This window comes from Elgaria multicarinata, chromosome 4 (assembly GCF_023053635.1).
Source record: "Elgaria multicarinata webbii isolate HBS135686 ecotype San Diego chromosome 4, rElgMul1.1.pri, whole genome shotgun sequence".
Taxonomy (NCBI): domain Eukaryota; kingdom Metazoa; phylum Chordata; class Lepidosauria; order Squamata; family Anguidae; genus Elgaria; species Elgaria multicarinata.
In genome coordinates, this window is record NC_086174.1 from 94,768,250 (window position 1) to 94,840,338 (window position 72,089).

Sequence of the window (72,089 nt, forward strand, 5' to 3'; positions counted from 1 at the left end):
TTTGTGTCAGAATGCACAATTAATGGTATAATCGTACAATTGAATGATATCTCATTAAAGCAGGGTTGGGCAACTTGTGGCCCTCCAGATATTTTGGCATAGAGCTCCCCAGTGGATGTGTTATTATTATTATTATTATTTATTTATATAGCACCATCAATGTACATGGTGCTGTACAGAGTAAAACAGTAAATAGCAAGACCCTGCCGCATAGGCTTACAATCTAATAAAATCATAGTAAAACAATAAGGAGGGGAAGAGAATGCAAACAGGTACAAGGTAGGGTAAGCAGGCACTGGGTAGGGAAAAACTAACAGTAGAAAGTAACAGTAGAAGTCTGCACAACATCAAGTTTTAAAAGCTTTAGGAAAAAGAAAAGTTTTTAGTTGTGCTTTAAAAGCTGTGGTTGAACTTGTAGTTCTCAAATGTTCTGGAAGAGCGTTCCAGGCGTAAGGGGCAGCAGACGAAAATGGACGAAGCCGAGCAAGGGAAGTAGAGGCCCTTGGGCAGGCGAGAAACATGGCATCAGAGGAGCGAAGAGCACGAGCGGGGCAATAGTGTGAGATGAGAGAGGAGAGATAGGAAGGAGCTAGACCGTGAAAAGCTTTGAAGGTTAACAGGAGAAGTTTATATTGGATTCTGAAGTGAATTGGAAGCCAATGAAGAGATTTCAGAAGCGGAGTAACATGGTCAGAGCGGCGAGCCAAGAAGATGATCTTTGCGGCAGAGTGGTGAACAGAAACCAACGGACTGATGTGAGAAGAAGGAAGGCCAGAGAGAAGAAGGTTGCAGTAGTCCAACCGTGAAATAACCAGTGCATGAACAAGCGTCTTGGCAGAAGAGACAGACAAAAATGATCGAATCCTGGCAATATTATACAGGAAAAATCGACAAGATTTAGCTACTGCCTCAATATGAGGAATAAAGGAGAGCGAGGAGTCGAAGATAAAGCCAAGGCTACGAGCTTCCTTGACCGGAGTAAGCGTAACATCATTGACAGTAAGAGAGAATGAGAGATGAGGAGAAGGTTTAGGAGGAAAAACAAGCAATTCAGTCTTTGCCATGTTAAGCTTCAAGCGACGATGAAGCAGCCAAGCTGAGATATCTGAAAGACATGCCGAGATACGATCGTGAACATCAGGAGAAAGTTCCGGAGATGACAGATATAGTTGTGTATCATCGGCGTACAGATGATATTGGAGGCCATGAGATTGAATAAGCTTGCCCAAGGGCAACATGTATAAGGAAAACAACAACGGGCCAAGCACCGAGCCTTGCGGAACCCCTACTGAAAGGGGAAAGGAGGAAGACGAGCTGCCATTAGCCAACACGCTGAAAGAGCGACCCGCTAGATAGGAGGCAAACCAGTTATAGACAGAGCCACAAAATCCAAGGTCATGAAGGGAATCTAAGAGAAGATCATGATCAACCGTGTCAAAGGCTGCAGTTAGATCAAGGAGAATAAGAACGGAATAATGGCCTTTAGACTTGGCAGTAAGGAGATCATTGGTGATCTTAGTAAGGGCTGTTTCGGTGGAATGCAGAGGACGGAATCCAGATTGAAATGGATCCAAAGCAGAGTTACTAGAAAGAAAGTCAAGACAGCGAGAGTAGACCGCACGCTCCAGGATCTTTGAAACAAACGGCAACAAAGAGACAGGTCGGTAGTTAGATAGAGATAGCCTATCAAGAGTAGGTTTCTTGAGAATGGGAGAGACTGTAGCATGTTTAAAAGCAGAAGGAAATGAACCAGAGGACAGAGAAAGATTAATAATATGTAGCAAGGAAGGGAGGATAGCAGGAATAAGATTAATAAAGACGCGAGAAGGAATCGGATCACGAGAACAAGTGGAAGGCTTCGAAGAGCGCAGTATTGACTAGGGCTGATGTGAACTGTAGGCCACATCTGGAGGACTACCCCTGCCTTAAAGATTCAGTGTAGGTAACATTTATAAATGCATCAACAACACACTGAAATATTTTCTCAGCACCTGAATAAACAGATATTAAATTATATTGTTCTTTGAATCCTGGAGGAAGGATTGCAACATTAATAGGATGTATAGATTTAAAACTAATCCAAGTGCATGTATGCTGTGCACAAAGCATGGAATGTACATGTGAATACATTAGCACTGTACGTCTGTGTATGGAAATGATTTTGGTGGCTTTTTTTTAATGGGATAAAATTTGGTTATATCATGTCAGGCAATTCCAAATAATGCAAGATGAAGCTTTCATTTCATCATCCTCTCTAAGAACTGCGCTATGATCTCTGGGTCTGGAAGAAAATTTCTTTGAGTGGTTCAAGATTTGAGGCAGGAACAAAGATGAGTGTCCAGTCCAATACCCATTTGTGCCTAAGTTACATAAAGTGATGGGCCACTTGATATTATATATAAATTCCAGCCCTCTAATGGTGTGGAGTATTTCTGGCAACAGATAAGAGATAATAAGTTTATCTGGGATGAGTTGTACGACCAGCTGTAGTTTTGATGTGAAGATAATGCATTTTGGAGAGGCTGAGGACGTGGTGGGAGGGGGCAGGAGGTTTTCAGCTTGTATCTGTTTCAGTCTGGAAGCCACGTGTATAACTAAAAATGATGAAAATTACTAGTTTACTCCTGTGAGAGTCAAATTCTTTCTAATATCCACTTTGATCACTCTCTAAACAATTGCTTAAGAGGTCCCAAGGGTTTTAGTTGTCCCTATCTTGAAAGTTGTCGCTAATGTTGTCCCTATTTTTAAAAGGGGCAAAAAGGAGGAACCTGGAAACTACAGAGCAGTAAGTCTGACATTCATCCCTGGGAAAATTTTGGAGCAGATTATAAAGCAGTCAATCTGTAAGCACCTTGAAAACAATGTAGTGATTACTAGAAGCCAGCATGGATTTGTCAAGAACAAATCCTGTCAGACTAATCTGAACTCATTTTTTGATCCCTTGTGGACTGTGGGAATGCCATGGACATAATATATCTTGACTGTAGCAAAGCTTTTGACAAAGTGCCCCATGATATTCTGATTAACAAACTAGCTAAAAGTGGGCTATATGGAACAACTATTAAGTGGATCCACAGTTGGCTATAGAATTGGACCCAGAGAGTACTTATCAATGGTAACTTCCCACACAGAAATACGCCGAAGCTCAGGAAGGGTTTGTTGCTCATGCAAGGTCTGTTTCAAACTTAAGCCCCTTTTATAGTCCTTTCTGCCAGGTGGGCACAACAATGGCAGGTGGTGGAGAGAGCTGTAGAATCCTTCACTGCCCAGGCTGATGCTCCAAGCTGCAGTGCTGTGGCTCACCATATGAGTCAGCCACACACAGATTCAAAGTGTCCTAGTTCAAGCCCTGGCTGCTCCTGATACTTAAGCAGAATAACTAATCAGAGCTTTTAGTGTAGCCTTCCCCAACCTGGTGCTCTCCAGATGTTTTGGACTTTAACTCTCATCAGCTCCAGCCAGCATGACCAATGATCAGGAATGCTAGGCGAATAGTCCAAGATACCTGGATGGCACCAGGGCAGGGAAAACTTTTAGTGCCTACAGGTGCAGTTTCCACCTGCTCCTGTAATTGGTCAAGCTCCTGCAGGTTTACTCAAAGGCACCTTCATATTTATTTCCAAAAGCAACCTATGCAGCTGCCGTTCTCATACGGTCCTTGACTTGATTCTCTCCTTGACACAACATTGAGCTCTCAACTGATGGGTCATGGCATGTGATGGCTCAATTCCCCAAGCCTCACTCTCACCCACTACCTAACCCAATGGACTCCTTGCCCGCTTCCACCTGCTGCTGCCAGTTATTATTCTCCGGTTCTTCATTGCTTTCCTACAGGTCTCCTTCCCTCATTTGTCCCTGTTGTTTCTTAATGGTAGAAGAATAAAAATGAGGTGAAAATTAAGTTCCTTGTATTTGCAGCCACATCAAAACTGCTAGCTCTTAATAACTGTTTGCCTAGGTAGCCACTGATGCTTTTCTGGTGGTGCTGGTGAAGATACATGCCACAGCTCCTGTGATGCCTAAAGATGGTTCCTGTTGGATTCCATTTCTTGTTTTCTCCTCCATCCATTTGAGATGTTGACAATGTCACTTTAAGAATCTCCTGTGGAGCCACTGTAGGATCGGATGATGGAACACCTGATATGAAATCCCAGGTTAAGTCATAGACATATAAGCTGGCCTTGGGTGAGTCATTTTCTTTTAGTCTTTTCACCCCTGCAGTATCAACTCTCGACTGATAAAGGAACTGATTCTTAATTGTGGAAAAGCAGCTGTCATTTTGGAGAAGGCAAGCCTGTTTACATATTACGCAAACAGGAGATTAAGTAGTCCTTGTGACCAAATAAAAAATGAATATGTGTTGGGCTCTATGGGTAAGTGATGTTTACAAGCCTGTATTTCTCCCTCTATTCCATTTTACATGGTCACCCTTTCTTTCACCAGAATCATCTCAGACCTAAAATACAGAAGGAGCAATGCATTGTAAGATATCTGGTGTGCTGTACCACTGCCGGTGGGTGATAAAATGTTAGAATGCTCTCCAACATAAAATACTTTCTTCACATGCAAAACTAGCACATCAGGGGGAAAGATGCTACGTTAGTGTTTCCTCTGACATGCCAGCTTTATATGTGTGTTCATGGGGAATATTATGAGTTGTATCCAATGGTCTCTTCCCACCAATGGAATGGTCACTACTAAGCAGATTAATTCCCCCGTCCTCCTGCAGCTCCTTGTGCCCCCTCAAATGTGTTCCATAGGATTGGGGGAACCAACAGAGCATACGAGGCGGAGGAAGAGGGGAAGGGAAACTTCCATTGTTTGAACAGAACTCACTCTTCTTGCATCAGCGTTGGTTTTAGCCCTTTATGTGCTGATTCACCACCTCCAGTATGAAAAGGTGATTTTGCTCATGTTTTCCAGCTCTTGGAGAATTGTTGCGAAGATGAATTAACATAAAGATTGTAAACGCCATTGACATAGACAGTCCAGTGTAGCTATTTTTTTTACAGGCAGAAGTTCCAAGCTGGGGTCAGGGTCCCCATGGCCTGTAAATCGTCTCATTCATTTCAGTGTATATAGAGATTGGGGCAGCTGACATCCGTGCACAAGAGATCCCTGTGCACATCTGATATTAATGGCTAAATGGGAAATGCGCACCATGTCATTACTGTGATGGGCATGGCTGCAGCAATAATGGCTGGAGCAACTTACTGATGCTTGCTAATTGTGGGATTGGAAGGATATCCAGAATATGAACCTCAGGGTTCCATCCAACATCACGCAAGATGCGGACTTCTGCGCATGCAGCGGGACTTCCTCTTGCTTCCCTCCCCCTCACACCCACAATCTGCTCAGGAGGGTCTCCCAAACCTCTAAAGCATGTTGGAGGGTAGGGGTATGCATTGCACCAGCACGTCCTAATCTGATGGTGAATGGACAGTATTGGAGGAAAAGCTGACAATAGGCATTCTGTGAAGACCAAGAAAAACACATTTTAGGACCAATTCACAGAAAACCACTTCCACATCAGCCCGCTGAAATGGACTTGGTTTGGGGAGTGAGCAATGCTCATTTTAGAGAGGAAAGCTAGCACGTTACTGGGATTCTTGTTTTCAAAGGGCACCTAAGGTTTTTCTGGTTTCTGGGCAGGTCCATGGCAAAGTCATGCCACCGATGATATTTTGTTGTGGTAAGTCAAGTGCAGATTGTCCTCATGTTTCTAAAGGCAAATCAAAATGAAACTTGCCTGTAGAGGAGAGCAAAGATACTTCACACCCACAGAGACGGCATGCACTCATTTTTGTAAGAGAGGTTAGAACAAGAGCCTCACACTCTGTCTCCAAGGTCCTGCAAATGCAATTCTCCATATGACTATGCTCAAAAGAGTGTTTTAAACCTCATGACCACACAGCATTTTAACTGCTTATTCATAAGGCCAGTTTTCACTTTTTTAAAAAAATGTTCCCTTCCACTTTTCGAATTTGCTGAGTTTAGAAAATGAATGTCTTCTAACTGGGCCAAATCAAATGCAGTCTTTATGAGACTGTTTAAACATGTCTTAAAGTATAATGGGAGCAAGAGAAGGAAGGAGAGAGCTGTTTAATGAGGCAAATTCTGCCAGTTGTTAATATCGGTGGGGGCCCTAGGCTCTATATGGCTGCCTGGCTCCATTTTGCATTGGTCAACTTGCTAACAGGTGAATGGGTCATGTGACTTGATGCTTTGTTCCCCACTCTGCTCTTGAATGCCTACTTATAGGTTTCTTCACACAAAACCAAACACCTTACAAAATGTCTGTCACATTACTCTAGTTGGGGCAAGCACAGAAGTTCTCTTCGGTCCAACTAGTCCAGAGGTAGGAAAGCTGGTGTCCTCCATATGTTTTGGGCTACAACTCTCATACACTCTGACCATTCTGGCTAGGGCTGGTGGGAGTTGTAGTCAAAAACATCTGGAGGCCACTAGGTTTCTACCCCTGAGCGAAGCATTGGATTTCCTCTCCTCCATACGCAGGAATGAGAAGAAACCGACATTGCTGCAGTTTCTTTCCAGTGGTGGAGGGTTGCCCCAACGCTCAACAGACATTGTCCTTGTAATACCCAGGTCTTTTGTATATCACCCCTTTCTTAAAAATTAACTGGAGACACAAAATTGTGCATATTTAAAATCAATAAGCACGTTTCTTGATAGCAGTATAACCATTATCTTGCAAGAACTGTGGACACCATGTTAAGAGATGATCAATAATGCCTGGCCTTTATTTTAATGGAGGTGCTAATTACTTGTTCTGTGTGTTCCCTTCCCTCTCTAATCATCCTATTAATGTTTTCCTTTAATCTTAAACATGAATAGATTTTTGTTGGTCAGTGTTTTTGGAGGGACTTGCTTCAGTTTTGCTAAAACAACGAAAGCAGCAGCTGCTGCTGCTCCATTGCAGTTTGATGAGGTTGCCGATTACAATGTGCATTGCCTTTTGACTGTGATGTGTTTTATGAAACATCTTCTAAAGCTTACAAGTGACCTTGAGACATAACTCTTCAGCACAAAAGTTTTTCCTTGCCAAGTAAAGAAGCATAATTTATTATGCTAGCGGTTAATCGAAGGTGTGTGTGCGTGTGTGTTTAAAAAAATCAGCACTCTGTAGAATATAGGAGTATAACATGCACCATTTGGCACATTTATGACAAAGGTGCTCTGGTTTTCTTAACGCCACAGTTCTGTGCTGGCAGTTTTTCAAATTCTTGAGACAGATGTTTAAATGAATTTAAGAGGACAGAGAAATGCTTTAAAACATCATACAGAGTTGAGGGTCTCAATATAAAAAGGAACATTATTTCTCTACCAACTCAGATAGGAAAGGATGCCACATGGCCTATCCTGTTTTAGATCTGCTGTTAGATGATAGAAATAGCAAATGTGGAATTAGCTTTTTGGGGGAAATCCCATTTATTATTCAATTGTGGGCTTGTGCAGAGAGACGGAGATGAGATTGCTTTGTGACTCTACTAGATCTATTGCGTATTCACATCTATATTGTTAAAAACATACCAGGAATTGTCTGGCATGGAGAAAATGTGGTTATTTACTGTTCAGGCATAACCCAACCTGCATTTGAGAGTCCTTAAGGTATGTAATCTAAGATCCCAAATGTACTCCTAAAATAAAGGGTACAATCCAGGGGGAGCCAGATATTTTGAAAACCCACTGAATTCTCTAGGACTTAAACCTATGAAGAGGCAGACACGTTTTGATGGGGCAGAAGCACACCTACCTTTATTTGGATTGCACCCACACTAATGACTAACTAATCATAACTTCTCAGCATCTCCACAAAGTGCATTTACACATGTGTAAGTTCATTAATTCCAGATACAAGTGTCTTCTGTGTAGGAATTTTCTAAATTTTGAAGCAAATAGCTGTGTGTTTTAAAGATAAAAACTGGGAAGCCAGCTGGTAAGGCCATCATGATTATTACATTACAAGTAAAGGGTACTGACTGTAGCACTGGTGTCTGAGGGACAATAAATAAAAAGTTGCACCAATTATAATTCTGAACATCTTATAAACTAATAGAGTTCTCCGTCAACCTTTATGTAGCCAAAACCATTTATGAGGGCACTATCAGCAGTTTGGGGAAACTCCCAAGATTTGCATAAGTACAGTGCTCTTTAAAACAGAAAACCTTCTTTAAGGGGGAATGGAATATCCTGGGAAAGGGGATGGCTAGCTGTTTGGAACTCTGACCAGGAACATTTTGTTGCAGGTCCCACTTATAGACTGTATAAAATATACGTGCCTAATTTCTGTGACTAGGAAAGGATGCCACATGGCCTATCCTGTTTTAGATCTACTGTTAGATGATAGAAATAGCAAATGCGGAATTAGCTTTTGGGGACCAAAACTAGGAAGTGGCTTGGTGGTGATAATTTCGAAGTCAGAAATGGATCTCCTGCATATGATGTGAGTACCAGTTGCTGGGGAACATGGATAGGAGGGTGCAGTTGCACCTTGTTGGTCCCTGGCCGATGGCTGTTTGGCCACTGTGTGAACAGAGTGCTGGACTAGATGGACCCTTGGTCTGATCCAGCATGGCACTTCTTAATGCCTATTGTCCAGTATCCAGTGCTTGGACCCACTGATGTCAATGGGCAGAGCTGGCACCAAGGTTTTGGCAGGCCTTGGGCAACACATCCTCAGTGGACCCCTTTCGCAGCGAGTTTCTCACTGCCACTAGCTGCTATTGCTCTTCATTCTCTTTCTCAGCATTCTTTCCACTGGCAGACAGACAGTGAGCAAGTTGGCAGTGGAATCTGCAGTTCCTCTTTTTCACTATTACCATTGTCTGGGCCAGAACGAGAGGCCATATCTGTGGGCCCCTGGTGAGGTGTGAGCCCTCGGAAGGTGCCCAACCATTCCTACCCTTGATGCAGACCCTATCAGTTGGCCTACAACTCCCTCCAGGCAAAGAAGGGAGGCAAAATTGTTTTTGCCTACAATTCCTATCAGCCTAGCCAAGATATCCATCTCTGGCTTATAAAAACACATACCTGAGTGTAGGCCTATAGCTAAAAGAATGTTAGGGTTTTGGGGTAGAAGGGAAGGGTGGATGGAAATTTTGTTCTATCACTGGTAGATCCTGTATTTTGGTTCCAGGAAGAAATTGATTCTGAAGATGTGCACAGTACTTTGTCATATACCATACATTTTTGGCCTGAAGATGCTTGAAAACTATAAATAAAGTACCACTACATACCTAAGAAATGGATGGGAGTCACTAGTAAAGCAATGAACATTTTATATTTAATTTACATTTTGACATTTTTGCACATAAATAACAATGTAAACCAGTACGTAAACATAAGATAGTTTGTTCTAGCAAAGTAAAAAGCCTGTTAACTTTGGTCAGAGCCTGTTCTTTAAAAAAAACACTGATTGTTGCTACATTCACATGTAAAGTTCCTAAATGGAGAGGAGAAGATTGGAAAGAGAAGGAAATTTTAAAGCTGATGTATATAAATCTTTGTAAAATTTGTATCAAATACAAGAAAGCACTACAGGCAATTAATAAAAGCAAGTGTGTGTCCAGTGACAGGAGTAGTGGTACTTTGGTTTATCCTACAGTTAAGTCCTACATTTATGAAATATTGCTACATTTAAATATATTTGCCTCACAATTTACGGGAGCAGAAATGTAATGAACTGTAGTCCTTCCTTCAAAAGCTATATTTAAAGTTTTTCTTGGGCTATTTTTAGACCATAGATATGTTTGGTGTTTTAAGTAAGAAGGCATTGTAACGATATCATTTCTGAAACAGTCTAATTCCTCAAGACTATTATGAGATACAAATATATATATATACACAGAGTGGAAGAGAATGTAATAATGCTGCTTCTTTTCTCTGTTACTTACATGAGACCATGCAACCTTTAAGAGGCAGAGGAAACTATGGCAGATTTCCCAGACCACTTTAAATAGCGCACCCTACTCTTTAAAAGTTCTGTATTATATTTATACCATGCATAGGTGAGTTCTGCTTCTTGGTTTTTCAGCAATCATTTCTGGATGGGTGTTTCGCCCCCACAAGCAAGTTTTCAATAAGAATATGAGGAGATGCGAGACTCAGCCATGCACTCTTCACAGAACTCTTTGGAGAGTAACAGTTTGCAGGATCAAGCCTCAGTAAATATTACTGTGCATACGTGCTGATGAATGATTAATTCCTTAGCACAGTATTGTGGTTTGGAGGCTGATATTTCATCCCTTTTGTGGGGGCGACATAAACTATGTAAAATAGATTTTATACAAGGTTTGGCTCACAAATGTAAATGGTACAAAAATATATGTGCATGCGTGCACAAATGGTATATTGGTATAAATATCTATAAATATACATGTATTCTCTGCTACACCTTGTATGCTGACATAGTCTTTGGATTTAGCAAACAAAAAGATTTACAAAAAAAGAAAAAAAAAGAATGTGCATTCTATCTTCTCCTCTGCACATTTTGGTTTGTTCTCTAAAGTAGCAAAGCATTAGATAAAACAGCATTTTATGCACCACTGGACACACTCAATGAGGTAACTGTTGTTCAGCAACTTTGCAATGCCCTTTTCATCTTTAATTAAATTAACCACAAAATGTACTAATACAAATACTGAGAGAAATCTTGAGTCATACAAGAAAGGGAAAAAATGGGAATGCCAAGCAAGGACTTTGTTACCAATTTCTATCCAAGGAAATTGGATAGATGGAAGGAGATAAAAGAAAAAAACATCCGTCACATCTTTCCTGGAGAATCTAGAATTTAGGTTCTCCCATAGGATTCCACTGGCAAACATCTCGGCAATACCCTCTTTTGCAGGCAGCATCTTTGGGTATTATTATTATTATTATTTGTATACTATATGAACAGTTTGTGAGAGGAGAAAAAAGTCATTTTGTAATACTATTGCTCAACACTTTATGATGTATAACTACTTTTGGGGTGGGGAACACCCTATTTGATACACTACTTCTGATAAAATATTTTAGTTTCTATTTCTTCCTAGACAAGAAGCAGTATGACCTTCTCTCTCTGACTGCTGCATACATTTTGGGGGCAATCTCGTATTTCTACCCACTTTGTCCAATTACACAACACTGTTCCAACTAAAGTGATTTCTCTAGGATTTACCTTTGGCAAAACAAAAACTGAATCAGGTATGTAACATTTCCCCCCTTTAAACCCTGTCAGTCTTCGGATTTTGTTGTTCTTTTGTTAAACAGATGTGCAGGAATAAATTCTACAAAGAATGGCCACAAGACAAAAAAACAAAAGAGAACACATATTCAAACTTACAATGAATATTCCTATCATTGTAAATATTTTCTATCTATTGCTTTTTGAATGGTAAATTGCATAATAAATTATGAAGAACTATTACTGGAAAATGATTATGGATAAAAGATTGTCTTTTTTGGAAGCGGGAGAGGCAATATACAGTTCTTGCCTCTTTTCAGGCCCTGAGAAAATAACTTTGGAGTTCCTTCTTTCAACTGGAGTTAAAGAAACCACTGTAAGCCAAGATTGCTTTGCAGCACTGACACTATACACAAGCAACTGCTACAGGCACCCTGACTTGCCAAGTCATAAATTAAAAAAAAAAAATCACTTCTTTGCCACACATACAAATGCACATGTAAGTATGCATATGTGCGCATACACACACTCTCACACACATACATACACACGCACATCCCACAGCATTTAAGGGTCCATGGGTTCAACTGTTTCTTGCTTGACCTTTATAGGTACCCGAGGTAGTGGATGACCATGAGGCAACTTCACAATAGACATATCTGACGATTCATAAAGACTGCATCCTGAGGAGACCAGTGCATTTCCCAGGTTCCTCTGCAATGATGCTTTAAGAGTGGCTCCTTCTATCTCTCTTCTAAGCACAGCAAGTATTTCTTTTTCTACTACAGATGCCATGTCAACATTGTCCTCGACATCGTCCAACCTGTCTGCACTGTCACTAATGTCGAACTTCTCAATCTCTTCATTGATCCGATTAAGGTCCTCTGTAGAAAGGTTGGATGCAGGGACAACCGGGCAGTTGCCCTTCAGGTGGACCTTGAGGCTACAAAGGTGGATATAGCTCTTATGGCAGTGGATGCACTTGTGTGGGCGCTCTCTGGTGTGGAGTCGTTTGTGCAGTTTCAGATGCACAAACTGGGTGAATTTAGCAGTGCAAAGCTTGCACTGGTAAGGCTTCTCTCCAGAATGGAGCCGCAGGTGGGTCTTCAGGTTGCTTGTGCTGCTGAATCGTTTATGGCAAACCTAATAAGGGAGAAGCAAATGAGAAGATTAGGAGGAGGATTATGTGATTTAAAAATATATAGAAAAGCATTAAGTGCTGAAAATGTAATGTACCGTCACGCAACTCTTAAAAATCACACCATCTCCATCTTTTAAAATCCATGATGAATAATATATAGAATATGACTTCTTGTAACAGCATGTTTTCCAGTCAGGAGTTAGGCACATTACCCAAAAAGCATGCAACCAGAACTTGTTTGATGTTTGTGCTGCAGCAGTTACCTCTACCAAATGCTCTGTTGAGCTCTGTTTCATGTATGCAAAATGCATCTGCTTCATGTATTCATAATACATATTTACACCAAAATCATTCTATACAAATAGTTGCATACCTGACACTCATGGGGCTTTTCTCCTGTGTGTACCAGATAGTGCTTTTGTAGGTGAGCCAGCTGAGTGAACCCTTTATTGCAAGTAGTACATTTGAATGGTCTTTCTCCACTGTGTACTCGAAGATGAACCTTTAAAAAAAAATTATTATAGTGTCACAACAGCTACTAAACTAGTAAGTTATTATCCTTTACTTACTGAATACCTAAAATACCAGGCATTGTAAAAAGTGATAAAAACAAAAATGTTCTAATATATTATTAATTAAAACTAGGAAGGATTTTAAAAGCTGCCCCCAAGCTTTTTTAAAAAAAATATAGCAACGAAGTTCTCCATAATTTTAGGGCAGTTCTGTACTGATTACTGATGTTCAAAGAGAGACCATTTGTAGAAGTTAATAAAGTCAGTGCTAGCTTATGCAAAAGCTATTCCCCTCTGGTTATCCTCTATATCCTGAGGGGCATATTGTGGATTAGTCCATCATTCTTTTCCTGATCACCATCAAATATTTTTGGGTGAGAATGGCATCTTTATCAAGTGAATAAACACTGGATAAATGAATAGCACTTGTACTTTGAAAGATTACCCTTGTTATCATATAGGAGGCATCATGTGTCATATGTTTACGTGCTCCTAAAGACACAATTGCTTGATAAGGCTTTCACCAACTCTCGACTTTATATTTTAAGTTGTTTTCTGCTGTTTTTATAGTGTTATTGTTCTTTTATTATTGTACACTTAGGCATTGTTTTATGATGTGGTCTAGAAATTATGTTAAATAAATAAATGAGAATCAGGGTGGCATAGTGGCTAAGAGTTTCTTGTCTCACCTTTGTGCAGCAATGGCTGACTGGCAATATGCACCAGGAAGGTCCCATCTACAACCCTTCCTCCTCTTTAGTGACTGCTCAGAGGAGATAATCTGTTCCTACATGCTACACATCTTCAACAGGGACCACTGGCTATACAGATACTCATCATGCCACCTTTCACATCTGAATGGTTTATCCCATGGATGCACTCACTTTCTGAGTGCAGTTTTCAAAAACTCACACAGCAGAACAGGAAACCCTCAAAGAGTGAAAGTGATAGGGTCACACCCACTTCATGTCATACCCAACTTGTTCAATTGCTGCAGGGAATTACCATTTGAGACATTTATGGAAAATACAGTATTGTTTGTGGCTACCTGATTTCAAATCTTTAAAGATGCAAATGCATAGACATCACATGAAGGGAAAATGCATTATCTCGCTGCCAAGATATAGTACTAAAACCTAGGTAAGTGACTAATCCCTAGAAGAAAACTGGTTCTTTGCCAAGTTAAACGAACCCAAGTCTTCCTAAAAGGACAGTAATAATTGTTGTTATATGTTAGGAGATACATCTAGAAAAGTTCATTTTAAAGACCTACCTTCAGATTAGAGAGCTGTCCAAAGGTTTTGGAGCAGACATTGCATTCATACTTTATTTTACCATTCTGTTTCTTCAGTGGGTATGGAAGGGTTTTGTAACCAGTCATATTTCGCTTGCTCTTGATGAGATTCATGGCTTCTTCACTGCTGCTGGCAGCCAATACTGCTGAGGTAGGTTTAGGTTGCATTATGTGTTCTGAAGTGGCTGCGGTGCCTGCTGTGGGTGATCCACTGGTTGGGCTGCATGGCTTGTCTTTCATGCTGGCAGCGGCTCCTGTGATGGAGAAGGCACTGTTATGTGCAGGGATGAGGAAGTCCCGTGGATGGTCAGGTTGCAACAGCTGGCGGCTTCCATCAGATGGCAAGGAACTCGGAAGGGCAGAGGAGTTCAGCATTGGATTAGAGATGCTTCCTCCACTGAGTAGGCTGCTGTAAAAAGGATACATCCTTGGAAAGAGATTGAAATTGTTGATATTCATGCCATATGGTGGTAACAGAAATTTGGGATAGGGAAAGGCTTGTGAGAGGTGGCTCGAGGGTGCATATCCAGGATATGACCCTAATCCTTCTGAGTTATAAAGTCCATTCAAGTAAGAATAAGGTTCTCTGTGCTCTTGAGTCATAGATGCTAGGGGTGAAACTGTAACTCCTGGGCTACTGTGAGGGCTTGAGCTTTTCAAACTTTGGTCTGGGCTACTTCTTGCTGAGGGACTTGGTGTGGTAGAAGACTGGATAGGTGAGTGGGCAATGTAACCAGGCCTCTCAATCCCATAAGCTAGGGATGCTTTCAGGTAATCTTCTGGAATGTGAGGCCTGATTGGGTAGACAATTCGAGGATAGAAAGGCCTTTCAGGACTACAATTTTTTCTCAAGCCCTCCAAGTCTTTTTCGTGAGTATGTGGAGAAATGTGGCTATAGAATAAGTCCCTTCCTCTAGGATTACTGGAATCATTTTTCAGGATTTCCTTCACACTATGTTCTCTTCTGGGAACATTTTTCTGATAAAGTTCATCTTTGTCATTGGTTTGCTGCTTTGGATTAACATGCCTTTGTGCTGAAATTAAAAAAAAAAAACCAAGGAAATAAATATTTCAATTCAGTATAGACACTTGGTTTAAGAACACTTTACAGATTTAGCTAAATAGGATACAGATAGCCAACCAACCCTTTTCAAACAGAAACCTTTTGACATCACCTTGATCATTAGCCTCTGTCTTAAAAGAGAGAGTCAATTTTAGGTATTTGCATTAGTCGGATGACTCACACCAGATTAAAACCAAGGAGAATAAAATCAGTAACTGCTTATTAAATACTTATAATGAGCCAGTTGGTATGCTTCTATTCTTTTGTTCCAGTCTCCATCTTCACCTCAGCTTTCTTGAATATGGGTTCAAGAAAAAGGTTTACGGAAAGCTTTATCCACTTAAAAATGATAAAAAATAGCATCTGCTCACAAGGGAAATCCTTTGGAGAAAGCAAATTCTCAGAAATTCTTCTCATAGCAACTGTCTCTTTTCCTGGCATCTGAACCAATCAATTCCAAGTTTTGATCATCCCTTCACAGACAGTTCCATTGCATCTCATAACATACTAAGAAGCAGTGGTGACACAAGAACAGTCCTTCAACATGTGTCATTTTTATAATCAAATAAATTTAATGCGTGTGAAAACCCACTGTTTTATTTACTATTGCATGGCATAAATACAATGGCATAATTAAGCTACCTACTTTTAAATTAGTCGTAAACATTCATATTTACAACACTTTCAAGGGTTGACACCAGCGGGAGACATCCAATTAAATCTTTTCACTGATGGAACTGCTTCTGGCAGCAAAAAAAGGAGGAGATGCTTCCTTTCCCCTCTGCACCCTCCTCCATCCATCCTCCAGATCTACTCTGGAGGGTTGAGAGGCCCTCTGGAAGAGGTTTTGGTGTGTGTGTGTGTGTGTGTGTGTGTGTGTGTAGGGGCTGGACTAGGGAGGAGAGGAAGCGATTCTCATCATGCAAGTGGACTTCCACTCACGTGACATTAGAGTTCACTGAATGATATTGGATGATGCGCAGTGCCAAAGCTGTACTCATATTCAGATTACTGTGCATTTAGCATAAGATGAAGATATTAAAATATCTCATTGTGCTTCTTTTGCTACCCAAATTCTTTCAGTATTATTTATTGCATTTATATCACATCTTTTTTCTTTTGAGGAATCTAAGGCAGGGTACTAATTCTCCTCCCCTCCATTTTTATCCTATCAACATCTCCACGAGGTAGGTTGGGGCTAAACATCTGTGACTGGCCAAAAGTCCCCATGAGCTTCCATGGCCAAGTGAGGCTAGAACCCGGGTTTCCCGACTCCCAATTCAGCACTCTAACCACTACACAGTAAGTGCTATATTCTTGGCATTCCAATTGGTACTAGAGACTTTTTCTTAAAATGATTACAAGAAGAACAAACAATACTTTTGTTGATGAATTGAAAAAAAATGGAATATGCCCTTTCTTCTTCTTGGTGTTTCCACAATAAGCCTAATTTAATATGTCACTTTTAAATATGCCTTCATGTTTAACAATATAATTGGCACATATACAAAATTTAGCGTACATCTGCTTCTATCATGTAATGTGTTAGGTGGCTGCATAACTTTTTCCTACTATGCACACATTGCTGAAACATGGTGGGATGGGATGACTGGTCCCAGCAGCCTAAAGTGTATTTCAGTGGTATATATGTGGTGAGAAAACAAGACATGTAGCCTCTTCATATGCACCAATTTTAATATCTGCCTACTACAATTTGTGAAGTGGTTCTTAATCTTAAGGTTTAAAGAAAGACAATTACCCTGTCTCATCCTTTTAAATCTTTAAATGACAATAGTATCCTAGTTTGAGTTTCCTGTGAACATTCACAAACCTGCATTTTTAGTATTCTAGCGTACATCTGCACGCTGGAAATGCCCAATAAAAACACAGTACACTTGATACATCACACTTGTATATATCAAAGCAGTCTTCCTCATGCCTTTCTAAGAAGAGGTTTTTAAGAACATAAGAAGTGCCATGCTGGCACTCTGTGCGCACAGGGGCCAACCAGCCATCGGCCAGGGATGAACAAACAGGACATGAGTGCAACAGCACCCTCCCGCCCATGTTCCCCAGCATCTGGTGCACACAGGCTTACTGCCTCGGATACTGGAGATAGCACACAACCATCAGGGCTAGAAGCCATTGACAGCCTTTGCTTCCAGGAATTCATCCAACCCCCTTTTAAAGCCATCCAAATTGGTGGCCATCAATACATCTTGTGGTAGTGAGTTCCATAATTCAACTATGCACTGTATGAAAAAGTACTTCCTTTTATTTGTCCTGGATCTCCCACCACTCAGCTTCAATGACCCCAGGTTCTAGTATTTTGAGGGAGACTAGTCTAGCTCCCCCTGACTGCCTCTGACAAATAACTCTCAATATGCATCACTCTAAAACAGGGATGAGCAGCCCTTTTTCTATTGGGGTCACATTCCTTCTGGGTAACCTCAGCAGTGGGTGTAGGCAAGATAGTGCCAGAGCCAAAAGTGGAGGGGTCACCCCTTTTCTCTTTTTGCCACCACCTTTTCTCTCTCCCCCTTTTCCTTTTCATATGGCAGGCTGCTGGCTCTTCCTTAAGGCAGCAGCTCAGAAGGAAGATCAGAATAGCTAGTGAAGGTGTGTGTGTGAATGTGATGGATAGGTGTTATCCATCACTGTTATGTTGTTTTTAAAAAGATAAGCACCATACTACTGGTTTACATGCTGGCTCAGTGCTAACATTTTACCCACAGCATTGGTTTCTACGAGGGATCACAGAAACTTTAGAAACTGTTCTTTATTCTAATTTGCATAGATAAATAAGAATCATATTTAAGTTCTAAAATCAGCATATTTTACTTACAGATTACCCCCAATCTGATGAACATTTATGCCAGTGCAGCTTCAGAGTAGCCAATGAGACAACGTAAGTGTAAGTATAATGAATCATGATCTCCCCAAATCTAGTTTGAAGAACCATCTCTTTGTGGATCTTTTGTTAGCAGCCTGAGAGATTATATTTTAATTCTTTCCCCTGAGACCTTGAGAAGTAGCTGTGGGTGTGTAGAGTCATTTCTAGAGTAAATGCTGTTGAACACTCTTGAGTGATGAATTTTAATAATGCTGATTCACATTTTTGTTCTAAATAAGATGCCTATTTTGTTAGAAGAAAGCGAACCTAGAAGTGCCGAGGTAAAAAAAAAAATTCCACTGAAGCTAGAAATGAAGAGTAATGTTTACCACTATATTACCTCATAGTTTATTTCTAAATAGGTCATGAATGTTCACAGCCAATTCTGCTAAAGTCCTCCACTATTATGTTAAAGAACTATGGGGGTCTTGGGTAACCCTACTGTTGTTTATGGTAGAGCAAAGCCCATTCCACAGTGAATAGGAGGAAAGCCCTGATCATGCATGCATGCGTGTGTGTGTGTGTGTGTGTGTGTGTGTGTGTGTGTGTAGCTCAGCTCTGTTGTTTTGTGGCCCTTGTGGTAACAACAATTATTGCAGTTTAGTTAATTAGACTAACTCTACATTTCAAATTGTAATTGACTTCCAGACAAGGGTACGATGAACAATAAATCTAGCACTGCTATTGGCCAGCCTCTATAAATTTCAATGGTTATCGTATTTGTATCCTGCATCAGAATGGCATTTCAACCTATCAACAACCTGATGAAGAAAGGGTAGGATCCATAATGGTCATTCTGCCAGTGAAAGGATAGCACTGGTGGAATGGCACTTCTCATCGCCCCCCCCCCTTCCACTCTCCCTGCTGTGCCATCCAAATCTGCTCTGGAGGGTTGGCAATGTAAGAGCAGCAGGAACAGAACAAAAAGTTTGTCTTGTTCATCATCCTGTTTTACAAAGATATGTCTGGGAAGTTCATACACAGGGCATCAAAGCAATAGTTCCCCTTGCTGTTGCCTCCTCGAAACAGGCATATTGGATGGAATGTGGCCTTTTGACTATGGGGATTCCATTTAGCTTTAATGGCCAATAGCCACTGATAGACGCAATACTCCATGAATAAATTTATCTAATCCTTTTAAAAACCATTTAAGCTACTGGGCATCACCACATCTTGTGGCAGTGAATTCTATGCATTGTGAGAAAATGTACTTTCTTTTGTCTATCCTGGATTTACTGCCATTCTAGTGTTAATGAGAAAAGGAAAAAGATCTCGCTATCCATAGTCTCCACACCATGCATAATTTTATCCACCTCTGACACACCTTCGCACTTATTGCTATAGTTCAGGAGTGTGAACTATTTTTTGTCCCAAGGGCCAAATTAGCTGTGGGAAATGATGTCAGGGACCGCACGCAAGCGACGGGTGGGATCAGACCTCAAAGTGGGCAGGATCACCAAACTATTGGCATGTGGCCCCAACAAGATTGCCCAGCCCTATTAACTCACTCACATATCACTGCTCCCCATGGCAATGAAGCTTTAAAAAAGCCTTCATTCACACCAACTGCACTTTAAACTGAAATCATAAAGTCCTATTTTTTTTTTGCTTCTTTTAAAAATCTTTATTTCTTTTTTTTTTAACCAGGATTAGAAAACATATTTTCCTTTTTTTGCTCTAACATATCAGGAGTGTATAAGCAGTTTTAAAGCTTCACAAGTGAAATAATACATGGATATGTGGATAGGCTGGTGCAAGTATAAGTATAAGCTGATGATGCCAAGTTGTGTTGTTTTCAATTAGGAAAAGAACTTTTTAAAATTCCTTCTATGTGATATCTCTTTTGACACTAGAGATTGCACACTCCTATAATTATGCACCATATTATTAGACTTCACTAGCAAAGGACATATTAGGATGCTTTCTTTGTGAGTGAGTGTGTTGTAATCTACTTACTGATATTCATCATCACCAGGTCTCCTGTGAAAGGATAGTGCAACCTCTCTGCAAAGTCTCGGCAGTACCACACGAGCAGTTCTTGTCCAGGGGGGATGGGTTTGATGGTGTAAAAGTAGATGTCCATTCCATTCTGACAAGCAGCCAGGTTCTGCTCCTGAACAGAACGGGCTGGGTTTACATAACGCATCCAATTGCTCTTTTCCTCATTAAATCCATCAATGAAGCGGAGAAGCTCACCACCAGAATAGATCTGCAGAAAACAGAAGAGACAAATGGTATAAATGGCAACAGCCTTTTCTCTCTCTCTCTCTCTCTCTCTCTCTCTTTTCTGTTTTACAATGAAATATACAAATGTATGAAAAGGTCTCCCCTCCCTTTTATATTTTTCCAAGTAGGAAGCTTTTAAAAATACAAAAAATAGTGCCAAGTTAAATATTTGTTCCAAATTAAACATGCTTTGTAATTTTTTTTGACACTTATGTATGTAATGCTTAGTTTTCCTATTAGCATTCAACTGAAAACATATTGCTTGAAGTTAAACATTCAGTCTCTCTGCTTTAACAGTCTACTTTAGGATTGCTGATCAACAAGTGGGTGGAATTAGCGACATAGGTTCTGTGTGCTTGTAATAATGCAGTGAGTCACATTTGTAAAGAGTGATTAGTTTGGTTATGTCACAAGTTGCCAAGTATTTTTCTTGTCACCTTTTTTTTCTGTAGTCTTTGCTCTTGCAGTTTCCTACCACCCCCACCCCAAGTTTTAAGCTCTGCAAATATCCCCCACCCTGAGTCCTAAAGTAACACTTGTTCATACTTAGAATGCAGCCCTTTTGTTGAAGGACTGGGTGGAGTAAGGTGAACTTGGTGTAACTAAGTGGACACCTGGAAGCAGGCCAGAGTTAGACAGTAAGAGAAATACTTTCCTTTCTCAATAGATACGTTCAAGAAAATATGACAGTACATCAGGTGATATAATAACATATAATGTAGTGATTCAAGATATCCTTGTTTTTCAAGTGCCTCTGACATTATGAAAGTCTTGATGAGCCTGTACTCATAGACTGTAGGGTAGAATGAATGATTTGTTGTTTTCTGGGATAATTGCTTTCAGATTACCACTGAAAAAATGGCACATTAACTGAAACCCAAAAGGGCTTTTTCTACTTTCCCAAATCATTATGATCAAATAGGAAACATGTATTTATATCTTTTTCCTGCCTTGCTCCCAAGGGCTCTGGGCATGTGGCAATATACATACATCCTTGTTTCATTTTACTTTTGTCCAACTCCCTGCCCCACATGAGACAAGTTAGTTAGGTGATTTCCAGAATGCCACTCAGTAAAGTGTCATAGCTGAAAAAATATTGGAGTTTGACTTTCTCATGTTCAAATGCAACACTGCACTATTTTCTCTCTGCTTTTTTTTTCATACATGTTCAATTTCATCTGAATGCTGTTTGATGTAAGAATCGACTGAGAAATCATTAAGAAAAAAAAAAGCAGCAACAAAGCTGGCCTTTTAACACAGGCAGTAAACACCAGAATCACTTTCTTACTTCCTGTCATTTGAGGCCGAGGAAATACATGTGGCTTCATCAAAGAAGCTTGAAAGATTTTGCGGTGTTTTTGTTATGAGAAAGATGGAACAGAGCCTGAAGAATTATGCTCTCAAGAGGAGTTTGTTAGCTCCGATTTGCAAACTTCCAGGAACTCAAGAGTTCCACTGCTGTGCACTTCTGTTACATATAGAAGCTACTTTATAACATTTGATCAAGTGACTTCCAGTCTTTCTGAAGCTAATACAATTTACTATGTGCTTCTTCAAAACACCAAGCACGCCCCATTGCAGCGAGATCTCATAAGCTCATAAAACTTTATTTTGCCACCTCACCAGATTTCCATATATCTAAGGAAGATTAAAAATGTGCTGAGTCATACTGCAGCAATTTCAAGAAATGACATCACCTTGGAGTTTGCACAGCATATTCATGCCTTCTCTTTTTAGAAGATATAATTTAATTGGAACACATGCTTACACACAACAGATGTTCCTGTTCCTGCCAGCCAAATCAGGATGTCTTTTATATGACATGTGGGAAATTATCTTCCACCATTTCCGTTGCATGTGCAAGACTGTTTTAAAGCCCTTAGGAAGAACCATTTTTACTTGAGGCTGTGTGAATCAAAAGAATCAACACAAGTATTTACTAAGACTTTTCAGAAGGCAAGTACCACAAGCATAATGTCAGCTCCCTCACTGAAAATCTGGAATAACATCCAGTTAGAATCCTCTTCTAAGACTTTCTGAATTGGACTCCAAGGTTTATTTCTCACTGATTTGGCAAGAAAATGGCAGGATCTGGCTCAGGGGTTCTGCAAATCACATGTTAAATGTGATGTAACAGCAGTTATGTGTGTAATGGTTGTTTAGGCCATGTGTGGGTTATAGTGAATTTTGTAAGGTAGTGACACTGTTCACACAAGTGGTTGAGTGTGGCCTGTTTTGAACTATGGATTGTTTGTTGAACTGTGGGTTATTGTGTTGCCTGAACAAGCCACCTTGAGAACCCATGGTTTGTTGTTGTGTTGTTCCGGATGGTTAACAAACCATCCTACAATATGATAATCCATCCTGAGGAAAATGTGATGCATTCAAACAACATGCTAACTCATGGTTCAACAAACAATCCAGGGTTTAAAACTATTGAGTGTGTGAAAATTTGGGTCTGGTTCACATACATTTCAAGTACATTTTTCATGAAGTGGCACATAGGCCCGAATTTGGCCTATCCTCAGCAGATGTATACACTTCTATAAGAACTGGAATATTTGTACTGATAAGAACCAAACCACATGCTCACATTTGAATGCCCTTCTCTTTGACATGGTAGCATTCTACGGGAAGATAAATCCTTCACTTGTGATCTCAGATGGCAAGTCCAGAAAAGGTGTGATAGCTCAGAATGTGTTTGGGTCTTATTTGTGTAAAGAAACTCATAAATAACAAGATGCTTACAGCTTAAGATATGCATACTCTATGACTATCTTTGAATATTTTATCAATGTTTTACATTTATACCTTAATTTTTTCCAAACTTATTTTTAACCTCATTAACAACCTCATAAATTAACTTAAGATATAGTGACTTGCTCAAAACTATCCAGTAAGTGAGTTTCCAAGCCTAACATTAAGTTCCATTTCCCCTCTCTTCACCCTTATTATGTAAGGGCATCCTGATAAAGCAGGCTTGGCAGCATTTTAGGAAGTGGCCCTAGTAATTCCTGTAATTAAAATTGGACACAAGGTAAATAGTCTATTGCAATAGTTCAGCATTTCAAGAAGTAATTAGGGTGCAATCAAGCCAACATGGCTGACTAGGGAATGCTGTGAGTTGTAGGACTTCTCTCTGTCTAAACATGCAAAGGATTGCACCAGTAGAGATTTAATCAACTGCAGAACAAGAGCGCAATACTAGTTAGTTTTAGAAACTTTCTGGGATAAGGGTCATATCAGGAGCAAATCAAGTAGCACGTGATGATTTATTTATTTTTGTAAATGGCTGGCATCAGACACAAATGAAAATCAATGGGATTATTTTTTTTTAAAGTTTGATTTTGCATTATCTGTACATTCACCCATACTCAGTTTGCATAAGCCCCATTCGGGTATTCACCCTCATTGCATGAGGTGGGGAAACAAGGACGTGCTTTGCTGATTCAGTCTGTCTGTCACATTCCCCATCCTGGCCATCTGCCATGCAATGGGGGCAGGGGGAAGGGACAGTTGTAATAAGAGAGAATTTCTGAATAAGAGTATATTGCTAACTCCATCTCCAGTCAAATGTATTTCAAAGCAGAAGTGCGGTGTATTTTCAGTGGTGCTTGTTTAGTAATACAGTTATATAAATATGTTTCTTTTTCTTGCTTACCCTCCAAAAGTATTTTCTGTTTGCATCCTTAGGAACTGTATCATTAGTATAGATCTCACCAACCAGGGGTCCAAAGCGTGTTCCTTTGGGGATAATGTCTTTGCTAATAACTCCAATTACCTGAAAGGAGAAGAGAACAGTGTCAGAAAATATGAAGGATTTTATGAATTCAAGAATACACAGGCTAAAAGCTGTAGAAAAGAACATGATTCAAAAAGCAACTATACTTTGTTTGGCTATTCATTGTATTATTGGGAACTTTAAAGTTGAATAAAGTTTGTTCGGCTTAACTTGCTTTATTCCTGTGATAAGTTTTAGGAGCAGCAATTTGGAATTCCATTGGGCTACAAATCACACAAGAAAAATAAATGACAAGCATTCAACATTCAAAAGATTCATGTATGATGTATTGATGTAAGGTGGATTTTGGAAATGGGGAACCAAGAAAATTTCAAAGCACTGATGACCAACAATCACACTGTCAATTTTTCGGTTGACTTTAAATAAGTAATCCACGGAAGAAATTAAATCTGAGATAACCTGAATGTAATAGTGATTGTGAGACAATAAGCACATGTATAACTCCAACTGAGGGACAGGACAAATTTTCAGTGGGGAAATAAAACCCAATGGAAGCAATGGACATAACCAACCTATAAACACATCTTTAATCTACTTTGCAAGCAACATATATATGTTTAGAATCCTTGTTCCTGGATACCCTATCCAGTGGGAAAACCATCCAATACTCCATGTGATCTGAAGCAGTAATTTGTGACGTATGGTAGTTGTCATCTTTGGATACAGACCTCTAACTTGCTCTAACTTGTGGATTTGATAGTGGAAATGTAGGACTTGAGACTGTACTGGTAGGTACAAATATAAAATACACTGGCCTTTCAGATTCCTTTTTGCCAGTAATTATATCATGGACCACAAATCAGGAATCAGTTCACTATTTAGCAGAAAAACATGCCTGCCAGTATCTCTTTACACAATGCTTAGAGGCTGGGGTTTTCCTCCCACTCCTCTTGCCTCCACCTCCACTACGCCTGCTAAATTTTAAATTGTTCTAAATAATGTATAAACAACAGAGTAACTTAGCAAACCAGGAAACATGAATAAGGACTTTAAAGGACTGATGTCTGCAGCTTAAATGGAAAGTGGGGGATGAACAGAAGACGTTTGTTCCACAGACTTGGTAAACATTCACGTTAAAGCTAATGAGTCATGTTCTTCTCACACACACTATTGACTAGTTTCATTATGCCTGCCAAAATAATGAAAGGATACAATTGCATTATGGATTCATTGTACTTAACTCAAAAAATAAGCATATTAATTATAACAAAACATCATAGTACCTCCTTCCTTTACTCTATTTATATTACAGAGCTTAATTACTAGTGAGTATAATATATGCAATATTTTGAAAAATTAACTAGATCTTGTGCCATAATAATCACTGTTATTTTTTTAAAACTCAAAGGCTGGAGGCACATATTTTATTTTTTTGCAAAGAATTATTGCTTCATAGGCAACAAAGGTGGAACGATTTAACCATCTGTATCCCTCCCATCCTTGTAATCATCCACTACCTGGTTTCTACAGAACACCTTTAAGAATGAATAAAGGACATTTAGCTGTCCAAGTCTACAGGTAGCATTACTGGTCTGACCAAACTGTAGCCAGCTTACCTGCCCCAGTATGTTAACAGTTCTTTTGGACTGAGACACAAAAAACTAAATACTCAGAGTAGCAGATAACCATTTGAGGCCCTATCTCTAGCACAAACACATAATTTGTTAATCATCATGGCTTCTGCCAACGAATCCTGGGAAAAGTAGTTGCATGATATGCTGAGTCTTCTCTGTTAGAAATCCTGCCCCCATTGCACAAAAACTACAACTCCCAGGCTCATCTCGAGAAAAGTTACAACTAAAAAGTTACAAAAGCTACAACTCCCAGGCTTCTCTCGGGCTGCTAGACAAATTTAAGTTGTTGGAGTGGGGGGGGGGAGGGAAACTGTTAATAGAACTAGTATTAACACTGAAGTCTAGGATTCTGCTGCTATGAATCTGACTGGTGAGTTTGTGGCAACTGTTTCACACATGTTTTTTAAAGCTTAAAAATAAAATAAAACCGGTTGTGCATCTGTGCTGAAGATAGAGCGAACAGGGACTTTCAAAAGCAAGTAGGAACAAATAGGAGCATGTCCAATGGCTGTGTTTATTTTTGTCACTCCTGTGCATTTTTCATAGAGAGGTGAAAAAGGCAGATGTTCTTCTAGCTTTCCCCATCTACCTTCATTTACATTCTGTTAAACTTTCAAGAAAAGTTCACAGCCAGTATACAAAGTGTACTTGCAGTTTGACCGTAAGATACGTTTTTGCTCCTACATAGTTATAAAGCACACACACGCACACACACACGCACACACACACACACACAGAGAAGCAGAGTTTTAATTCAAATGTATGCTGAAGTTTTCAGAACGTCTAGGAATCAGTATTACTTGGAACTTGTCAAATAGAAAGTTAGGGGATTTTTGTACAATCATTCAAAGCATGCCCTAGCAGTATTTTATCCTTTGTGCAAAGTGCTTTGGAAAATTATAATGTTATTTCTTATTAACATTAAGTACAGTGTATGAGTGTGTGGGAGGGGGGAACAGTTGGCAAATAGGTAGATCATGCCTACTGGTGACTGAAAGGCAGGGAGGATGAAGATGAGAGAGGGAATATTTGCCTCATTCAGCCATGTTGCTCAATATCCTCATCAACCAATACTTGGTACAAAGGTCCCTCTCTCATGCTTGATGAATACACATCCTAACAATAATAAGAAAAAGTGCACAGCGTCCCCAATTTGTTTTTTAAATTCCACCACATAAAGGTTTCTCAACTGGTGGATTATTGCTGGAGAATGAGAGCACTGCAGACAGGAGAGATAGAGAGCAAATTATGTTGCTTGTTACCTTTTATGTAATAGGCAATAATCAACAGGCATCACTGACAGTTTCACAGCATTCCACAAGACATTCACAATAACATTAGATTTCCAGAGAGTAAGCAGTGTTAATCTGTGGCATAAAAAGCAACAAAGTGCCTTGTGGCATCTTAAAGACTAACAGATTTATTACAGCGTAAGCTTTCACTGACTACAGGCCACTTCATCTGATGCATGAAACATATCTTGAGTTACAAGTATTATAGCATGCACTTTCTTATGACAAAACATGCACTCTCAGCAATAAAATGCAAGTGCATCCAAAGCTGGGGAAATGTGCATTAAAAGTGCAATATAGAAGGAAGATGATTAGACTATGTACAAATGGGTATCATTCATTGTATGGAAACACCGTTCCTTAACTTGATTGGCTTCTGTGATACAATGGTACCTTGGTCTTTACTTTAAACACCATATAACTCTTCTGCAATATGACATCACCATAGTTCAGTAATGAGTAATTAAGTAGATGCTTTAACAAATATATTTTAAAATTGTTATATCTAAACAGTGTTTCCAGGGATTTAACCATGGGCCCAAAAATGTTGAAATTAAAACAGAAATTTTGAGCAATACTAAAGCTCTGTAGAAATCTTTTAGTCCAAACTAAGGAATAAACTTTGGTTGGAATTCACAAGTAAGATCGGAGTTATTAATATAATGGTAAATTTTATTGCTGTACAAAACATCAGAACAATACTACTACTACAAATGGAAGTTAAGTAGGTCTTATTAGCCCACTGAATGAGTTGGTATTTCCAACTTGTCCACAAGGTGTCATTAAGTACACCTGCTTTGTACTGGTGCTGTACTATGTTAGAACTTCTTTGGTAATGCAATAAAAATGAATAGGTGCTCTTATGAATGACACTTTAGCATAACAGAGCCATTGTAGTGTAGTGGCTAGAGTGTTGAACTGGGAGTCGGGAGATCCAGGTTCTAGTCCCCACTCGGCCATGGAAACTCACTGGGTGACTTTGGGCCCATCACAGACTCTCAGCCCAACCTACCTCACAGGGTTGTTGTGAGGATAAAATGGAGAGGAGGAGGATTATGTACACCGCCTTGGGTTCCTTGGAGGAAAAAAAAGGTGGGAAATAAATGCAATAATAAATGAATAAATATAAAATAAAAAGTCTCTTCTCTTTCAAATTCTCATGGCAATTTTGCTAGAATTTTTTTTAATTATGGGCCTGTTCAGACAAAACACTAAGCTATGGTTAGTCCGCTAACCCTTTTGGAGCAAATAGTGAGTGTGCTCAAACCATGGTTATGTTGCCATCATGATTAGGAATGGTTCACATGACATGCTAATTCATGGTTCACACGACACTCTAAGCCATAACGTATAGCTCAAAATGCTTAACCACCAGGGCTTAGTGTGTCATCTGAACAACATCTAATATGCATAATATGACTAAAATGATAAACATACAAGAACATGTTTCCCTCTAAAGTTACAGCAATGTAGAATTTTGTAATATTGACACATAATTCTATTTGCCCCATGGAAATAAATACTCCTAGAGTTATTATTATCAATTCTCAATGCTTGGAAGTTGCATACTTGAAGTATATAAAGCCACAGTTCCATTGCACTGAAGGGTAATATTCTTGTGTTCATTGCTGAATGAGTTGCATTTTCACTCAGTATGAAGTCATGACACTGACTTATCACAAACCTTTGAAAGCCAACCACCAGCATACAGGAAATGAAATGAGCCTGCCTTTTCTTTACTATTAGAAGGTAGCAAAATCTTAAGTATCCCAGTTCATTCTCATAAGTAGACCTCCGTAGTATTTTTTTAACGTAGTATTTTTTTACAAGAAGTTACAGGATTGCTTCTCTAACTATTGTACTCTATTCAAGTGGTGCTGAAACTCCAGATTGATGAAGCTGATTATTATTGGATCCCAGTTGGGAACAGGAAAAGGCTTGGCAAGTTACTCAGACCAGGAATTGGGCAGTGGTCATGTGTCCTGTTAGTTCAGATGGACCTCTCAGTGGGTTTTGATATCATTGATTATGATATCGTTCTGAGGTGGATATGGGATGTGGGGGCAACTTTTTGTGGTGGTTCCAGTCCTAATTGGTTGAACATTCATAGAAGGTGATGCTGGAGGACTATTGCTAAGCCCCATGGAGTTTCTCAGGGCTCTATTTTGTCCCCTATAATTTTAAACATCTACATCTAGAGTTCTGGGGTTAGGTCTCATCCTTAAGTTGATGAAATCTCTTTTTTCAATGTCAAGGAGGCTGTGGAAATCCTGCATGATTGCATGGATGCAGTGAAGGTTTGGATGTGGGTGAACAAATTGAGGATCAATACATGTTGGTCAATTGTCAAACCAACCCAGGTGTGGGAACACAATTTATTCTGGATGGGGTAACATTCCCTCTGAAAGATCAGTTTAATAGCATGAGGATGCTCTTAGATCCTCCAATGCTACAGGAAGGCAGTAGCCAGGAGTGCCTTCATCTAGTTTCAGCTAGTGTAACAGCAGCTGTGTCCTTGGGGAAGGTGTATCTGGCCTCAATGATCCATGGCTCAATCACCTCTTGTTGAGGTTACTATAACATGCTCTACATGGGGCTGGGCTTGAAAAGTGTTCAGAAATTACAACTAGCACAAAACCTGGCAGCTACACTACTATCTAGTATGCACTTTATAGAACATATAGCACTGGTCTTTCATCAGTTTCACTGGCTTCCAATTTCTTTCTGAGCCCAATTCAAGTGGCTATTCTTACCTATAAAGCCTTAAACGGCATGGGGCAAGGCAACCTGAAAGACTGCATCCTCCTGTATGAATCTGCCCATTACTTACAACCATCAAAGGCAATTGTTATATGTCCTACCACCTAGAGAGGTTAGGTTAGTGGATACATGACACAGCATCCTTTTTTAAAAAATGGAACTTCTTCATTAGCCCCTTTCTTTTTCCAAGTTTTGGATGGGCAGTGAAGACTGTATTGTTCAACCAAGCTTTTAATGGATTCAAATGTTCACTTTCTACTTTATCCTAAAGAAGATGCCCTTTCCCAGTTTTAGTTGGTTGTTTCGATTTTATTATGTGTTATTGTTGTTGTTGATTTAGCTAATTTGTATATCACCTTGAAATATATGGGGTGAAAGGACGAATTGTAAATATGCTAAATAAATAAATAAATAAATAAACGGTGTTTAAAAAGACAACACACTTGCTTAACCCAGGAAGAAAATAAGCGTTGGAACTGACCAGGGTCCTAATGAATTATTGCTGGAATAAAGCTACTGTATGCCTTCTATAAACACTTCAGTGAGCAGTTGAAAAGATCTGATACTCTCATGCTTTATCTGTCCCTACAGAAGCCACTTCCCAAGATGCTTTATGGGCATCACTGACCTTTCTGCTATTTCAGCACATTTGTATCTGTCACTAGACTGTGTCATGGAGCATATACTGACAAGCTGGAGCCTCTGGACAAGAAGCAGTACTCTATAGTTTTCTCTGTTCATTTTGGTTTTTTTAATGGGAGTGAGTGTACCTGAGGGTTCTGTATTAGAAGGACAACTACAGAAATAAACTCTATTAGGCACAGAATGGATGTATCTAATGCTCATGTTATTATGTCTTTTAGTGGGCACCAACATAATACCAAACAAAACTTAACAAAACAAGTAGGAACTGGATTGATGGCCAGGTGTTGGAGCAAGAATGATTTAATTTTAGCTGCCTGTTAATTTACCATCCACTTCCCCAGTATTACCATGATGTCTTGTTCACTTAGCTTTTTGTTTTGAACAATACACACTTTCATTCTTTTGTTTTTTTTAACAACACTGACTGAAAGAATGATGCAGTTGAAAAGAGGACTTACATCCTATAATTTATTCTTTTTAAAAGGGTGGAGTGAGAGGAAATGTTTTCCTATTGTTTCCTTCTTACATATACACAGCATCAGAGTTAGCAATCCTTTTTCATATGTAGAGAAGACATGTAAGTGCCAGATGTATAGTTCATGGGTCAACATATTATTTTGTTTAAATGTTTATATGGATTTTCCTGTAAGCCACCTTGATCTTCCTGTTGACTGGAAGGATGGTTTATGAATTCTAAAAGAAACCCCACCCAAATATTGAAACTTGTGCCAGTCCTCTCTAAGTGTAGCTTTAACTATGAGCAATGTGTTGTGTGTGTGGCTGCTTTTGAAGACAGTTAGTACAAAAACATGGAAACTAGGTTAGTACTGGGGACTTGGTGTATGGAACACATCTCATAAGCACTAGTTTCTGGGGCCAATTCAAGTTGTTGGACTTGACCTTTGAAGTCGTAAACATTTAAGACCAGAATACCTCAAAACACTACCTTTTTCCTACATGGACCTATCCAGGTATTAAGATCTACATTGGAGGCCGTACTGTTGGTTCCTTGTGGTGACTTTTGAAAGTGCCTTCTCTGTTGTGGCAGCCTATATTTGGAATGATCACCCAAAGAACACTTTTCTGGTTCCATCACAATCTTTCTACTTGCCCAGGACTTTTAGTATTTATTAGATTGTGATTGTTTTTTCTGGCTGTTTCTTCACTATTTTATTGTATTCTAATTGTTGATGGTTATTTTAAATGGTTTTTTTTTAAAAAGGAAACCAATTTGGGAAGTTCACCTAAAAATGGTATGGACATGTTATAAATAAATAAATATAATTATTATTTAGAAGTATTTACAAATCAATTGACTATTCATGTCTATTAGTTTACTAATTTCAATTGAAAGAAGTAGTTACGTTGTGAACACTGAAAGAGATGAACATAACATACAATGAGTGTCCATGTATAGCTAATAAAGTCTCAAACAATAAGAACTGGATTGAGTTGCTATAAAATGATGCCAACACATACTGTAAATACATAATAAAAACAGCTCCTTAAAATAATCCCCAAAGGCCAACCATGTGACATGCTGAGGTATCTCTTGCTTTTACAATAAAAGGTGGGGTTTGAGGATTAACAAAGCAATGAGAGGTAAATGAAAACAAAATCCAGGCATACGCAGGTGTACATACAAACATAGAAGTATCTCTAGGGCTTTGGAATATTACTCTGAAAATAGTATTTAGTAACAACATTAATATTTCATAAGCATGTATTTTCTCCATAAAAACAGCTCATTGCTTGCATTATTGGATGTAACGACGTTTGCGTAATCTCACAAAAAATATCAGGGAAGAGTTCAGTTGTCAAAATTTTCCAAAAGCATAAGAAATCAGAATGAGATTTATTGAGTTATATTGATATTATGCTATAAATTAAAAAAGAGTGAGTTTCTGTTGTCTTCTTCCCTATTAACAGGAAGAACCAGAATTAAACAGCTTAAATCCACACCGGTGAAAACCACTGGATCTATCCTGGGACCTGGATCCAAAGATTACCTAGCCCTGAGGTGTGGCATTGAGCTGCTCACCACCTCTTGATTTCAGTTTCACTCACCCCCAAAATCAAGTGGTAATTAATACTATTATCCTTATACAGAAGTTTTCAAAATGAATGATGTATGCATTGTAAAGTGCAGTTACGTCTCAGGGAGCATATACTGAACAGGTATCCTAATTCTAAAGAGGATGCAAGGGGCACAAGATGACAGATAACAATCTCCTTCTGCTCTCTTTTCAAGTAGCAAAGGACACTAGAATGACAAGCAAATGACAGATACTGTCCGTCTAGATTCTTCCTTGTAAGCATCAAGGTAAGTAACAATTCATAAGAAACAATTGGAAACCCTGTAGTATCTTAAAACAAAATCATGATTCAAAATAGTCTCTGCAGTATTCCCAGAGCAGTGCTATAATATAATATATCTATCAACATCGAGCAGACAAGTTCTTAGAACTTCTTCAGCGTTCTGTGATGTGGCAATGAGGTTTAAACCAAACAAATGGTACTACTCCAGCACAAAAACTAACATTAGCAAATTGCTTCATCTTAGTTCATGCTCAGGCTAATCAGTCAAGTGTTAAGTATGTTTGTCACAGAATTACAGCTTCACCACCTAAGTCAGGGCAGAGTATATACCAGGAACCTTTTTAAAGCTTCTGTTTTCCTCAGCTTATCATTCAATTGGGAGAGAGTATAAGCAAGCTCACAAACACAACTAGCCCGCACTAATTTTCTGGGCATTCCAACAGCAATGATAACACAGTTCCCAGTTTGCATCAGATTTAGTTCTAGTCCTGTTTCTACATACAACCCTATTTGTTTTAGAAGATGCTTTTAATAACTAGAGAGGAATGAATTTACACCCTTCGTTAGCTCCCTGGTCAGTTTATTTAGCCACAGTAGCAGCACAGGTTATAGCTGTTCCACCACAAGTTGTAGGACAGAGACAAAAATGATGGGCTGTCCCTACCATTATTAGCCAGCAGAACATCACGCCTAGCTATAATAGATACTCTCTATGAAGGAATAAACAGGCAGCCAATTGCTCATCCAGGCTATATTTTCCCCCAGCTCTTCTGAAACAACAACAAAGAATGTACCCACTCCAGGGACATGGACTGAAATATACCTGTGTGTCTAGCTACAAATAAAGGTGCACTGCCCTAGATAAACAAGTCACATAAACACAGGTTACTGATTAAATGATCTGGCCACAATTTATTCCTTTCAGAACCCCCAAAAATCTAACCAAAGAAGCCACACACAAAACCCCTCAATTTAATAATGTATGAGAAAGCAACACATTCAATGCTAAGCTATTATAGAACCATTGCATTTCATTGTCTAACCCAGAAGCATCTTCAGAAAACTTATCTAAGATTATCTGTCCTTCAGATATGCATGTTTAGAATGTTATGGAAGAACTAGTTCTAGACTGGCCTGGGGTACAATTTTTGGAATTATCATTAATGCATTAAACAACATGGTAAGTAATTTAGGAACACTATAACATAGGAAGATATGTTTGAGCTTTCCTACATTGGATATTAGAAATTAAAGCATTAACAGCAGGAATCTCGCCCTCCACACACACCAAATTTCTTATATCTCTCCAGGAATAAGCCTTAAGAATTGATGGAGCCAAAGTATTAAAAAGGCAGCAATCAAAAGGACATGCCCACTTTCAAGAACAATGTGATTTGGCTACTAAGTTGTACTCATCCTTGGCAAACACATTCTTACCTCTTTGCAGTTTCCTGCATATTTGAAAATCAAGTTCCTTGGCAAAGAAGACTCGGCCTGGGTGATAGTGCAACCTTCTGTGCTGGGCTCTGAGAGGTGATCGTTTACAATGTATGTACATTTGTCCTCAAATTCAGCCTCCGTCCATTGAGTCATGTCAGCATCCTTCATGTCCATTTTCATTATCAACTTTGTCTTTTTCCTCAGCAGTCTGTGATTCAGAATATATGAGCTAAACAGTGTGGCAGCCTGGAAAAGAAAACCACATTTACTTTGCATTCTCTTCTCAGTATCTCTACTAGTGTGACCTAAATGGCTATCTAGAGGCATTGGTGGGTTAGCTGAAAACAGACTGAAATGCACTACACATTGAGCTGCCTTCCCTAAAGCATGTCTTCAAAAGCTGTGGTTGGTAAAAATAATAAAGTCACCAGAACAGGGGGAAAAGTACAAGTCTGAGGACACCCCTGTGCACATCTCTTCTAGAACTTTTCTTCAATATCTGAATGGAGGGAGGGGGGTCTGGAAATTCAAGACTCTTGTGTGCAAGAGAGCCTGTAGAAAAGCTTCCTTAGAAAACTGTCACAAACAAGGAAAGGAAAAGGAAGGAACTGCTGTCTGCGTCCGAATGAGCTAAAAATGGAAAGTGCAGGCTGGAAGAGCGGAACCCAGCCTTGCCTTTTCCAAATGGGGAAGGCTGAACTTTCCCACCAGCTTCCAACACACAAACAACTTTCAAAAACATCCCCCCTTCCTTGTATTGACATCCTTTGGCATGGAAAGGAGACTGTATCCTGCCAGCATCACTCCAGAAGCAGCCTGTTTCAAATAAGTAGAAATATTCACATGGTTTAAATATATATATTTTTAAAAAAGGTGAAGCAGTAGCTTATGGGCCACGAAGCACCTAGTTCAAACCTCAGCTACATATTCACTAAATAGCAAACCACATTCTCTCAGCCTCAGTTTCCCATCCACAGTATTGGTATAATAATGGCCTACCTACAAGGGTTATTGTAAATATTATCATTACTTATGATTGCATTTTCCACTCCCATTTATATAAAAAAATACATTTTATATAGAGTAGGGTAGTAGCATTTTGTGAAAAAGTACTGATCTAAAATAACATACTTGTAACATTCAGCCTTACAGCTACCCCATTCCAGCATCAGAAAACCAACTTGCCCATTGAAAAGCTAATGTAAACCTATCATTTTGTTCTGTCTGGCATAAAGTTACTGAATTAAACTACAGCTTTTCCAAAACAAAGGCTTGGAGCTTCAGCACTGATCTACTAATCCTACCAAAGATTTTCATTTGCACTGGAATAATGTAGAGTCATATTTCTAACTCAAAGAAATATATTGCACAAAGCAACATGTTGGAATGAACAAAGTAAGATAATTCCACACTTCCTCAACCTATTTAACTTTTGCAGGTTTAATAATTCTTCATTCAGTGCTTACGAGCTTGATAAGAGCAATTCCCATACCCTGGTACACTCTGAACAAGACATAACACTTTGTAGGCTAGGACAGAGAAGTAATACTGAAACTCAGTGAACTGGCAGTTGCCATTAGCAGTGAAAGAATTAATCATCATAAAAACAAAGGTCCTTTGAACTTAAGAGAGAGGTTCCAAGGAAAACGTTTTGCCATTTTCAACATGTTCAGTGCTATATCCATTTAAAAGACTGCTAAAAAAATCTGTTCTTCCGGATTCAGAAGGAGAAAGAAAGTTGCTTACCAAGGTACAGTCCACAAATATTTCCAGCTGGCAGCCCGGCGTTTCAGGTAAGTCTCACACATATCTACAGAGTAAACATTTCTCCTGTCTTCCACTTGCCCGGTTAAAGTAATACTGACTCACACCTAGAGAGTTAACTTTTTGCTTGTCTCTCCCTCTCTCTACTGTCAGGACAGGTGCTGCTGCACTTACTGCTTTAACTTCTTTGAAAGACTAGAGGGCTATACTTTCAGTATGTGTTAACTTTGTGAACCTCCCAGAGAGCTTCGGCTATTGGGCGTATAAAAATGAAAAAAAAAAAAAAAGACTCTTCCTTTCTCCTCCCTGTTTCAGGTTTCCTATTAGCCACTCATCTCTGATTTACTCACAGTCACGGCTGCCAACAGCAGGGGGTGGGGCTATACCTGTAACTCACACAGAGATTATCCAATGAAACTCTGATCCAGTCAGAAGGAATTTTTCCTTTCTGCAAATCACACCAATACAGATTTTCCTGTTAACACGTATGCCTATTAACATTCTGCTGCCACCCAACTTAATTTCCATATGAAGGGGAAGCTTTTGGTGGTGTAAAATATTATATAATCTTGGACTTTTAGAAACCCATTACCCAGTACATAGAACTACAAGATTTAGAAGAAAACAATGCAATTATTTACCCTTTCCTTATTTTTATTTTGAAATTAGAACACCAAATTTTTAAAAAATGAACTACTTAAGATTTGTTTAAACAAATATTGAAACTATTGTTATTCAGTTTGAGCCAGGACTAATTTTCTTACAATTAATTCCCCCAACCCCTGAAAAAACTATTTTCCTATTTTACAGTACTATGGTATACATGAGTACTCAAAAGTAAGAACCATTGACTTTCTGGGGACTTACTCCCAGGAATGTGGGTATAGGATTGTCTTAACCTTGTTCATGCTATTTTAAAACAGCAGCAGTTTAAAGAGGGAACAGTAAAAGTAACGTCCCCGCTACACATGCTTTTGCAAAGAATGGCTCATATGCTAACATACTACAGAACAAATAGCTTTTATTAGACATGATCATTTAAAGAACATGTTGCTAACGAAAGAAGTACTGGAGTACAGTAATTAGAAGGACATGTGCTCTTGCCATTTCTTTTTCCTCCTGTCTATGTTAGTGTGCTGCCTTGAAGGAAGGACATCCTGTGATGATGGCATACAATGTCCTGTTTGTTTATTATGAAGCACATAGACCTTGCATTCCTACTTCTCATTACCAAACAAACCAGATGCCTAACTTCCTTCAGTGGTCCTGGCCCTTCACTGAGGAATCCTTCATCTCAGAACAATTAATGAGGATGCATAGCTCCATTTATAGTCATTCACAATATTACAAACACCAGTCAGTTCACCGAAGGACAAGTCTCCTACTTTTCCTTTTTACATCACATCTGCAGACATATTCTTACATGCCTTTCCTCTTACGTAGGCAGAAACTTGTTTTGACTTGTTATAAAAATACAAAAACACAAGAACCTGTTTATTTGAAGATTTAGATTATTCCCAGAAATGATTACCCTTTTCATTCTATGAAGTTAATGATCATTCTTTCCAACACATATGCCACACCATCACCCTTCTGAGTTCTTACAGAAGAAGGTGAAAGGGATTATTTGTCATTCTAGGTGACACAGTACTGAGAATAGTACATATCTGTGTAAAGACCTTTGGCATCTTCTAATAGAGAAGTACGCATACCATTGGACATAAGTAGGACAACAGCGCCAAACAAGTGTCCTGGCTTAACTGTTACTTGTATGTAATTCCACAAGAAAGGTGGTAAGGGCATCATGCTGATGGGTATAAAGGTAATTGGATATGCAGTGGGAAGAAACATTAATTTAAAGCAAAGAAATCCTGCCACCTTGATTAGGGTAATTAACTGATGCTGAGGGAGAACCAGAGGGGGCTATTAACTATATTGTGACTACTAAAAAAACCCACGTACTTTGCATTCGGACAATAATCTGTGGGCTCTGGATATATGGTAACTGAACCACATTCTTGGAACTACTCAGAAATCGGACATTTTGGGAAGCTTGATAAATTCAATTGCAGATGACCTCCTCTCCATGTTATCAGAATAAATTAAAATAGATACTGTGTGAAAATTTAAAATGACTACCATGCGGTCATCTGATTTCAACCCAAGGAATGTGCTCCTTTTGCACATTGGTCCACTAATACCATATATATATGTGTGTGTATATATATCTATATATATATCTATATATATATCTATATCTATATATATATATCATGTAGATCATGTAGATCATTCATGTAGATCATTTATGTCCCACAGCAATGTTACTGATCTCCAATGGTGGGACAACATTGACAACATTGGATATCCAGGGCATCCTTGATATGGGAAGTAACCATGTCACCCAATGTGGGATATTGCCGTTATACAGGCAGCAATATTCTACAAGGTAACATGAACTGGCCCTGAGTGACTTCACATGGGATGGAAAAACAATGTAGCTAGTCATACTGAAGCTGGCTCTTTCTCTCCAAACATATATTACGATGTAAGTCTCACTTTGACATTAATCTGTCCCACAGCTTTGTAGGTCCCTGAAAATGTTAAAATACATGTTAAGTAAGCAACATAATTCAAAATTATTAACAAATGATTAATGTAGACATTAATTGTATATACAGCCAAATACCACTGTTATAGTAGAATAGTGTTAGTGGTATTTTTTCAAGCAAGTAGCTATTCTGCTTCCACTTAACATAAATAACGTCTATGGGAGTTACAGGAATAAACAGTATTGGCTCACCATCACCAGTAATACTGTGCCTCATGGCTGTGCAGACTGGTGTTGACTGGTAGCACTACTTAATACAACTACAATGCTTGGTCATGTACACATAACACAGACTGGAATAGGATTGGGAAACCTGGGTTTGAATCCTCACTCAGCCATGAAGCTTGCGGGTGCACTATCTGTCAACCTACCTACCTCAAAGGGTTACTGTGAGGATAAAATGACGGAAGGAGAAATTCATGTATGCTAACTTGAGCTCCTTGGAGCAAAGGTGGAATATAAAATAAACAGATACGTTGTAGCTGCTTTAAAAACAAAATCAAAAGGTGGGGCTTATATGTGATGTTGCTATGAAAACATGAATGAGACACAGAACTCTCCCTCTCTCTTTCTGTCATAATTATTCTGAACACCAGTGATCATAAAGTATTTGGTGTGTCATAGGAGTTGCGCGAACTGCATGGCACACTGTGGCTGTTCAGGAGGCAAACAAGTATTCAAACAATGTTTTTCAAAGGACTGATAGGTTACTGCTCTGTAAGCCTTACTGAACAGTAGTTCTGGAACAGAGCAGTAGTATTTGAAGAACTCTTTTTAATGCCTTTAAGGACCTTATTCTGCTGTTGGTTTTAATTTGATTTGATGATGCTATAGTAGTTTTAGTTTTTGCTGCCTGTTTTATTCTGCACAATTTTTAATTTTTTTTTGTTTTAATGCCATACTGTATGTTTTAATGAATTGTATATTGCCCAGAGAACTTCAGTTATTAGGTGATTTAAAAGTACAGTAAATAAATAAAACGTAAAAATGGATATTCCCTGTTAAACAAAGCAAAGATGAGCACAGAATCATAGGAGATATGCTGAATTATGGTAGCAACTATGAATTCCCCCACCCTATTTACATATCCACAGAGTCACTCACTTCTTGACTGTTTGCATATTTACACACACGTGCATGTCTGTGTGTCTATATTCATATCTATCTAGAAATGTGTTGACTGGCAGTTTGTTGTTTTTGCATAGGATTCTCTCATAGCAGTACGTGCTCTCATATGGAATTTGCAATCTCAGTGTTGTTCATTTCAGAAAATAGACTTTTTAATCATGTTTTCGTTTCCCCCCCTCTCTGCTCACAGAAAACCTCAACTACCTTATTAGTCAGCATTTCTCAGACAGGTCTCTCTCTGCAGCAGCGCTCCTCTCTCTCTCTCCCCTCCCCCTCGCTCCTCTCTCTCTCTAAGCTTCAATAGCAGCAGCTGCTTTTTCTTTCTTTCTTCATTTTCTTTATGCCTGTGCATAGATGTTCTTTTTAAAAAGGGAAGGAAGGAGGAATGGTGCAATGAATCTGAGAAACTGGCTTCAACAGATGAAACTTTCTTCAAGATGATGCAGGGACATTTAACTTCACAAGAGCTTAAAACTCATCCATTTTCACATCCTTTCCCTCCTTAAACAAACAAGGTCAGGGGCAGACTGACCACATCAATAGCCCCAACAAATCCCTTCATTTTTTACTTCCTCCATCTTTATGGGTGTAAACATCAGGGAGCAACCCTGACCATGATCCCTGCAATGAGGATATAGGCCTATATGGTTTGTTTGTTTGTTTTACAATGTTTTATGCTTCTGAAACAAATCCTGATGAAGAAACTTCTCAAATTCAAACGGTTTCATCTTTATTATTGTAGATCATGAGAGAAGGCTGTTTGGAAATAATGGATGTCAACAGTAAGAACTATGCTGCATAAGGGAAAATATCCTTGCTGTATCCCAGCACAATCTTGCAAGAACAACTATTTTACAGATTTCAACTATCATCTTGAAAATGCAAGGTGACTTCATGCAATAGAAGCTTTCTGTAACAAAAAGGTTAGATTTAAATTTCACCTGAGATTTAGTAATGCTTTTAACAACACAATAAGTTTGGGGGTGGAAAGCATTATAGCTTGAAGGCTTCTGAATTAATACATTCAACTTTCAGTGCCTTCCTTTAATTATAGAGCACATTGGGTTATTAATTTACAATACTTCCTGAACTCCTTAAAGTTTATTTTTGTCTTGGCTGTGTAATAGCAAGTGCAGACCTATCAGAATATACCCATTGTTCCGGTGTTCATCTCATTTTTTTTAATGTGCATTGTACCACATATTTTATCTTAAATATAAATCCATATCCAGAAGACAACCCAAGATGTCCTTGTCATGGATTGGAGTCAAAGGTTCCTTTGTGCATGTGGAATGTGTCTTCCACTCACCAAAGGGCTTTTTACATCTTGTCTTAAGAGTTTTCCATGAACACCCCCACCCCCGGCAAAACTCACACTGCAGTCTTACACATGCCTATCGAAAAGTAAGGACTTTTGCATACAATGGGGCATACTCCAACGCTACTATTGAAAAGAATCAGCTGAACACTCAGGGTGGTTCCCCACCTCCCCACAGTATTCCTTCGTGTACAGTGCTGAGAACTGGAATTGACCCCTCTTCTGACTCATTTATGACAGAACATTCTAACTTGTGTTGGAACACCCAGCACTAGTGATGTCCCACTTGAAGTGACTAAAGTCTATACTACAGATTTAAGCTGGTTTAACAGCCTTTCTCTTTTGCCAGGGAATTCTGACACTGTAGTTATATAAGAGAGCCTAGAAATTTCTAATAGAAACTTCTAAGTTTAACCAATTAGCTCTACATTAACAAATATGGGGGGGAAAACCATCATTCATAGTACTTGCATCTACTTCCTTCACCTTACTAAGGGCATGTCTACACGAAGGGTTATCCCAGGGATCACCCCTGTGCGTCCACACAGGGGATCCCGGGGCAGGGAGGGATGATCCCTCCCTTTCCCCGGGATAATGGGGACGGCTTTAATCCTGACATTTTCCACGGTCTTCCAAGACCATGGGACGTGTGGGCAGCCGACCTGGTTCCTCGTGAGTAAACACAAGGAGCCGGGAACTGGGCATGGGGCACAGAGCTCTTTAGGAGCTCCGTGCCCATCGGGGGCGGGAGGGCGGGGAGCAGGGTCTTTTTTAAAAAACAACCTCACCTTTTTGATAGAGCGCTCGTCTTCAATTAAAAAAAAACACACCAAAATGGCAGGCGCGACGTCCTCTTCCTCCCAGGACGTCGCAATGCCGTGTGTGGACTGAAGGGGAGGATCTCACGATCACCATCTCACGAGATCGTTCCTCTCCCCTCCCTAGGTTTAGGCATGCCCTAAGAGAAAAAGCACATAATAACCTGGTTTGCACAATCACTACAGCCTACAGTTGTGGTGCCTATGGGCACCAGATTGGTAATGCAACCCCACTGCCACAGTTTCTCATCATACGAGCAAACCTGGTGAGGCTGGGTTGTTGGCATTGTTGAAAAGCAACTCCGAACCCATGGACTATTTTATGATTGTTGGTGGCTTGTCATCCTCCCTGACAACCCACCCTTAGCAGGTTTGCACATAACAAGAAGCTATAGTATGCCCCTGCTGCACTCTGAATGGCGGTGGCTACTGCGACAATAATCCCCATGGGGAAATTCCCCCACGGTGGCTTCTTGTTTCGTGCAAACTGGGTGAATGAGGTATTAGGAAGCCCTACCTTTCTACCAAAAAATTTATACCACTATTCTGCCCAAAAAGGCACAGCTCCACAATTGGTCCTTAATAATACTAATTTAACAAAACATTTTTTAAATTGTCCAAATTGCCAATTCTTTCCATTTTACTAATGGAGAATCAAGTTCAAGATATATCCGCTTTTCCAAAGCCCCCTGCCAGTCCATTCATGAGCTGTAATTTCAACCCAGGCAAACCCTGTGTTCTTATCCATTGGATTGACCTTTCATTTAGTAATGAAGTTATGATGCTCTATACAATAAGTTTTGTTTTAAAACAGGGTTTGCAACAGAGAGAGGGAGAAAGAGAAAAAAAGGAATGGACACAAAGAACTTTTAGAACTAGAAGTGGAATGATGGTTGAAGAGGTGTGGCTGCATTACATTTAGAGGTGAGTAATAAGAGATGACCTTAAGAAGAAGGGTTTCACAATTGCTATTTGTTTTTAAGTAAATGCAGCAAGTCTTAGTGTCTCATGAAATACTACCCTACAATTTCCAAGCTGAAATCTACTTATAAACATTACTTAGTTTGAGCTCTGATTCTTTACTTTAAGCAGAATGAAACATAACTGAACCACTCTTAGAAAAATGTTTACTGTAACTGTTTTTCCCTTGATCATATTTTCATAATGTAAGTTATCCTTCTTTCTCTGGTGTTTGTCACTTCTTACCTGGCTGACAGTGACAACACCCTTTTCAGTCAGTGAAATTGAATGTATATGTGCATAAAGATGACAAATTCATCTATTCTCATTAAATAGCTGACACCTTATCCTCCTTTCCAAAAGTTGTCAATGTTTGCTCTTCAAAATCCAGGAAAGCTTTTAAAATAAAGAGAGCTGAACTATTCCCTCCACCCACCGACCCCCAACTATGCATCCTTGCTTATCTGCTCCTTTATCAACAGGCTATTGTTTCGCCAATGAGGCTCACTGAAGAAGGTTGACCAAAAGAGGTTAATGTTCAATAGGTGTTTCTCAGTTCCACTAAAGGAATACAGGTTGCTGACAGAAAACTATCACAGCTACTTCCTTAGGAAGACATCATGTCAAAGAAGTGTTGGGGGCATGGGGAGAGTGAATATGTTGGAAAATACCTAACAGGCTGAAGTTGATTTTATTTATAGTTTTGTTTCTTTTCTTCTACTTTTGCATCTCCTGAAACAATAACTTTTTTTTAAAGGTACTGTTCCCTAGAAGAGATAATCCTACAATGGAGAGTCCATTAGAGGTATTAAGGCATTGGCAGCAGCCTGATCTACAAGAGCAGCTCTGTCCTGACAATAGACAATTAAAGCTGATAAATCTGAACTACTTGTTGCTGTTCTAATTCCTTGTAATTGTGTGCTGCTTGTCCCTGCCTCCTGCACACAGGGATGAAGCATGCTTCTTTAATCTCCAGAGTACCTGACCTAGTTCCTATGTGGTCTTTTCAGGACCTGTTTTCTTCCCATCTGGACCTTTCCCTCCTCCTCTTCTTTTGAAGTATTGGGGAGAGTTAGTATAAAGGAGAAGAAAAAAACACCATAACTCAATGCCTTGATCAATATTGCTTGAATGCCAAACAATACACTAATAACTGCTAATTGTGTTCAGTTTTGCACACCAGTGATTAAACTGTACTTTTTCATTATTAAATATCCAACAAGTGGAGCAGACACACAATGACAAGTCAAACTGCTATATCAACACTGATGGCCGAACTGGCATGTTAGATTCCATGTGCAACATCCTCACATGCACGTGTGCACACACAGAGTATTCATCCTCACTTTTATTTTTGTGGGAGTACTCCTACTGGCAATGAGGACAGATATTTTCTTTTGTTTAAAGCAATTCTCTCAATTTCAAGTTGTTGTGCTGTCAGCAAATCAGCAAATTAAATCCTGTGTGTTTCATACATAGCTTTCACAAGACAGGTAATTATTTATCTTTGTTAATGTGCATAAAAGCAGAGGAAACTTTGAATATCTGAGTTTACTAGATTCAAAATAGAATATTTAATCCTCTTGTGGAGCCTGATTAATAATTTCAATGATGCATGGGTTGGCAGCACAAGAGATCAGAAAAGATGATCAAAACAATGCCTTCTGGCCTATTTACTACAGAACACTGTTTGGGAAACAAACATGTAACTACAGTATATGTAACCATTCTCTTTTATAGTTGTTACTACAGTTGCAATATATGCCTTACTCTTTACCTTCTTATGCCAGAATTGACATCATGATCCTTTATTTCAGAAATGTTTATCTCCAAATAGCATATTCAATATTTTCGGATAGCTTTTGGCAGCTTATTGTTGCCATTTATATCTGGAACGTTGTTTGTCATGGGTTTCCCTAAAAGCTTCCTTTAGAATTTTGTCACAAATTCTTCAATGTGCAGAGACTGAATGGTTCCACCACCCACTCCCAGCCAAGCCCCACTGGTGTCATTTGCTGGTTTCTTTCAGTTATCTGAGTCAGATTGGCTGATTGACTATTATGAAAACATCACTCCTCCACTAACATTTTTAGTAATCTCCATTTGTTTTAAATAATGTTTTTTAAAATAAGGCACTCTTTTGCAAGGACCTCTTAAGAAACAAGATCAGTCCAATTTATGTTTCTTATTTTACTTGCAATTTCATTCTGGCCTAATTCCTTCCTCCTTTGCTATGTACTAAAAACAACCACAAATACAACATTTCTTTTTACAAAGTAAAACTTTCTAGAGGCAGCAGATAAGACTACAAATGACAACTCAGTTTATATTTCAGCATATGGAACTGTAGCTAACTAAATAAATGAAGAAGGGCTTTGCAATAAAAAGGGAACAGCTTGTTATTAAAAATGTCCTGGATCTTTTGTTTCCAGCTAGGCTAACAACTGGGCTTTGCAAAGAAAAGACAACAGCCAGTTCATACTAAATTGGACCTGCCAACTGCTGGTTAGAATATTGCAAATAATTTACTTTCCATGATAAAAGCAAAAGCAAGCAGCACCCAGCAGGGGCCCTGCTGATAAAACTGTGTCAAAACTCAAACCATTTGTCAACTGGGAAGGAAAGGAGAGAGCTGAAAGATGGACTCAGGAAGCAGAATTATCTGGTGCAACACATTAACTAGTATAAATACGGGGTGGGGGGCGCAAATACATTTACTCAGCAATTCCTCCAACTAGTCAGGAAAAATCACTCACATAACTCACTTGTTTGTGCCACCCAAACATTCATTTGTCATAGAACAGTAGCATTTTCTCCATTGTATTCAACTAGTGTTTTTAAATGCATAGTACTGAACAGTTTTTAGCAACAATTAAAAGTGTGATTAAACAAACTATAGTCCTGTCATTTTAGTCTTCAAACCATAAAACCTTTTGGTCATAAACACACAAGATAACACCTACTATATCTTCACCTATGTTGTATAGATTTGTTTATTGATAGTCATGCCAAAAAAGATCCCAAGGAAGAGGGAAACCATGCAAAGTGAACAGACCCAAACAGAATATCCAAGACTTTTAAAAAGCTGGCTTTCTTTTAACAGTTTAAATAGCTACCTGTAATGCCTGCTATAAAACAATGTTACAAAATATAAGTTAGAAATATACGGGATGTCAAAATGACTGAAAGATAAGAGATTTTTTTTTAAAAAAATCCTTGCAACAAGGAATACAAAATGGTATCATAACATACAAAACAAACTGCATTATGAAAAGCCACATTTAATGCATAAACCTAGCTCATTATGATGTTTAGCAGTACCTTTGATTAGCCATATAGGACAGATTTTCAATCTTCGTTCACACATCCCAGTGTTTTAGTCCATATGCCTGTCTTCTGTCATTCACTCACACTACACAGCCATGCACACACCACACAGCCATGCACCCATAAACACACACCACACATGCTTTCTACCTCTCACTCTGACACTCTCATCTAACCCTGCTTAGGACTGAGCCTTGGATTTTAGAATTTCCTTCTGTGAGAATTTCCCCCTCCCCTTTCCTTCTACTCCACCCCATTCTGTAATTAGGCTTAACAAGAGCAATTAACAAAATAAACTCTGCTAAGGCTGGTAGCCTGATAATTCTGATTGCCAAATGTTTGGAAAATAAGCAAAAAAAACCTAAATGAAAATTAAAATACTACCCAGCACCAACTTTGCTTCTGATTTAACCTTGCATTATACAATCAGTATGACATTAACATATACAATTATTTTTTTCTGTCTTAAAAAATGATTAATTACTAAAAAAAAAGATTACTAAATTACAATTTGTTTTTACCTATTTATTAAATTAATGTAGCTAACTCTAACATAATGGATTTAATAAACACATAGTATTCCTATCCAGGCTGCGCCTTTTCTCTCTGATAAAAACTTCTCTTGAATTATCTGAAATGTACATGAATGGAATACAGTTTTGACCTTATTTTTACCACTTACTGTTATATTACATTTTAAGACTAATGGTAGCTGTTTCAAAAACACAAACCAATATCTGCAGCTTTCCATTCTTACAAATATCATTGTTAAATTACTATACTGATACAAATATATGAAAACTATGTTTGTATATTTGTATACTGATACAAATATATGAAAACCATAATGTGTATATGTGCAGATTCTATTTCTGCATTTCACCTAACACGTAACAGCCCCAATAAAGAGAACTATCAGAATAATTGAGAATCGTGTTTACACTTTTACACACAGTCTAGATGCATTAATCTGATAATGGCAAGTATATATGGATTTAAGAGGATACTGTGATAACTGAAGTTTCTGTTTATCTACACCCCTGCCTGGTGTCCTCCAGATGTATTGGCCATGCTGGTTGGGAATGATAGGAGTTGCAGTCCAAAATATCTGGAGGGTACCTGGTTGGGGAAGGGTGATCTACACTCTGTAATCTTGAAATAGTTTCCTCTTGCTTATCAATATTTATATTAGTATAAATAAGTATTAGTTTATACACATATAGACCATCTGTGCGTTTTCTATCCTAGTCAATCATTTGTTGGGGGAAAGAGAGATTAAGTAAGTACAAGACTCAATTTCCCACTCTCCTGAATACCACAAAAGATAATCAGCACTATTCAGTGCTACCACAGGGGTGGTGGAATACTTGGCAGCAAAGATGAGTATGCAGCCTTTCTGCTATACTCAGACCAAATTTTAGAGAGGGACTGCAGAAAGTATGGAACCTGCAATGCTCCTGTGAGAATGTGAAGGGAGAATCCATGCAAAGTCCACAGAAGCTAATTATTGTTAATGTTCTGTTTCTACCCTGCTTTTACACCTTTCCAATGGGCCTGCAAGATAAGCTACAGACAAATATACCCAAAACACATACTGCAACCCAGCCTTCCCAACTTGTTACAGCTCCTGCCACTGGCCATGCTAGCTGGGGGCGATGATTCCAACACATCTGGAGGGCATCTCTAGCTTAACAAAACCTAATGGTAAAGTCAACATTATTTTTAATTTATAATTTTATGGCAGCCAGTTAAACAAATCTTGAGTTTAACAACTTGCCTGATAGCCACAGGCAACAAGTAATTCCATGCAGCATTTCTCTACTGGCCAGAGAAAAAGAGATGTTCATCCCTCAGTTCTGTCCATCTTCTATCACCTCATTTGGTAGAAGGTTTATTTTTAAAAAAAAGAACCCCAAAAAACCCTAGCCTGCTTTCCAGACTGGCTGCAGAGGAAGAGGATACCTCTTAGCAGGCTAGAAAAATGTTTGCAGGCTGATAACTTTTGTTACCTTCTTTCCATGGCTTGGTTGAACAGTGCAAAGGACACCACACAATATTCTTAAATAGTTTTGCTATGAATAAGAAGTTTTTCCCCAATCCAATATATTATGAGTACAGTTCAGTATAATATTCTTACTCACATCTTTCTTCAAGGCAGGTAAGTGGGAGAAAGGAAGTCTGGAGTTACAGTTAATTGCTCAAAACACCCACTATCCTGAAGACAGCCACTTCCCTTCTACAGTCCATTTCAATAATTCAAGGCAGCCACATTGTTTAGTGGGATAATACCCTTTGTTGATATAAACACTTCTCAAAAAAAGAAGACTGGAAATGAGTGGGAAGTCTGTAAATTTGATGCCATCCACTACAAAAGATATTTGCAAACCACAGAGTTGCCTGGTTTTCACAATAAAGGACGGCTCTGGGTTGATTTTGTGATGCCTGCTCTTCAACTGAGCCAAGCTTACAGAAGATTTCCAAGCTCCTAAGGAGATATACTTGCCCTCTCTCATATATTTCAGTTGTCTTATTAAACAAGTACCTGGCTTTTCCTGGGCTTCTGCATTTTACACTCCATATAACATTCTGTGCTTGCATCATGGTATATACCCTCCTCAGGAATATGATGCAGTAAAAGCCAGAGATCTTGGCATGGAACCCATCAAAATACAGTCCATGACCCTACTCCCGCACCCACTACATCACACAATTTTTGTCTGTATTGTAATAGGTAGAAGGCAATGTACACATGTTACCCCTGTTGTTGAGTAAGTGGAATGTTGTTTATTGCTTCATACACTATCAATAGATGGCATCAACTGTACCAGAAGATGGCATCCAAAGGAGTGCAAAAGTTCTCTGTACTTTTTATTGGAGGATTTAAAACAAAAATGCCTGCTGGTTTTCAAGATAGCCAAACTCCACTTTACACTTGAGTCATTTCTTACTGCTCAGAGCTGCATCACATTTGATATTTTTCCTGCATGACTCTACACAGGTTTAGAGGGAAATCATGGGTCAGATCCAGTGGGAACCTACCGCGGGCCATGAGCACTGCCAGTTGCTGGTGCATGCGCCGCTGGCCCCACTGTTGGCATGCGCTTGGCCCTTACCACTGGTGGCAGAGATGTAGTGCTTCTGGGGGAGAGCCCAAAAGACTGGAACTGCAAGTCATTGGGGGGCTTGCCCCCAAAAGTTCTACATTGCTGCTGCTGGGAACTGGTGGCACACATGGGGTAGTATCCATGGGAACTGATGTTGTTCGCCTCCAGCAGTATGTTCCTGTTGGATACTACCCCATGTGTACATCATGATGTGTGAAAATCATACCAACTGTTCTTTGTTCTTCCATTTGGTAAGAGGACAAGCTGATCAGTTTTCTAGTCCTTCAGAAACAACCAAAGAGTAATATTACAAACAAATAATTGCCAATACCTGACATTATTCTGAACAGTTTGCAACTGATGCCAAGTGAGACCGCATTTTAAGCATAGAAGGCACAGTGGACTTTGGCAATGACTGGGGAAGTCCCTTGTGCCACAATGTACATTAAGATTTTCTGGTATAAATGGGACCAGAACATAATAGGGACAACTTACTGCTATTTGACTAAAAGAGAGAAAACACACCTCTGTCTTAAAAAGCCAGGAGAGGAAGTCATTTTTAAAATATTGCTACAAATAAGACTGCTTAAGATATTTCAAACAATTTAGTAAAAACAAAACCAACAAAATGCAAGGAATGAGTTGAGCTTTCCTTACTAAATTATTTCTTGTGGCATGGGATTTTCAAGGCAACAACTTATGCTATCATACTCCCTGATAAAAACGTGGTTCAGTAGTGTAAGCTGTATATGTGAGAGGATACTGAAATGCTACCATGCACAGAACCTCGAATGTGACTGGAACCAATACACATCCTCCATTGGTTGGCCTACTCACATGACTTATCTACTGCAGAAAATAAAAACATACTCTGACTGGCTTCAGAAAACACAATAACCAACAGTAGTTTAAATAGCTGATGGATAGTTATTTAACCCACCATGGGTTATTGTGTTGTGTGGCATGAGTTTTTTAACCAACGGTTGGTTATAGGCTAAAATAACCAATGCAAATAACCAACTCTGTGCAGAGTTAGCTAGTTGAACCACTGTTGGTTATTGTGTCATGAGGAGGGCACCATTGGTTATTTCCTCAGCCACCATTGTTTATTTTGTCAGCCACAGAGTCGCAAGGCAAGAGTGGTCAAAGTGGCGGCTGCCGCTCTAGTCCAGCCAGCAAGATAGATTTTCAGTAGCAATGGCTGATGGGATATTAGCGGGAGGACTGAGAGGGGCGAGAGGGCAGGGGATGTGTGAGTCAACTCAATGTGTACTAATAGTCAACTCAATAGTGATCCTAATCCACACAACAGTTGATTATTACCATGCTGTGTGGGGAGTACCGCCTGTTGTCTGAACACCTCTGTGACTAGTATGACTCTGTGTGTGGTTGAATGAGTAAAGCATGCTTTCATAATGGTTTCTCTGTGTTTTAGAAACTGCAGGAAAAGTCCAAAGTTCTAGTCTATAACCTGTCCATGAACAGACTATGTAATCAATTTACATTTCTAAAACAGAAAGTGAAGCCCCCCGCCACAGAAATTTTAACATTTCTTTCTGCATCATCTCTGCTTTGTTTGAGCAAAAGTTATTATACTTCTGTAGTAACTATAAGTAACTGATTTCTAAATAGCAGATTCCAATAGAACACCATACCTATCTCCTGTTAGGCGATTTGTAAAATGTGCAGAATACAGCTTTTATATTCTGCACACTGTTACATCAGTTGCTCAGTGAAGGTCTAGATTTCAGGGGGAAACTGGCATTAGGAAAGAGATACAAAACTTTATTCCAACACTAGTAGAGCATCACAGCCACAAACCAGAGAACAGCAGTACTCCTTTTTTGCTCCCTACACACGCCATATCACAAGCTGCTCTTGAAACTAGCTTATGCTTCAAAAGCGGAGTGCTGGGTGTGGTAATTTATTTATTTATTTAAAGCATTTGTATCTCACCCTATATCATTAAGATCTCAAGGCGGCATACAGATGAGAGCCAGTGTGGTATAATGGCTAGAATGTTGGACTGGTAATCAGGAGATCTGGGTTCTAGTTCCCACTAGATTATGTACGCTGCCTTGTGTTCCTTGGAGGAAAAAAGGTGGAATAATAACAACAACAACAACAACAACAGAAGGGCAGCTTCTTTTCAAAAAGAGTTAAGACAAATCTGTAGTGGCCATGGAGCATTGCTCTAGATTTTGGCAAATATCTTGTTCTATTAAAGTGGCGTTAAGTGTTAGTAGGCCCTTAAGAATGTGTGCTTAAATAGCAAGCCTTATGTCTGCAAGGATGCTTCCGGGCCTCAGAAAATGGTGGGCGGCTGCAGTTTAGCATTTAATTTTGAAGCATGGCCCTAAAAAATAAAATAAAGGTAAGCTGTGGGGTGGAGGGAGAATACCTCATGGGGCTAGAAGGGTTGGTGGAAACCAAGGGAGTGTGGTATGCCCGGTGTGTATCTGTCTGTAGGTTATCTGTTTGAGTCATGGCTGGATTAAGGCCAGCTGATGTCCTAAGCACAGCCCAATAATGGTGCCCCCTTGGCCTTTCCATTGCTTAGCAGGCAAGACATTAAGACTCAATAAGTGCTGAAGGTGAAATAAGACATTAAAAACTCAGTTTTCTTCAAAGACATCCCCCACGCCAGAACACACAACTATACTAAATATAAACTGTTTTTTATTATATTTATTTAACACTAAATAGCAGCAAGCAATATAAGCCAATTACTTAGTTATAATTAGGGCAACACAAAAAAATACAAATTTTCATCACTGTTTTATGCATTTTTTTAAATAAAACTGTTATAAAGGGAAAACGCAAATGCAAAAATTTACTGAAAACTATTTTTAATCTGGAATTCCTTAAAATTAGATGGGTACTGCTATGGTACCAGTATTCTGTGGTGCCCCACTTTCCTTGGTGCCCTAAGCACATGCTTTTATTGCTTAAAGGTTAATCCAGGGCTGTTTAGTGTGTGTTTTGCCTGTGTTGTGTTTCTCTCAGCAGTACCAGTTTTCCTGCTGTGAAATAAGTGCGTTGTTATGCTTTGTGCATTTGTGATTTGGCATCCAGGGCTCAGATCCCATCTCTGCCTTGTACTAAGTTTCTTGGCCATGCTACGTATCTCTTGAGCATCATCAATTTGCCTTCTGTGAAATGGGTTTAGAAACTGGGGGTTCCATAGAGCAGTTTTTTGTTTTTGACCTATGCCTTGTATTTAGGTTCTTGTACAAGTTATGTTTCTGGGAAATTGGTGCTACACCCACTGTGGCAATAGTAGAAGCATCCCTGACACTCTCAACATTTGAAACATGACCACTGGCCTGAAAAGATTGGGGAGCACTGCACTACAGCATGTTGCACAGCATTTTAAGGATCTCTTATAAAACTCAAACAAAAATATTTTAGGTAAAACAACAGCCATTATAATATAGTGATTTTCAAACTTCTATTATTTGCTAGCTTTAGGAAATTATTAATGAATACAAGTACCAAGATGGATTCAATAGCATTTTTTTAAAACCCTACCATGCTTTCAATCACATTTTGTCATAAAGAAATAACACCTCTATTAATCATTTCAATTAACAGCAAGCACCACATGACACCACCACCACAGTCCATATGTTGTGCTCCAATCACCCAAATATTAAAGCCTTTTTAATTGATTTATCTAAAGAACATTCAACAGACTCAAGGTGGCAGCCAGCCAGGAAATCCTAAAAGAAGATGACAAAAAAGGTGGGGGTGCTAAACCCTTTTCCCAATTTGTTTTTCCTCTTTCTCCATGATTCACTGTTAATCCAATCACAGCCCATAAAGCTGCCTTTTAATAAAATAAATAAATAGATAAGAGAACACACATGTTAGCTCTTTATCTGCTTGGAGAAGCCCTCTCTGCTATAGTTGGTTATCCTGCTAAGAGAGGGTTGTGTACAACAGCACATTTTTATCCAGCAGAAATATTTAGCTTGGCTACCCGCCAAGGAATGCTGGAAGAATAGAATGAATTAGGGGATTTACCTTCCACGTGTTTGGCACGCGTCACTGAAGAGCTTGTTTCTTTTCCCTGTCCCCTTCCTTCCTTTATCAAATATCTGCTACTGTGAAAAAGTACAAGTGGAGTTGATATATTAACTGAGTTTTGTCAGAGTGACACTATTTTGTAGAAGGCTAACAATTTCCCTTGATTTCCTTGCATTTCATATGAATCTCTCTTCTTTCCCCCTCTCTCCTGTTTACTTTATGTAAAGATTCTTGTCAGAGAAGAGCTAGTGATTTAAAAACATATCCCCACTAGACATTAATATACTAAACTTAGCACTATAGATATAAATAAGGTAGATAGTTCTGTCCCTTGACTTCAGTGAGTTTATATGGGCTTTCCTTTCATGTGTTTGTGACATTTACCAACTTTTTGACTGAACTAATTTTATTTATATTGCCAACTAAGAGGGAAGAGGTTTTTTTTAAAAAAGACTAATAGTTCACATAGTTTCACCAATGAGCTCTTAATTTAAGAAGCTTGGATGATGTTTTAATAGTTCAACAGATGGTGCTGCTATACCTATTGGAGAGAGATAAATGAAGGCTTCGCCTAACTAGCTAAAGTTAATTCAATACTGTGCATATGCCCTTTCTGATTTACACTTCATGTGCTCCAGCATTTCACAGAAGAAAATAGATATGTTGTAACTATATGAGCAAGGCAGTGGTAGTTCACCGTAGCTTCATTTCAATGAAATTGATGACATTCCATATCTTTTCCTCTAAATGTTAGTTTAAAGATAAAATTCAGAAATTACATTTAAGGCTGGTCTCAACTACTATACATGATTCTATGCTTCCCCCTTCCCTTCCCCAACAGCTGATCAGTAATAACTTCTGTTCAGTGGTGATGGTGAGTGGAGCAGAGGAAAAGGAGGAAATCCTTGAACACATCAGCAGTTACACTGCCTGTGCTCAAGCATCTCTGGATCAGGACCAGTATAATTTGCAATTTTATTCAAGTGTTCAATAGGTCAAATCAAAATAGTTACATGCATATTCCTCAATAAATCATGTTTACTTCTCGTGCGCAAAGCACCAATATTGTCCCAAATAACATAGAATGATCTTCTAACGTTATTAGACTGTCCAGGATGCTCAGAAGGGACAGTTAAAATAGATTGTATTTCTGGCTAAAGCTCCCTTTTATTTTTAAACCCACATATGCACATGGCTGCTGCTGGCTATCCTGATGCATGCAGTCCAAGGACTATTAAACAATGCAGGAGATTTGGTATCTACATAAAATATTGCATCTGACATAGCATATTGGGACAGCTCTGTCCCACTTGCCTCATGCAGGATGCCACTTCACCAGTTGACACCTGTTGCCCCATGCGTCACTGTGCCACAGTAATCCAAAAATTTCAATTTCTGACATTAATATTATAGCTCTGCTAGTGCAAACAATGATCCGGAACCCATTTTCTGTCATATTCTAGCTGATAAACATATTATCAGTGGCTGGATATGTGAACTCTTGCAGAGGTTTTGATAGGAATTTAAGAATGGGAAAACACAGGACAACATTTGGATTTGAAAAGCCATCTTAATATGCATGGGATTTATGCCTATAGTTCCTAAAAAAGTATATCTGAGGAACTTTTAAGTCCACAGAAATAAAAGAGCAGGTTTTGTATATGCCTAACAATAACTACATTGACACACATTGCTCTGTGCAACATTGGTATTAAGCATAGCTCTTTGGAACAGGGATATTTAGAAACTTTGGGTCAGACAAACATTGCCATTAAAAATGACACAAACCATATCTTTGGCTGGTTTAAAAACCTGGCTAACTCCTGTTACAGAATCTAACAGTTGCTCATTGAGTATTAATTGTGCTTATATTGTACTTATGTCCTCTCTTAAAATAAAGTAACATGCAGTCTTGTGGTAATAACATTAATTTTCTTTCCTAGGTATTTACAGTCAACAAGTGACTGCAAATATTCCCACCTATCCACCCCAGCCCAAGGAGGAATGTCCTTAACATTAAAACAAAAAAATACAGTACAGTACTGTATACATTTGGCATGTTACTGCAGTGACATTAAATAACTGCTGAATGACTGACGTATGTGTTGAGTTTAATGTATTTGCAGTCAATTGATTTTTTTTCCTGAATGACTCTGGCTGCACTCAATCATCCGCAGCACTAGCATCTGCTGCAGATAATCTGCCAATGGTTTTTAAATTGTAAAATGAAAAAGCAAAAAACAAAAACTGTTACTGTTCTGATACATATACTGGTATTTTATGTTTTTTTTTTAAAAAAAATCACAAAGTCTAAATTAGTGTAAAGGTCAGCATGTTTTAAAAACAAGTGACTACCACTAGGAATGTGTTCTATTGTAAATAAATAAGCAAGTAGACTATATCCAGATCCTGAATCTCTAAATATTTGTAGGATATATGGCCTTATAAAAACTACCTGCATAATAAATCTGTTCTCATCACAATATTATGTTCTTGGTATTAATCTTGCACCAAACAAAATTTGATACCAGAGAATTTCTGTACTCTTTGCATCTGAAATGGCTAAAAATCATAATGCTCACTTTATGCTGGCATTCAAATAATTTAAAAGAGCAAGGTTTATTTAGCCGTAGAAGTAAAACAAATACTCAGTGTAATGCAAGCTCTACCAATCAGACTTGCTAAATTTCAAGTGTGTATATTGATTTCTGTCTTTTTAATAGCAAACAAAATTCATATATTTTAATCTCCTTTAACCAAACAAATTTAAAACGAACTGTTTATATCCAAAACAACAATGAACATGTCTTCTTCTGTAGAAGCACTAATATAAATACGTTTAAAAATATGGAAGTTATTAAATCCCAATGCAGTAAATTGTCCTTCCACAAACCTGCCTTCTTCATTCAAATCTTATTTGCTTGGTAATCTCCTTTGATCGTTAAAGTTATAAGAAGCCCCCTCCTTTCCTTTTGATACTATCAGTGTAGCTTTTGACCAGAGAGCGTGATGAATTAAATGTATGACAGATATGACAGGTGAGGAGTGCTTGGAGGAGGCTTAAACAGCAGGGATAAGACAAAGCCCCCATTTAAGAACAAAAACCCCACCCGATGACTAGGCCATTAATAACCAACCACAGAATCACTCTATTTGCCCTGTTGGATGAGGAGCAAGCTGATACTACAGACAATGCTTTGTTAGCCATAGGGCAGTTGCTCAATCAGGCCACACAACCAACTAATTGAAAAGTCCATTCCCCATCCCTGTTCCTTTGGCATTTGATATACTGGACTTCCCTAGGTAAACTGCCCCCTTCCTATAATGTTGTATTAAGTCATCTACCACAGTTTACAGCTTGACTAAGTGGTATTACAGTTTATAAACCTGAAAATCTATCTGCAGGGAATCCAGCTAAGCCCCAGAGAGAAACAAGTCCAGTATTACAAATCCAAGGAATTTTGGAAGTCAATCCATTAGGATTATTGGGGCAGTCCTTTGATTTTGGAAGTCATGGGCTCAAAGATACGGAAGCAATGGACTCTTTCAATCTCTCTTTATTTTAACCTCTTATCTTTAGCCTTATTGACTCATTTTTACTCTAATAAACAGATTCATATAGACAAAATTATAATCATTTGTAATAATATTTGCAAGAGATTATTGCACAAGAAGCCCAGGAAAAGTATTTGCTATCCTGAAGCTTGTATTAACATGCTTTAGCAAATCATCATATTGTTCATCTGTATTTATCTCAAAAAAACTCACCCCTTCACTTTAAATATTCAGTACATATAAATAAAGATATATAAATCATTGTAATAAATAGAACATTCAATACACCAAAAGGATGGACCCAGATTAGGCTGAGCCACTAAATGCTAAAATAAAAATGGCCTAGCTCAGGAGGAGACTCCTGCCCTCTACCCCAGTGTACACATTTTACATTGTTATAACGTATGTGAGCAGAGTCTGAAATAGTTTCTCTTTCTCATGCACAGTGAGGCAGCCACCTCAGGTGGTGGATGTTTGGAGGGTGTGGCAGTGACAGCAGCCTTCCTCCGCTATTTTTGAGCCACCCCCCCGTCATTCCTTCTGTACTAGAGCAGAACAGTGTGTGCTATATGGCCTGCCCCTAACCTAGCCTGCTTCCATCAGATATAGTGGGGTACACTATCCAATTGCAGGCCTTGAAGTAAGATTCAGCTGCCAGTCCACTCAGCTCTTGTACATCGAGTGGGGTGGGGTGAACGTATTTTATCTTGGGGCAGCCCTACTCTTACTTGAAAAGTTAAATGCTAAGTTGATATTTTCAAGAACACCAAACTATAGGAGAAAAATGTAAGTTGGATTCAGATGAAGTCCCACTGAAATCAGTGGGACAAGTTAGTTATGAGTCCTGTGGATCCAAAGCTGCTCTGTTTTCCTGACTATGCTTGGAGCTGGAGTAGCTAACCCCCATACCCATTAGTTAAAATACAAAGATCTCCTGGACTAAAAAACCCTGCAAAATGGTTCTACCACATTTTCCATGCAGGCCAGTGTAAGCCAGCAGCACATGGGGTGCGACAGTAGATGTGTTGTTTTGCTCCTCCATGGCCTTGCTTAGGATTGCTCTGGAACCAACCCAGTAGTTAGCATTGGATGCTGCTGATCTATAATCAAGTTTATTGTTCTTTCAGAATTATTATTATTATTATTATTATTATTTATTTATATAGCACCATCAATGTACATGGTGCTTAGAACAGTCCTGGTTTATCTTTACTTGTAAATACATGTATTTTTAAAATGAAATGTTATACAAAAAAGGGAAGAAAAAAAGAGAGGATATCCCTTGCTTTTAATCCTCCCCCCTCCATTCCCACGAAAAAAGGAAAAAAGAATGTTAATTCATCCTCAAAATGTGGGGTCAAGGAATAAAAAATCTGGATAAGGTATTTACATTTTTATTCACCAATTTCTTTGTATGAACAACAGAACTATACTAACTGTTAAATAAATATGCTACCAAGTCAGCTAAAAGGCTGATCTAAGCAATGGAATCTTAAGAGATTGTGAAGGGAGGGCATTTAAAAAAAATCCATTATAGGATAAGCTTCAAAATCTACAGTTGGGTAATACTTTTATTAGGACCACACAAAAAAAGTGTGCAAGTTTTCAAGTTACGCTCTTGGTGTTATAGATGTAAATGTTGCTTCCTAATTCAAGCAACTTCTTTCTTGTGACCTCTGCGTCACTAGTTTAGATTTCTAGTCAGAGACATGAAGCAGCTTGTATCCAAAAGACAGCCGCAAAATCCTTACTGATCCATCTCCAAAAGCTGTCAATAGGCCTGGACTATGTCTGTCCGCAACTCTGCGTTCATACAGAACATTTGACAGAAAGGCACAGAAGACATTCAGGAAAACTGCTTTCAGTCCTTATCTGACAACAATACTTAACTTTCACCACCTGGGCATGGCTTCCGGAAAGAAAACAATCACAAGTATTGTACCTTTCTGGACAAATACTCTTAAACAAGCTTCTAGCTGATGCAAAATGATTTTAAAGCTTTTTTTTTTCCAATCAGGGCCCCAACTCCACAAACCAGTACCATGCTTCGTATCAGGAAAAATTAGACATGTGGGCATCATAAGCTACATGACCTAGGTAAAATGCTTTGAACCCAAGTTATTGTACCTAAAAAGAGCTTTTATTTATTTATTTATTGCATTTTTATAATGCTGAATAGCTGAAGCTCGCTTGGCAGTTTACAAAAATTAAAAACATAGAAACCATTCAAAATATAAAACAAACAGTATAAAAGCATTATATAAAAATACAATGTAGAAACACAGCCAGGATAAAATCATGTAGCAATGCAGAAATTAATACCGATTTAAAATACAAATTTAAAACAGCAAGGTTAAAACTTGTCTTTTTTCCTAAGTGTAAGCCACTCCGAGAGCCTTTTTTGGCTGAGGAGCGGGGTATAAGTATGGTAAATAAATAAATAAATAAATAAATAAATAAATAAATAAATAAATAAATAAAATTAATTTGATAAGACTGTTGACATTCTGAGAAAAGAAAAAGTTCTTCACCTAGCGTCTAAAAGAGTATAGTGTAGGTGCCAGGCGAACCTCTTTAGGGAGCTCATTCCACAGTCAGGGTGCCACTGCAGAGAAGGCCCTCCTCCTGGTAGCTACCTGCCTCACTTCCATTGGCAGTGGCTCACAGAGAAGGACCCCCTGAGGATGACCTTAGGGTCTGGGCAAGTAGATATGGGAGGAGGCGTTCTTTCAGATAACCTGGCCCCAAGCCTTCAACGGCTTTAAATGTTAATATCAGCACTTTGAATCAGGCCGGGACCTGGACTGGCAGCCAATGAAGCTGGAAAATGACTGGTATGATGTCGTCTCGTTGGCCAGTCATGTTAGTAAATGTGCTGCCCTGTTTTGTACCAGCTGAAGTTTCTGGACCATTTTCAAAGGCAGCCCCATGTATAATGCATTGCAGTAATCCAGATGAGAGGTTATCAGAGCATGGATAACTGTAGCTAGGCTATCTCTGTCCAGATAAGGGCACAGAATTAAGGAACCATAGGTTTTTTTCCTCATCAAAACACATTCATGTTTTATTTTTAATAAAAAACCACACAATTGACACAACAACCAAGCTTGCATGTCATGGCAGCAATTCCTTGGTTGTTTAACCCAGGAATAGTGGGGACCAGTGGAGGTATTTGTTTCTGCTTTTAATTTAAAACCCACAGTTTGCCCATGTCTGTTGTTGGTTTAACTCTTGTTTAACTCACAAACAACCCAGAATTTCTGAGTTTGTATGTCATGAAACAACCCAGGAATGGGGTGGCATTCCTAGGTTGTTAATTAAAAGTGGAAATGATGAACACACAACCCACATGCTCAGCTTATCCCTGCAATTTCTGGGCTAAACAATCCAGGAATTGCTACTGCAATGTATGGACCAGGTCAATAGCTTATAAATTATTTCTATCAAGAAGAAGAAAAAAAATTTTTCATTGCAATTTCAAGCTTCTGTTTTAATTCTGCCATTAATCACTTGTTCAAGGAAAATGTACATTTTTTAGACTTTTATAAAACTAAAGTGTGCATATAGATTTGGCAACTGTAGGAATCACCATTTCCCCCTGCTCTTTTCTTGAGCATTTATATTTGAATTGATCACTGCTCCCAAATGTCATGTAAATTCTAAAGTATATTCAGTAGCCATCTTTCATTTGTTGACAGAATGAGATCTCCCTCAAAGAGTGAAAGTTAGAGGAAAAAAGCAAAGGATGACAGTATACAGTCCAATATATTTGTCAGGGCTGCTGTAGTTTCATCTCGCATTGCAAATCCTGCATTGAGGGTGAGCAAAAAGTCAGGTCATAACTATTTTTTACATCTAGATCAGAATTTTAATTAAAGGTATAATTATACTTAACGAATGCAGAACTTATTGGAATGTGTGACTTCTCAGTAAATATTTTTAAGATAGGAATGTTGATATGATATGAAATTAAATGTTCTACTTGGGAAGATTTCCAATATTATTTCCAGTAATGCCACTGCTTTGCTTTTGCCAGTCATGTACAGCATAATCCTACACATTTTATTTCATCACAACTTCAGAAACATAGACTACAGTCTTGCCTCCTTTGTTGATAAGTGAACTAAGTGCCATAATTTCCTTTTACAATTTGACTTAAACATCTATAACATTAACCACTATCCCTCTACTCCGTAATGACCTTTCAGTTATACCTCCACTAACCAAATTCACAAAAGCAATGTGATTCATAATATACATTTATTCCCTATTTATTTACAGTGACCTCTGACTGACCTTAGGGCAGTGTTTTAAAGTTCTCTGATTTTGCTTCAGTCACCATCAGGAAGCGGTCCTCTGGAAATGTCCTTTGAAAAACACCACAAAGAGCTACAACAGCTGACGTGACCCAGGAGTCAATACTGCATCCCTGTACAGGAGAACCCCTTCACCCTTTTAGGGTTTCATCCATCTTCATTTGCTCTTCCTTGCTGTCATTTCCTCCGATTTTCCAAATTCAGGACAGAGGAATTCTATTAATTCTTTCCCATGCTTCTTGCTTTAATAAATAGCTGCTTACCTCCAGAAGTACATAGAAAGTGCATTTTATTATTAAAGATGCATGGAAGTGCACTTTCAGTTAAGGTGTCACCAATAAATAAATAAAAATTCTGTCATTATAAGCTTTAAAATTCTACTGCTTATAAAAATGACAACTGTTGAGCTAATAACTTCCATCTTGACAATCGTGATGTACCTGATGCGGACTACAACTGTGCAAAATTTAATAGCTATCTAATTAAAATTGCCGCAGATGCAGCAAGTTAAGAAGTGCTGAAAATGGACACATCTATCTTTTTTACTCCAAGCTGCAGCTTAGCATAACATATATTTATTTCAAATTTTGGTTTAAACTACTAATGTATGTTATTCAGGCTTGTTGAGGAGGTGTCACTTTTATTTGTTTGGTGAAGTTCTGAACAGCAGGACCCATGGCAGCAACTGCTGGCAAAGTTATGTTGGGCATCCTCAGTTTTACCCTGAAACTAAAACGCTGCCAGTACTTAAAGGTTTTCTGAAGAACTGTATTACAAAGTACTTCTGTGTGCAAGGACTATTCCTTTAGTTAAGGAATACAACCTCACAAGGTGAGACTACATGTTTCTATATGGACTGGGACCCTAGCATGGAGTGGGGGGTGGGGAAGGAAGACTTTAATTATCCTTCCCTCCACCTCGCTGTGGCTCCAATCTGACTCAGGTCCCCTAGATCTCCAATTTACATTGCCAGGCATTCAGTTATAATGTAAAATGAAGGCAAAGGGTTAAAGCCCCTACCCACCACTCTAGGGTCCTGATCCATATGAGGCCCCATGAGCTTACTTTTGAATAAAAAAAGGTGGGAACCAACAAGTTACATCTTTAAAGTAACAATGTGGGGCATCTTTTCTGGGGAAGGAAAAAAGTCTGCAAAGAAAAGTATGGATCCATGGAGGGAAGTTGAAAGCAAACACAATTTCTGACATTGCACAACAGCATCACTGACTATGGGGTGCGTCAGTTAAGGCATCAACCTTAGCTTCCAATTTCCTGGCTGTGTGTCAATTGAGCCAAGATGAGATAGCCTTAATTCTGGTCTTAAACCGGAAGGGTTTTGATAATTGAATATTCTGTTATTCTGGTTGGGAATAATACGTGTTCTAACATAAATAAATTTAGGAACATCAGGTTGGAGGGCCCGTATAGACTATTTAGTCCAGCCCTCATTTGATGTAGGAAATCAAGAGCTAAAGTGCCCAGCCAATGAGGATTTCCCTCCAATGCAAACAGAAACTTCAAAGGATTTTCGCCAGCACTGCAGCTAGAAACAGAAAGATTAAACCTCTCACTTTGCTCTTTTACTAATAATCAGTCCTCCCAGCAGCTGCTGTTTGGATTTTTAAAAATATGTATTTCAAATGCAGAGACATATTTAATGTCATGTCTAATGTCATGCCTTCTGCTCAACCTACCTCACATGATAGTTGTGAGCATAACATGTGCCCCTCTCCCCAAAAGTGGATTCAACAATCTCTCCACAACACATCATCTTACTCATTTATTTGTAAGTATTTAAAATCAACTAAGCACTTCACATACGTGAAAGAGGTCTGAGCGCAAAGACTTGCAATCAAAATATTGAAAGGACACAAGAAGAAAAAGGACAGGGAAGACAGAAAAAGTGATATGATGAATATGTATTTTATAAAGCCTGGCAAGTAGATATGTTTCCATTTTCTCAGCTTTACAGACAAATATTAAGGTAGTGAAACTAAGAAAAAAAAAAGGTTAGGTAATTTAGAAAGAAAAAAGAGGAGAGGTAAACAGCAAGGGAAAGTAAATCCCAGTCACAGAGAGAAGAGGAAGAGGACAGCATCAAAAGCAAAAATACCCAAGCAAAGAAAACAGAGGAGCAATAGAAGTAAAGGAAGGTTATGTGATGTGTTTTGGCCTCTTTGAAGTGCTGTGCTAAAGGGTAATACTGAAGGGCACTGGCAGTCTCAATTGGAATGGCAGCTGTTAAAAGCCCACCCTCTTGCCTCCTCTTGATACTGTATTGACCTGTGGGTTTAGCAGAGGGTTGGAAACTGATGTTCTCAGGCTTCAAGTGGCATGCTGACATTGACTGGGTTGTTAGGTAGTTAATTTCCCCACAATGGCCCACTGATGCTATGTTTGGGCATTGTGGGTCATTTAAATTTTCTTGGTGCTGCTCAGAACACCAGACCAGAATTTTTTTTAAGGGAGAGGCTTGAGGCAGTAGTCGGCAATGTCAGGGTAGTCTGTCCAAGGATGTGAGGTGCTGACACCAGCCTTACATCCTTGCATTGCACTATGGCAAGAACTAGTGATGATTTACTTGAGGTGTTTGATTCTTAAGGTCCTGTGACATATTGTCAGGAGTGGCATTTCAAAGAATGACCATGATCTGCTTAGAGCTGCTCACTTGCCTGGAAAGTCAGGAAACAATGCAGCTGTTTGCAAGTCAGAGAAGTTGTAAGTGAATAGGGTTATTGTATACAGGATTATTAGTAGAATAAATATACTGCAAACATTATAACATTTGGAGCACACTGAAAATAAAGAGTTTTAATCTCTTTGTATTTGGTAATAATATAGGAAAGGGTAGGGCATTTATGAGTCGAGTAGGGCAAGGGTGGGAAGAAAATAATTCTCCAGATGGTTTGAACTTCAAGCCTATGCGGCAGGGCCTTGCTATTTACTGTTTTACTCTGTACAGCACCATGTACATTGATGGTGCTATATAAATAAATAAATAAATAAATAATAATAATAATAATAATAACTTCCAGCATTCCTGAGCATTGGCCATGATGAGAAGGATGTCTGGGAGTTGAAGTCCAAAAATCTGAAGATTGACTTCCTGCCTATCCCTGGTGTGGGGTACTGATGCATATCCTGAGGTATGGAGTGGAAGGAGGAGAGAGAGATTCCCATGTGTCTGGAATACTTAATATTAATTAGGGCATCTCTCATAATAGCAAAGACAGAGATAGCACTTTACAGATGCTGTAACTTCAAGGAATTGAAAATGGGGCTGCTAACTGTTTCCACTCCTGAACCAGGTAGAATAGTGCAACAACAGGAGAATGACATCCTACTTCTCTGAGGATCAACAACAGATTGGCCTTCACCAGGAAGTTAGGCTATTTAGTGGGTCTTTGTTAATACACTGTTGCAGATGTTTAATTATGCTTTGGCTTAGTTTAGTTCACCATAACTTGTCTCCTGTCTTCTTTCTGGAGTGGGTGCTTACAGTAATTGATGTCTTGGCATATATCTTTGACCGAGTAGTGAAAATTATAGAGAGGTTCTCAAAAGAAAACCTTAGATAATTATAAAGTAAATAAACTACATATTCTCTGTATCAAGATAATCTTTAAGCAATTTCTCACACTCCTAAATGCATTCATTTTATGTAAAACAGATGTATGTCTTTGGGGTAGGCTTTTTTTTTTCATGCACTGTGAAAGTTCCTTGTAATTAAAGCAGGAAATATAAATTTCGTTGTCTAGTTCTAAGGATAAATTCTAGAGATGTGGAGGCTTGGGAGAAAGAAATCCAGAGATCCCCCCCGCCCCCGAAAAGGAGAAATTTTTTTAGAAACGCTGAAGGGGAAAACCCCCTCTAATTAAATATTTTCTCTTTCAAAATGATAATTAAAATCCTTTTCAAAGCAGTTTCAAATAATATTTTAAGTGTATATTGATACAAATCTCAAAGATTCAAAACTCAAAAGTAATAATGACAACATTGCTGCTGTATTTGACCATATTAATAAACAAGAAACACTATGATTCCATTCACACAAACGCTTCTTCAGAATTCTTCATAATCCTGGCTTATCATTCACAAACAAGGAACCAATGCATGCTGCCCAATTGTTCCCACTTTTCTTCTCCTGTAAGTTGTAGTGGCTAAACTACACAAGAACTCACAAGGGCAGAAAAGCTGATCATTACATCCAAACTGGGACTTCTGGCATGTTGCTCCTCCAACAAGCTACAGTTTGAAGCCAGCTTTCAGATCCAGACTTTTTAGATGGGCGACAAGTCAAGGTCTGGGTTTAGATATACTAAGCTTTTCTGCCTTAGTAACTTCCTACATTGCTCATGAACTTATAAGCCATAGCTATAAGCTATTTCTGAAGGATTGTGTGAACTTGGCCAATGACTATGTTGGGAGAGTACTTTCAAATATTTAGTACAGCCTCAGGACCATGGAGGCTTGGGCTCCCTATCCGCACAGGTAAGGAAAGCCCATGTGAACCAAATCTGGGCTCCTGGATGAGGCCTTAGGTGGAGAAACGCTCCTTCACCCCATGCTAGAGATTTTATCTCTAGCACCTCCTCTACGGGGAAACTGCTCCTTCATGGGCAATCCCACCTATGGGGTTTCTTATTTTTAACAAATGTTTATACTTCAGGGTCTAAAGAACTCTCTGCTACTATAACGCAGAGTTCCACTAGCTGACCCTTTTCTGCTGCCACCACATCTCCTCGAATACTTTAAAACCTTCTACTAGTTTGGTATAAGAGACTTAGGCATTAGGTGGGCAGAACTGCTGGAGACAATATGAAGTATTAAACAAGTTGGTTTATTAAAGGGTTATTTTGTACATAAGGGAGTACTAATATTTACTTTGGGGATTGAAGAAGACTGCTTACTGACAATTCTTAAGGATTCAAGAAACACTGTTGCTACTACAAAACCTCATGACTTTTTCCTCAAGCCAAATTCCTTAAACCGCCATCCCCAGTCAAACACACTCACAACTAGGTCCAGCTCTTGGGTACCGTCTTCCTCTGACTCCCAAAGCTTCTCTTGTTGTACTGTTGGACCTTTTATCTTGTTTTAATGTCTGTTTGTGAAACCTTCCAACCAGCAGACCTCCCTCCCTCCGCAGTCAGACTCAGTCCCTCTGTCAACTCCTTAACTGTCATTTCCCAACTGCTCTTTCCACCTAGCTAGACTCCCCAGCCAATCAAAATTTAATGTACCTGATCCAGGCCCTGTCTATAAATATTCAAAGCAATTGTCAATCTCTCCCACTTCAGAACATCACCAAGCAGTTACTACCAAAACAGGCCTTCAATGCAGGAACAACACTAGGCCGCAGGTGTACACAGACACATTACAGCCTCTCACAGTATTTAAAGAACAACAGTTATATACATGGCATTTCTTTACACAATGGCTTTGATGTTCACAAGCTTTCCCTGGCTGGGAAAAGCAAGGCCAGGGACAGATGACATTGGAGGCCATAGCCTACCCCCTGACGTTATCCAGCCCATGGAGGGCCTGAAGGGGAAGAATCTGGCCCAGCACCCTAAAGAAGTTTGACACCTGTGATTTAGAATAACAGACACACTCAGGTATTTGACTCAATCTGAGAGTCTGCTAAGCATATTGCTCCTGCAACATGTAGCGGCAGGGCCTTTGTCTCTCACACCTTTTGCTTCCGACCTTTCAGATTCCCCCATGTTCTTGATCAAGTGAAAGCTGCTGAATGTTTAAAAATACACACACAGTCAAGGAACAAATCAGGAAGAGTTCGGAAGTTTGTTTCAATTCATTCAATTCCTTCCCTTAATCTGTAATAATAATATTATACTTTACTTATATACACAGGGTATTTTAATAATAATAATAATTACTAACTATAATAAATAAAAACCTATTTTCCCACATTAAATAAGACCTGGGTTAGTTGCTGCTATCTTTTGTTTCTGGGTGGACACGCTACTAACCAATTTCAGTTAACAACAACAACAGAGCAAGCAACAATGAACTCCACCCTTTATTACAAGTATGATGATAACTAAGTGTAGTTATTTTCTTGGCCTAATGTTTCATAGCTGGACAGGTCAGTCAAAAAAGGACAAACAATTTGGTTCATGATTATTCAGATTTGGTTTCTACGGAATGGACTAGAAGAATCAATTTTCACACTTGTCAAGAATAGATTAATATCCCTGCTAACTACACGTTAGGAATGGCCAATTCGTTCTAGTTAAACAGCTTGGAGAAAGTGACTTGGTATTGCCACCAGCAACCGAATAATTCCATGCTAGAAGTGACTTCTGCCTCAGAAGAGCCCCTGCTGTACAGCACAATGTGCTCTTCTCCTAGTTAACAAGTCCATTTTAACATTGATTGGGTTTGCAACTGTGACAAATCTTATGTAAAGGAAAACACACTCTAACAGTAAGGCGGTGTTGTGTTTTAAACCACCTTTCAAATGACCATTCCCATGTGGTAAAAGGAAAGGTTTTCCTTTCGGAGTTATGAATATATTATTATATTTATGTATCTCCCACTGAGAGAACACCCCACCAGCAATTATGCTGAATTTGAAAAAATAGGATTAAGTAAAGTCCTGACCTTGACTACTGACAAATGAAGTATCAACACAAACCATGGGACAGTGAAAAAATAAAAAGTCAGGGCCCAAGGATTATTCTCATGATAGGTTAGTAAACATAGCAGGAAGGTTAGTTAATAAACACCAACTAAACCCCTCAATTACAGCAATAAATTGTTCAATTGGTTAAATGTCCACAGTTTTTGCTCTAACCCCTACGGTGAACTGTTTAATCAGCAAACTGTTGCATCACTCAACAAACAGATATTGGCAGTCTCTGGGAGACATGAAGCGGCCCCTTAAGAGTTAGTCCTTCATTGGCCTCCCTACTTAGTTTCCTCAGGACTTGAAGCTGAAAAGGTTTAACTAAAAATAAAAGCAAACTATAATTTCCTTCTAACAGCAACACAATTATTTTCTGCAAGAGCCACATAAGTTTTCCATTCTGACATAACATTTTGCATGTGGGGTTGTCTGCCAGATATTCTTGCTGTCCTACCCTGCCTCTGGATCCAGCCCAATAACAGGACCACAGCCGACCTGAGTTGGGTGGAAAGGTGGAACATTAATTTAGTGATAATACAGAATATAAAGATACTAGTGTAAATTTTTTTTTATCTTTTTCAAATTTAGGATGCCACATTTCTAGCCATAAAGAGGTTCACATTATCTCAGCACGTGCAACCTCTCTGAATACTGCACATTATAGCAGAAGCGATTCATACCTTGCTAGAACTCTCTTTTTTATGCAGCTATTTGTTAAGTCATAGGAGCCCCTGTCTCATAATGAATATGGTAACACTGCAAGATGCCCTCTGGCCTTCTATTCTGCAGACTTCTAAAGATGCTGTTCATAACCTTTGTACTCCAGACAGTCTTTAGCATTAATTCTCTGGCTATGAGAGTTCAAGATTTCATGTGTACTTTCCACCCAGGCAAGCATTGTAAATATTTGGAAGTATACTGAAACTGATAAAATTGTCATAAAAGTGTTAGTGAAGAAACTTCTTTTCACCCAAATGATTTTCACCAAAAATCTAAACTTTGTTCGTTACAATCAAAAGCAAGATAATTCTGTTGAAGGCACCACATTCCACTGCACATGCTTAAAGGAGGTGGGTTTTTTTGGATCCTGACTAAATTAATTTTGAAAAATGTATTTTATTGGCTTGGAACCAGACATGGTTTGCATGAAAGGAAAGACTTCCACTTGTGCAAGGCAGTCCAAGCAAACTCTCCCAATATCTGATCCAGCTGCAGACACCTTTGCCTTATCGCATGCAGTTTCAGAGAGTCCCTTTTCCTAAGGAGCTGCTTTGAGGGGACTAGAGGGGGCCACAGTGGGGGGAGGAACCAGGAAAGCCCCACTGTGTGAGCAGATTACCACATATCTATCTCTAGATAGAGTGGTTATGTTGGTGAGTACAAGGGAGAGGGTCTCTCAGTGATGGCCCCGGACCTCTGGAATCAACTGCCATCAGGCCATTTTTGCAGGTGTTCAAGAAAGCTCTATAGACCCACCTGTTTTCACTGGCCTTCCCTTAAGTTGTCAGCCATTGGTTTTTACTGGTATCTTTTGTTCTTTATTGATTTTAAATGGCAATTGATGTTTATGGATCTTACTGAAACATGTTTATGGATTTTTTTTAAAGTATTCTGTTTGTATGGTTTTTATCTTGTATGTTAACTTGAAAGGATTTCACCTTTAAAGGTGGCCTAGAAATAATTTCAGATTGAGATCAAACCCATTTGGGGGACACACTATTTTGGTCTTATTTATGTAATACCCTACATTTCTATAATCCTTTTATATTCAAAATGGCTTTATAAGCATATAAAAACAATAAAGTCAGACAAACATAATTAATGATCCTATAATTTAAAATGATAGTACAGCAACATTAGACTGCAATACCCTCATAAACAGTAGACCTCTAAATATTAAAATGGTTTAAACAGGTTGTTCTTCAAAGCCCATCTAAACACAGAAAGGGATTTCCACAGGGAAGATATTCTAAATTCCCAGTGCCACCACTTTAAAGGTCCTATTTCTTGTACCTTTAAAGAAATAGGACCTTTAAAGGTTGGTGGCCCAGCTACGCCCCTATCTGGACAGGGATAACCTAGCTTCAGTTGTCCATACTTTGGTAACTTCCAAATTAGATTACTGCAACGCCCTCTACATGGGGCAGCCTTTGAAGACGGTCCGGAAGCTGCAGCTTGTGCAAAATGCGGCGGCCAGATTGATAGCTGGAACAGGGAGGTTTGAGCATATAACACCGATTCTGGCCCGCTTGCATTGGCTGCCTATATGCTTCCGAGCCCAATTCAAGGTGCTGGTTTTAACCTATAAAGCCCTACATGGCTTGGGACCGCAATACCTGATGGAACGCCTCTCCCGACATGAACCTACCAGTACACTGCACTCAACATCTAAGGTCCTCCTCCGAGTGCCTACTCCGAGGGAAGCTTGAAGGATGGCAACAAGGGAGAGGGCCTTCTCAGTGGTTGCCCCCCGACTGTGGAATGATCTCCCCGATGAGGCTCGCCTGGCACCAACATTGTTATCTTTTCGGTGCCAGGTCAAGACTTTTCTCTTCTCCCAGGCATTTTAACAGCATTTAACAACGTTAAGTTTGTTTTTAATGGACCCCAGAATTGTTGTTTTTAAATGGATACTGTTGTTTTTATACTGTTTTTTATGTTTTTGATGGTTTTTTTCATTTTTGTATACTTTTAATATTTACCATTTTTAATTGTTTTAAACCGCCCAGAGAGCTTCGGCTGTGGTGCGGTATATAAATTTAATAAAATAAAATAAAAAAATACCCACCCATTGTATAGTTGGAGGTGACTGTATAGAGAACATAGTTTCTGAAGTCAATCTCAAGATTTGCGGTGGTTTATATGGAAGAGGGCTATTGCTGAAATCTCCTGGCCTTAGGCTGTCAAGGGCTCTTAAAATTAAACACTACATGTAGGCAGAGTTCAGAAACAATTGATGAAACTGGACCAAGGTTAAACTTATACCGTTCAGTTGATGGGTTCTAGTCAATACCATGACAGCTGCATTTTTTTTACCAATATTAATTTCTCAGTTGTCTTTTAAAAAGGTAGCTCCATTAGAAATCATTGCAATAATCCAACCTGGATGCAAATAGGGCATGAATAACAGAAGCCATCCAATCTCACATAATTTATCTTGTTCACCTTGTAATCACAGGCAACTGTAGAACAGAAGTGGGAAAGTAGTCTGTGAAGTTGGTGGCTAGGGTTAAACTTATACCGTTATTTTTGTTCTCTGTCCTAGTCTAATCATTCTGTGAATGCCACTAGGGCAGCTGTGGGCATGTAGCCTTCGGCTGTGTTCAGAGTTCCAGAGTTCTGGGGCAAAGTCCTATACAAAGGTCAAAGTAATAGGAAGGGGGGAAATCACAGTCTAGATTTTGAAAACAAATCAGAATTGTTATGTGTTTTATGAAGCTGTATTCTCTAGATTTTCTCACCAAGAGCCAAACTATCTGTTATGGTAATCGCATAGCATGTAGCTGAGGGCTAGCTTTTTCTTTAGTATAAGTGCATGTAGTCTTCCTTCATTTTGGGTCCATTGTGCACTAGGAAGTCAGGATTTAACCCACCCCATGACCATTTGGTTCCCAAAATACCAGTATGGATTCTTCTGGTGTACTGTGCACCCCACAGCCAACCGTTTCCATTCCTGAGCTAGGCAGGGTGGTCTCAGGCATGGCCCTGTAACCTCCCTTTTTTGTGTGGTGGGCGAATTCAATATATATAATTGAGGCCGCCATGACAGGAGTCTAGCTCAGGACTTCATGGCCTCCACGAGTCTTCTCAGTTGGTGTCTAGCCCCACTCATCTGACAGGGCATACTCTGGATTTGGTTTTTCAGGGTTGGATGGGATGAGGGTGATCTGGCTGAGGAAGGATTTCCCAAAGTTCCATTGTCACTACCTGATGGGATTTAGACTTATTGGGACTTGGAACCACTGCAGGTGTGGGGAGCCAACTAAGATGATTAATCCCAGGAGACTGATGAATCTAAATTGTTTCCTGACAGTTCTTGAGCATTTTCCTGTCACCTCAGCAGGTGATTCTGTCAAAGCTTTGGTTGACCTCTGGAATGGAAAAATGGCCAGACAGCTGATACAACTACTTCAAAATGCCTTCTCCTGCTGAATAGAGCTAAGCAAGCCTTCCTGATTTTTAGAGAGCTGGGGGAAAAGAAACAAATGGGACAACAGATAGAGCAATGTTTATGGAAAACCTTGAATGACTGCAGCTAAACATGAGCTAGAGCTCACTGGAAGATCTACTCTATGACAGTGATGATGGCAAAGAAATTAGTCATCTCTGCCACCATTGCATTTTCAGAGTCATCCAATGGA

The 72,089-nt window shown here is 39.0% G+C and overlaps 1 protein-coding gene across 1 annotated transcript; it reads right to left on the reverse strand.

Moving 5' to 3' along the window:
• Positions 1–11,059: 11,059 nt before the first annotated feature.
• Positions 11,060–36,003, reverse strand: PRDM1 (PR/SET domain 1). Its single transcript, XM_063124830.1, has 7 exons — positions 35,893–36,003; positions 34,144–34,392; positions 23,976–24,095; positions 20,045–20,297; positions 14,112–15,166; positions 12,700–12,828; positions 11,060–12,328 (listed from the first exon to the last, which is right to left on the reverse strand). Exons 2-7 carry the CDS (start codon positions 34,324–34,326, stop codon positions 11,753–11,755), a joined length of 2,316 nt encoding a protein of 771 aa, XP_062980900.1. The 5' UTR covers positions 34,327–34,392; positions 35,893–36,003; the 3' UTR covers positions 11,060–11,752.
• Positions 36,004–72,089: the final 36,086 nt, after the last annotated feature.

What these genes read in the sequence shown, in the direction of transcription:
- PRDM1 (XM_063124830.1), bottom strand. Translation starts at nt 34,326, where the DNA reads ATGAAAATGGACATGAAGGATGCTGACATGACTCAATGGACGGAGGCT. An exon ending in GACAGCTCTCTAATCTGAAG is followed by an intron (nt 12,829 to 14,111) that starts GTAGGTCTTTAA and finishes TTTTTTTTAAAG; the next exon opens with GTTCATCTTCGAGTACACAG. An exon ending in AAAAGCCCCATGAGTGTCAG is followed by an intron (nt 12,329 to 12,699) that starts GTATGCAACTAT and finishes CTCCCTTATTAG; the next exon opens with GTTTGCCATAAACGATTCAG.